Below are 72,089 nucleotides of genomic sequence, written 5' to 3'. Positions count from 1 at the left end.
TAATTACAACCATATAAAGGAATAAAGAGAGATAGAGCGATTAATAAGGAGACATAAAGATATATAGAAATACATATATATAGATATATGTATATAGAAGAGAGCGGTAAAGAAATATATAGGTATATATAGATTGATAAATTTAAGTACGTAGATAGATATACAGAGATATATAGAGTTATAGAGATATTCATAGAGACATAGACGGAAAGAGAATTAGTTGTGAATAGAGAGATGCGTTCGTACATGTGTACCTGCTTCAATCAAATTACAAATAACATGAATGAGTCCGCATGCGGGCACTATCTAGTACATTATAAAATTAATTAAGTTTTAAATAATAAAATAGATGATAAGGAAGATAATATTAAAAATCACTTATTATTATTTAATATTTAAAATATATTTTATATTTAAAATAAATTATTTATAAAATTTTAAATAATAATATTATTAATTAGGTTAAAATTTTAGAGAAAAATGTTTAAACCATTTTTATTGAATAGGAATGATTTATTTTATAAAAAAAATGGACTCTTTAACGTTTGTATTTGGACAAAAATTATGTATTAAAACCATTATTTTAAACTGGGTATAATTTTTCGAGAAAAATCTTATTGTTGATTACAAGAGTATCGAAAACCTAAACATTTTTAAAATTATAATTAAATTGAATTTAGCTTTCGAAGAAAAACCTCTTGCGAAATACAAAATAACATATTTAAATATAATTTTTTTTTATTTGTTTACAGCCAACTTATCATATATAAGGAAATTTAAATAATCCTAAACTTCCTAACTTAATTGAGCGAAATTTTTATAAAGATTAAAATTTATGTCATTTATAGCGTAACAGAAAATGCAGCACTTTAATTTCGCATGACCAACACTTTCTCAAGAATGATGCGTAAGGTACTTATTATTCGCCACCACCTTTCTGCCATCCAGGCTCCACTCCTGAACGTTACTCTTTTCGTTACGCAATCGGCTGTAAAAATGTTTTGAATTAAAGTAGTATTTAAATGTATGACCTGGGACAGGGTTCAGGGTGTGGTGTTGTGGTGTTTTCCGCCATCTTGGATTGTGACGTCACGGCGACCATTTTGGATGACCTTGAACTTTGACCTTCAAAATTAGCACAAATTAGCCAAAATTAAGCCAAAAATCGCCAAAATTAGCCAAAATTTCCATTCTTCTTTCGAAGAAAATTCCGCCAAATAATCTCAAAAAATTTTTAAAATTAAAATTCTCTTTTCGGGAGAAAACTTTCGATTTTAAGGGAAAATTTCCCGTTTTTAGTCCATAAATATACCAGCGTCTAGAAATGTCCATATATAGGCTTAAGCATCCATGTCTACAGCCTTCGATAAGCCTCTGACGTCATCATATAATTAAGTCAGAGTAGCAATTTCTGTTACGTCCACCATCTTGAAAATCCGTAATTTTTAAGTTAGAAAATAAGGAAAAAATTTAAAATTTATAAAAAAATAATCAATCGAATTTAATAGAAAAAATTTGATAGAAATTTATTTAACAAATTTTTTAAAAAATGTACACTTACGTCATTTAGCTCAGAGTCCTTCGTTCGAACCCAGCGAGGACAAAAAAAAGATGGCAACAGGTCTTTCCTCCACGGAGGTTACCAGCAGACTGACCTCCCACCACTTATGTCAAGGTATATTTATCGTCAAGTTGTATGATGTGATATCCGCCATCTTGAAAATCTATATTTATTATCCCATTTTAATGAAAAAATTTCAAAATTGATCAAAATTAACTTATTAGAATACTGATTGATTAGATAGATTCCCCTCCTTCGTTAGAAAACAGTAAGAACAAAAAGCAAAAAACGACAGATCCTACCTCCATGGAAGCCACCTAGACTAACCTCTCACCACCAATACCAAGGTATATATCGTCAACTGGTACGATTTCATGTCCGCCACCTTGTCTTCGTACGCTGGAGGCTGCCATCTTGTTTTCTTCTGCTAGAGTGTGCTGACGCCATGTTAGTATAATTTTCTGTTCACCATAACTTTGAACTCAACTGTTGACATTGAACTTTGACCTTGACCTTGAACTTTGACCATGAACTTTGACCTGGGCCTGAACTTTGACCTGAACATGAAATTTTACCTTGACCTTGAAATTTGACTTTGACCTTGACATTTTTTTAAATTTGACTTTGACTTTGACGACCATCATGGTTCCGACAATTTGTTTTCAGTACATGCTACCAGGAGCTACCACCTGCTAGAGGACATTGCCACCATCTTGTTTTCGTCTGCTGGAGGACACCAAATTGTGTGTGTACTCGGTTTATAGAGTGCATTACCATCATGCTAATTTTATTCTTATCCGCTAGAGTGTAGTATTCATTTATTATTCCTGAGGTTTCCACCATCCAGAAATTTGGACGCCATTTTGGAACTGTGTAATTATTTAACTAGAGATTCGGGAAAAAATCGAAAATTTTTCAAAACATTCACACATTAAAGTAATGATTGATTCGAAAGTTGTTTCGTTCCCTGGACGATATAAAATTAATATAACATCAATTTAGCATAATAGTTACAAAACATTCTGGCTTGGACTAGAACTCTATCTTTGCTCAACAATAAGTTCACGAGCTAGCAGAATCTGTTTCTTTCTATTTTTTTGTAATTTGTTTTTCTTTTTAATTTATTTTAATGTATATTTAATTTTTTTTTTTTTGTAATTTTATGATATCAAAGAAAACGTGAGGCGGTTTTCTCCGTATGCTCCCGATTATTCTTGTCTAGATTTTGATGTTTTTTTTTGAATGCTTGTGATTATTCATGTGGTTTCCCCAAGTGCTTCTGGTTATTTCTGAGAAACTAATCTCTCCATAAACGAGTTTTACTCTTAATGAGACATGTCATTTTATTCAAGGTAACATTAAATTAGTGAATTTCTGCTACTAAATTTACACTTGCAATATTTTTATCAAGTGTAATTTAAAAAAAATATCATTTCTCAGTCAAATAATAAGCTCTGAGAAATCTGAGAAACACTAACATGAAGGACGAACTTTCTTCTCCTTGGAGTTTAGCGAAGCCATCCTTCTTTTGCGATCGTAAGCATCCCGCATCCCGCATAAAAGAAAGAAATATTATTTACCTGCAAGCAACACGTGGCGTCGTCTGTTGTTGGAAAGCAGAACTAGCCTACTTAACAAGTATCTTTGCCTGAGATAACTTAACTCTCGCTGACGAAATATTTAAAAAAACCTATTTAAATAATGTTTTCCATTTAAAACTCTTAGTTTGCATCTGCCATTAGTCACAGAAGCTAATATGTAGCCTGGTCCGTTGTCTGTAGCTGTATCAAAACGACATCACTGTAGATACTGCACCAACGTGTTTACCTTGAGAAAGAATGCTAAACGACATGAGAGAAGCGAGTGTATTTTGGGTCATTGTCAAAAACCATTTAATTACAGACAGTGTCAGAAATCCTTTGGTAGAAGATATTACTTATATAGACATTGCTAGACCTGTTCAACTAAGGTCAATAAAAATAACGAAGACTGGGCTACACCATCGTGGAAGAGGAAAGAAGGCGAAATATTAGACGACAATAATGATTACGTATAATGTAAAAAAGCTAATGCTAAAAATACTGATCTAGATCACGATAATAATTTAAAATTTAAAACAAACGAAGAAAGTAGCAACCTCATTAGAAATGTAAATATATTTACACCAATATCTAGTCGTCTCCATTAAAATGTGAAAGATGGAGAACCACCTGAAGCTGACAAGGTTGAAGACTGTGATGAATGATCTGAAGCTGACATGACTGAAGACTGTGGTGACAGATCTGAGACTGACATGATCGATGACTGTGCTGACATCTAAGGCTGACATGATTGAATAGTCTACTGTGCTGAAGCACCTAAAGCAGGCACGATCGAAGACTGTGATGGTGGTCTGAGACCAAAAAGATGGAAACTTCGTAATAAAATTAATTATCCTTATCAAGCTTGTGATAATCACTTGCTCGATGACGAAAGTGACCTTGTGGTTGGTGTTAATACGGAAGACACCAGAGATAATAATTTCATTATAAATATGCAAGGAAGATGAACGTACCAGAAGAGATTGAATATACCTCAAAGGAATATCCTAACATATTGGTTGACAGGCTAAGACTTCTACAGGGTTCGCTTTGTGCAGGAAACTATTCGAGCATCAAAGAAATATCCTTCATACTCAAAGAACTGAGGGAAGCTTACTACATACAATAATGGTTTTAATTAAATGCATGTGTATAGATTTGAAGAAAAATTAATATATATTTTTTAATGGATTCTATCATTTCTCTAAATCTGATTTCTAAATAAAACTTATAACTTAAAGGTGTAAAAAAGTCACCACTGAAATCCAAAATGTATACTTATAAAGTCATACAAGTAATCATGTCAAGTTCGATAAAAAAAGTAATTGAAATCAGTTGGAGCCAAATGAAGATGGTGCACATGGAGCACTTAGAACAATTGGAACTTTGGAGCTCTTTGAGCAATTGAAGCTTTGAAGCCAAATGACTTTTGGAGTCATAGACTGATGGAGACAATGACTATTAAACTTTGGAGCTTTAGAGCTTTGAAGCATTTGGAGCTTTGGAGCTGTTGGAGCTTAGGAGTTGTTGGAGCTTTGGAGCTGTTGGAGCATTTGGAGCTGATTCAGCATTTGGAGCCGATTCAGCATTTGGAGCTTATTTATCATTTGGAGCCAATTGAGTATTTGGAGCCGATTAAGCACTTGGAGCTGTTTCAGCATTTGGAGCCGATTGAGCATTTGTAGCCAAATACATTTTTCTTTTTCTTTAGGATATAAGGCACAACATAATCAATCAGCTTACTGATGACGTAGCAAACAATGGTCCATTATAATATAACTTATGGCTGGACTGTGTTTATGGCAAACCATATCCGTTCCATGACAAAGTGAATAAGTGTGCATTCAAGACATCGGCTGCAGTAATTTACAGTTCTAATGTTTTGAAGCAAACTGTTAAACACGGTATCAAGAAAATCTGTCAATAAGAAGAAGACTACTTCAGTAAAGGTTCTCGTTGGTCTTTGTCTAGTAAAAACCGATTGGAGCTTAGAATTAGTCATTTCACACCGATGCGGAACTAAATGTCCATTAAATTGTTAACTTTCTCAAATGTTTCTATAGTAAAATAGAAGATATGTAATAAAATGTATTTTGAAAAAGAACTTGTGCTGTTTTAATTTCGAACCTGTCACTATTAAGCTAACTTAATGTTATATTAATTTTATATCGTCCAGGGATCGAACCAAGTTTCGAATCAACCATTACCTTAATGATTGAATGTTTTGATGAATTTTGGATTTATCCCCGAATCTCTAGCTAAATAATTACACTACTCCAAGATGTCGTCCAAATTTCCAGATGGCGGGAACCTCAGTAATAATAAATGATTACTGCACTCTAGCGGGTTAGAATAAAACTAGCATGATGGTTATGCACTTTATAAGACGAGTACACACACAAGATGGTGTCCTCCAGCAGACGAAAAAAAGATGGTGGCAATGTCCGCTAGCAGGTGGTACCTCCTGATAGCATGTACTGAACACAAAATGTCGGAACCATGATGGTCGTAAGGTCAAAATTAAATATCAAGGTCAAAGTCAAATATCAAGGATACAGTCAAATTTCAAGGTCAAGTTGAAATTTCAGGGTCAAGGTCAAATATCTTGTTCAGGTCAAATATCAGGCCCAGGTCAAAGTTCATGGTCAAAGTTCAAGGTCAAGGTCAAAGTTCAATGTCAACAGTTGAGTTCAAAGGTATGGTAAACAGAAAATGATACTAACATGGCTTCAGCACACTCTAGCAGACGAAAACAAGATGGCGTCCTCCAGCGTACGAAGGCAAGGTGGCGGACATGAGGTCATACCAGTTGACGATATATACCTTGGTATTGGTGGTGAGAGGTTAGTCTAGGTGGCTTCCACGGAGGTAGGATCTGTCGTTTTTTATTTTTTGTTCTTACTGATTTATAACGAAGGAGGGGAATCCATCTGATCAGTCAGTATTCTAATAAGTTAATTTTGATCAATTTTGAAATTTTTTCATTAAAATCGGATAATAAATATAGATTTTCAAGATGGCGGACATGACGTCATACTACTGGACGATACATATACCTTGACATAAGTGGTGGGAGGTTAGTCTGCTGGTAACCTCCTTGGAGGAAAGACCTGTTGCCATCTATTTTTGTCCTCGCTGGGTTCGAACGAAGGATTCCGAGCTAAATGACGTAAGTGTACATTTTTTAAAAAATTTGTTAAATAAATTTTTATCTAATTTTATTATTAAATTCGATTGATTATTTTTTTATAAATGTTAAAATTTTTCCTTATTTTCTAACTTAAAAATTACGGATTTTCAAGATGGTGGACGTAACGGTAATTGCAACGGTGACTTCAGTATCCATGATGACGTCACAGGCTTATCGGAGGTTGTAAACATGGATGCTTAAGCCTATATATGGACATTTCTAGCTGCTGGTATTGTTATGGACTAAAAACGGGAAATTCGAAATTTTTCTCTCAAAAAGAGAATTTTTTTATTTTTCAAATTTTTTGAGATTATTAGGAGAATTTTTTTTCCAAAAAAGAATGTAAATTTTGGCTAAATGTGGCGAATTTGGCTTAATTTTTAAGGTCAAAGTTCAAGGTCATTCAAGATGGCCGCTGTGACGTCACAATCCAAGATGGCGGAAAACACCACATCACCACACCCTGAACCCTGCCCCAGGACATACATTTGCATACTACTAATTAACAATTTCTTAAAGGCTTTTCTGTTGTAATCAATATTCTTATATCAGCGGTCGTCTGTCCGCAAAACGTCAGGTGACATTTTAGCTGTTTACGAACAATGTTTCAACTATCGTTAATTTTTTTCTTTCGACCCCCACGTAAACTTGATGGACTACGTCTTAAAAAATTTTTGATGGCACTTTTATGACTGCGTTAAGAATTTGTTTGAATTATGTAACTTATAAAAAAAATTGCGTTCGTTTCAATCAAAAAAAAAATATTTTATTTTGACTATACATAATCTTAAAATACTGTTTTACATTAAATTTAACATTTTTTTATATTTTTACTACAATATTTTATAAACTTCAGAAAGTTTAATACCAAAAATTGTTTCTTTAATTTATTTGGTTTTATTTAAGTTATTTCTTCAACTTGCAAAATGACAGTTAATATATCCTTATGTTTACGATGAAGTGAAGCCAGCAACTCGGCTGAGGAAACCGTTACTTGGTCCTGGATTCTAAAACGTTCGAAGACCACTGCTGTAAAATGATATCGTCCGACTGTTGGCTGAAACCGACACCCGTAGGGCAATTGGCTGCACGCCGGCTTCGGACGCAAGTATTCTGGATTCGAGTCCAAGGCAAGGCATGGGTAAGGTTTCATATAAGTCACAAATATGTCAAAGCCAACGAAACTAACAAAAACAATAACGTCTTGAAAAAAAAATTGTCGAAAAGGGTGAGATGGTCTGTTTATGGGTAGTATAAATATTAAATTTAAAATGGTTTTTGCAACTGGTTTTATGAGCCATGATCGATTCCCGAGAATTTTCGATCCCACGTCCAGGACTGAGTGTTTCATTGCCATTTCGTCTAAATACTGCGAAAGGCGGTAGTAGAACATCGCAGGATCTCCCTGCCATGAGAAACTCAGGTGCTCCACGGCTTTCACCACCACTTTGTTCGCATGGGTTCACCATACCCGGACACGAACACAGAGTAAACATCGACGTCGCAGATGATCTCAGGCTTTCCGCAGCTTTTGTCGTCATAGTTTTTTTTTCTGGCCATCAGGGTCATTGCAGGTGACGAGGGGGGATAAGATGAGAACAGAGCATTGGTGGAATTAATGGACTGAGGGCGAAACTTGAGTGCCGCGGGAAATATATTCCGCTCACGACAACGTCCATCACGCTTTCTACTTGCGAAAAAAAAAAACAGCCGTTAACAGAACCGCGGATTTCCTTCGAGGCACAAGATAGATGTGACCACATAACTTCCGTGGTCCAGTTAGAGTAAAATACGTTTCAAAGTATTAGATTTTCAGTACAATTCTTCGAAAGTAATTTCTTTCATAATTTAAACCAGGCTGTGTTCCGCAAACAATTTCGACATTAATATTTATAGTCATTTTTAATGATAATATATAATTATATGAAAAATTAAGCCAAAACGATGTTCAGAACGTTTTTCATTACCTGGGACAGAATTTTTATTTCAGGTAGCAGGTTCATGAGAGGATATGAATTCCGGAATGGTAGTTACAAGACGTTTGTTTGTCGCATGAAATGTTAATGTTGTAAGCTAGTCGTTACACTGATGATAGTATTTTTTTTAAAAAAAACTCTTTGTTTTTCGTATCTTTGGTTACTAGTTTATTTTGTTGCAACATGTATACGAGGTTTGATTTTCGCACGGGTTTTCAAGTTTGATTGCAAATATAAAAATAAAAGTTTTTAATGTTAGTTGGGCTACGTTAGTGAAACTTATTTTTGTACACAATGCATACCAGTTAATTTTGCTGACCTGACCAATCGTTCACGCGTTTGGACAGTATTTTAAAGATAGATAACATAACATAACGGAAAAATTAAATTGTAAACTATTTTAAGTATCACAATTCTTTTTTCAGAATACTTAGAATATATATGAGGAAGTAAACAAAAAATAATGCTTTTTGGGGGTTGTATTTGAATTTTTTCGCAAATGCCTCTCTGAAAAATAATTATCAAATGAAATAACCAATTTGGCATTTGAGACCAAGCCTGAAGGCATTCGCCTCCCTGGGCTTACATGTGGTAAGAAAAGATTCAGAAAATACGATGCTATTTGAAAACTACTCAAGATATCCTAAAGGTGGATGTTTGCGTAAATCATTTAAGAATCCGCTGAGGGTGGATGAGAACTTCTGCTTCCGTATTTCTTTAATAAACTGAAATTTAAGAAAAGAGGAAAATGCTGAAACGCGTGTGTTCAAGATAATTTTTAGGCAGGAAACATAAGGCACAGATTCTAGAAAGCACTAAAAGGACTGGAGTAGTAGTATGTTTTGTAGGTCCGTAAACCTTCTTCAGGCTGAGGGTCCGAGGAGTCGTTTGCCTTCTTGGATTGTAATGTTACGGCCGCCATCTTGAATAACCTTTACCTTAACCTTTGACTTAAATTTGACCTCAGATGCCATCTTGGATGAAGTTACATCTGCCATTTTGAATTCCACCATATTTAAGTACGCCTTCTTGGAATCGAGTGCCCAGTTCCCGAATGTTACACTTTTAGTTCCTGTTGAACCTTTCGCCAACTTTTATTCTCACGTCACAATCTTCATCTTGTTTTCGTTCTTTGGAGGTCACCATCTTGGATGACATCACATTAGCCACATTGTTTTTTTTTTTTGTTCTGCTGGAGATCTCCATATTTGAAGACGTGATGTACGCAACCTTTGTTTTCTCTGTTCCTAGAGTGCACCAGCATCGATCTGTTTCATGCACGTAAATTCGATGTTTCATTACCTTACAGTTTTGCTATCGACAATATTAAATTTCATTTTTCATACAAAATTCATTGGAAGGGAGGTTATTCAAAACATGATAGCTCGGACCTCCGAAATGGAACACATACGCCTTTGACCACACGGCCATCGAGACATTGACGAGACTGAGGATTAATTAAGGTATATGTATAAAAACAACTCACATATTAAGACTCGTAATAATTTTTAATTTTGAACTTATAATAGCATCACCTGTTGGAAGCCGAGCGGATAAAATATTTGCTACTAGGAGCGCTAGCGTCCGTAGTGCACACATCGTCTGCTAGAGGGCGCTACCGCCTTATTTGTTTTCAGCAATTGCTACTAGTAGTGCTGGTGTCATGTAGTGCACATGTTTCATAGAGAGTGCTAGTGTGACAATCATCAGACCATCATTTCATCATTTCATCATTTTTTGGCCACCATATTGGCTGGCATATTGAAATTGTGTAATTATTAACCTAGAAATGCATAATATTCCAAAAATTATTTTAAAAATTATTTATTATAATGATTGATTAGATCAATTCCTGTCCTTGGAGTGATTATTGAATTATGCTAAAAGTTAATTTTAGGTTTAAAGTTTTTATTTTAGTAATTATGGTGAAATATCCTTAAAATGCTTACATTCCTAATCTACCAGCTACCATTCAGCCGACGATTCAAAACTGTCCGCCATCTGGAAAATCTGTATTTATTAACTTAAAAATAAGTTTAAAAATCTAAAATAGATCGAAAATCGCTTAGAAATGAAATAATTGATCAGATCAATTTTATTCCTTTGTTCGATTCTTGGTCAGTGTTAAGAATAATTAAAACTCAATTAATTAATTCATTTATTTTTCTGCATTTCCAATGGGTGGCATTGCAGTTCCTTGTGCAATATCCGCCGTACACTGCGATCAATCTCAATATGAAAAATGACCAAACAAGACATCTTTTAATTAAAAATCATTAGTGGGATCTAGGATAGTGTTGCTAGCATCAGCATATTGACGTTCTTCGAAATGAGTATAGTCGTATAAACTATGGTCTTCATTTCACTTCCTGGGTGTTGCAGAATAAACTCTTTATCATTAGTCAGCTTGGTTGTACATATTTTGCGATGTTTATTCAAAAATTATCTTCGACCAAAGGATTTCTTTCACTGACAGCAACTAAATGATGTTAGGTAAGGACCTGAAATAAACTTGGTACTTTCATGCCGTTTAGTATTTTTTTCTCAAGGTAAACTCCTTGCTATACAGTAACTATAACAGTGGCCTTTCGATAACACTGCAGACATTTATCCGGTATCGATAACACAGGCCAACGGTAGCTTTGGTGCCCGGGTATTTGTAGCTGGTTGCATATGAATTTGGTGTCCTGAATTCAAATGTGGCATTAGCTTTTGCCTAGGAGGTCAAATTTCTACGATATATGGTTTTAATGAATTGTACGTTTTACGTTATTTAAGGTTAAATCCATTAATCAAATCTAAAAAAAATTAATGAAAACCTTATTATTAAATTACAGAAAAATTATATTATCATTCACATATAATTATAGTAGGTATATAAATATAATTATAGTATTAATATTATAACAAAATAATAATATTATTATATATACAAAGATAGTACCAAGACATCGATGGAACCAACTAGTCACCCAACAATTCGAAACCTTCTTTTTTGTGACTTCTTTAATAACTTATATCTTGTAACAGTTCCTTTTTAAACTCCAGAAATTATCTGCCATCATGTGCGTGTCCCATCCTCCTTGATAGCAGTCCTCCATAATGTTAATATCTTGATGAAATCTGTCATTTTGCTCCTCACTGCTGTCTCATAAATTTTCAGGAAAACGATCTAGGTGGCTGTGTAAATATTGCACTTTAATGCTCATGTGGTACCCCAAGGGATTGGAATTTTTTAAGCATATCGTTTACCATTTCAAAATGGTTTTCTGCTTTTCGTTGGCCCAGCAAATTTTCGACCACTGCAACAAATGAAGTCCAAGATTTCCTCTCAGCCTCGTTCATGGAATTTACGAAGGCTTGGTCCTTAATGATTTTTCTTATTTCTGGGCCTTTAAATATTACTGCTTTAATTTTTTCTTTACTTAAGTGAGGCATTTTTCCCCCTATGAATGCAAAGCATGATCCGTCCTTATCAAGAGCTCATACAAACTGCTTCATAAGACCCAGCTTGATATGCAGTGGAGGAAATACGATTTTCTCTCGTTCAAATAAGTGTTCGTTAATAACGTTTTTCTCCAACGACCATGTCTTCTCTCTTAGGCCACTCTTGTCAAACTAGTGGTGTGTTTTGTCTATGCTATCTCAGAGGCACAATAAATAAAGTTATTTAGTGTGGCCACTTTGCTGTCCGAAGATAAAGTTTACCTTTTTTAAGTCCGCACAAATCGCCCATTGATGTTCATGATACCTTATCTTCTCCAAGACCCAATCTATGGTGCTATATGTTTCTTACATTGTCGTTGAATGAGTGATTGGTATTGAATCATATTTTCTTCCATTGTGTGGACGATCATATTTCATGCTTCATTTATCTCAAAAAGTGTAGGTGATAGAAAAAAATAACTATTTTCATATTTATATTCAGCGCCCCAAATATAGCTTAAATCAATTCCAAAATCTTAGCACAATGTTTTTTTCTTGTTAGCCTGTGTAACATTCTCTTGGAATGATGCCAAATGCTTACTGAGATGTTTAAATTGAAAAAAAGAGTTATAAATACAAATTTTAATAATCCATCAACGAGAGTTAATTTTCCATTTTCAAAGATTCGTGGCCAATTAGTAATGCTTTTTGCCAACAGATGTCGCATCATGTTATGACACAGAGTGTGTTTAAGCTTTTTTTAAAAAAAAGACATTTATGGATCCATCTAACACAATTTACTTTGAATGATACAAGTATCCAAAATTCATCATTCGTTAAGTTGTAAAACCAGCATTTTTTATGCAAGATGCGGGAGGGATATCTCTCACAGTGGCAACAGAAGGATGGCTTTGCTAGACCTCAAGGAGCAGGGAAATCTTTTTGCATTATCGTTTTTACCATCTGTTTTAAGACATATAAATCGATTAGGTATTTAATTATTTTTGTTTCAATCCATTTGATTAAAACATTTTTGTTTTAAATTAGTGACATTAATTCAATAACCAAACGAAACTCAGAATACTGTTCCATGTCTTATATCAAAAAAAAAATTGGAGCAATTATGTTCTCAGAAATAAACAGAAGCACACAGAGAACACCAACAAAAGTGTTGCAAGGAATAACCAGGAGCACACGGGAAAAAAAAGGTAGTCTCGCAAAATCCAGCTAAGTGTGTAAATTTTTCACATGCTTGCATATTTAAAAAAAAAACATGCAGCGCATATCTACATTTGTTATAATTCTATATGTATATTTGTATCAGATATATATGTATATAAGCTAAGCATATATTTATGTGTTATGAATATGCATTCTACGTTTATATAGAGTTTCTGAACAGTTGGTAAAACTTGGCTACAACATCATACATAGAAAACTATTCAGATACCTAAGAACCATAACACCTTCTTTAAAATATCATTTAGCTACTTGGCAAGCCATCTGTGGAATGACATGCCAGACTCCGTTCGGCCGAGCAAGTCCATCGCTTTTTCAAAACACGTTATCGCGCTCTGCTTCACAAGACACAGTCAGCTAGAAGCCTGACACATGAACAGAGGCAGCACACTGGAAACGTTACCCTACACAGTCAATATGACCAATTCATAATATGCGGTATGATGTATTTTATTTATTTATAGAAGAATTAGCATTACTTTTTTATTATGCTAGTTATTATGTTTCTTTAATTGTTTTCTATGGCATGGTTTAATATTTTGTGTTAACCTTATCTTTTGTAATATGTAAATTGAAAACCGACCTAGTTTTGAATTTTGTTCGTGTATAAATAAATTATAAATAAACATTCACTGTACTAGATTTTGCAAAACTTGCATTGGTTTTCCATTGGTATGCTTTTGGTTATTCCTAACAAGACTTATATAGATGTTCTCCGTATGCTTCTGGTTATTCCTGAGAAAAAAATTGCTCAATGAATGTTTTTAGATATGAAGCGTGCAATTTATTCTATTCAAAGTTTCTTTTAATTTGTGAATTCTTGTTACCAAATTAAAACCAATTAAATATTAACAAAGTATATTTATTACTTAGTCGATATCTATGTCTTAAAACAACTGAGAAACTCAAATAAAAAATGGGATTTCCCTCCCTCGAGGTGTATTGAAGCCTGCCTTTTGTTGAGACCATGAGAGAGCGTCCCGTTTTTTTACGTAAAACAATGCTGCTTTTACAACATAACGAATGATGAATTTTTGATATTTGTATTATACAAGGTAAATTTTGCTACGTGGATCCATATATAATATCATTATATGATGCAATATCTATTTGTAAAAAGCATAACTAATTAGCTATGAAACTTTCAAAACGGAAAAATAGCTCTTGCTGATGATTTATTGATATTAGGCCTACTATTTATTTTTTAATTTAAACATTTAAGTATGCATTTGGTATAAGTCATTGAGACTAATATGGATTCCGGATCAATGTGTGCAGTGTTATCGAAAGGACGCTGTTATAGTTATTGCAGCAAGGAGTTTACCTTAAGAAAAAAAGCATAGCGTCATGAAAGGACCGAGTGTTTTTTAAGTACTTACCAAACACCATTTGTTTCAGTCAATGTAATAAATCCTTTGGTGAAAGATATTTCTTGAATAAACATTGCATAATTTGTAGAACCAAGTAGACTAATGATAACTAGCACGAGTCTGCAACACCAAGGAACTGGAATGAAGACATAATATTACACGACTATAATAATACCGAAGCAATACTATCCCAGATCTCACTAATGATTTGAAATTTAAAAATTGAAAGAAAATAGCATCTTCATGAGGAATAAAAAAATATTTACACCAAATTCTAGTAGCCTCCAAGAAATTGAGAACAATATAGAGGCACTTGAAGCTCACGAGTTTCTATACAGTGACGAAGCACTTGAAGCTGGCAAGGCAGAAGAATGTAATGACGTACTAAGCCCAAAATTATGGAAATACCGCGTTAAAATAAATAATTCTGATCATGCGTATGATAATTACTGGGACGATGTCGATTTTGATGATTTTAAGGCTGGGAGTAGTATATGAATGGGGCCCCGAGCGCAGGCTGTGGATTCGAGATTGTTTACATTGTGACATCACGACGGCCATCTAGGATGAGCGTAATGGGACACAGCGTAACGGGACAAGTAGTACCGTTACCTTGACCTTGACCCCGACGGCCATTTTGGATCCGCCATTTTGGATGACGTCATTTCGTTTTCTCGAACATTCCGGCATTGTGTTATCCAGCATTTTGAATTATGACGTCATAGTTGCAATTTTTGTTACGGTCACCATCTTTAAAATCTTTATTTATTATCCGATTTTAATGGAAAAAAAATTAAAATTTATAAAAAAATTCAATTAATAAAAATTTGATAACAAATATAAAAAAAAATTACTTTTATGACACGGAGCTCGGAGTCCTCGGTTCGAACCCGACGAGTGCAAAAAAATTAAAAATGGCGACCGATCCTTCCCCCATGGTGGCTGCTGGCAGACTGACCCCACCACTTGTTTCATAGCATATATCAGGTAGTATGACGTCATGATAGCCATCTTGAAATTTGGACACCATCTTGAAAATATTTATTATTATCCGATTTTAATGAAAAAAATTCCAAAATTCATCAAAAAATTAACTTATTTAAATTCTGTTTGATTAGATCGATTTACGTCCTTGTTCGATTACCGGCGGAGTAAACGGTCGAACTTCCACCATGAAAGCTACCTAGACTGACCTACCACCAACAATAACAAGGTATATATCGTCAACTGGTATGACGTCATGTCCGCCACTTTGTCATCACCCTCTGGAGACCACCATCTTGTTTACGTCAGATAGAGTGTGCTGATACCATGTTAGTATAATTTTCTGTTCACCATACCTTTGTCCTCAACTGTTGGCATTTAACTTTGACCTTGACCTTGAACTTTGACCTTGTTCTTGAACTTAGACCTTGACCTTGAAATTTGACCTTGTCCTTGAACTTTGACCTTGACATTTCACCTTGGCCATGAAATTTGACCTTGACCTTGAAATTTGACTTTGAACTTGAACTTTGACCTTGAAATTGAACTTTAAACTTGACCTTTAAATTTGACCTTGACCTTTTAATTTGACTTTGTCCTTGTTGACCATCATGGATCCAACATTTTAAGTTCAGTACATGCTACCAGGAGCTACCGCCTGCTGGAGTACACCATCTTGTGCATGTACTCATCTTATAGAGTAAATTTCCATCTGAATAATTAATTCCAACCCGCTACAGTGCAGTAAAAATTTATAACCGAGGTGCCCCCGCCATCTTGAAATTCAAACGCCATCTTGAAATCGTGTAATTATTTAGCTAGAAATTCGGAAAAAAACTCCCAAATTCATCAAAAAATCACAATTATTAATTTACATATTGAATCGCCGTATTCCTGCCCTCGATTCGATACTTGAACAGTGACAAGTGTAACAAAATATTAAATAAATTCAATATTCTGTTTTTCCATTAACTTTCGCGGAGTCTATAAATCATTCTCTCTTCAAAACTAAAACACAAGTCAATGTACGACAATGTTCGACGAATTTAATACGTTTTCGATAAGCCTAACATGAAAGTCTAGTTTTTCGATCATCTGAATAACCTCTAAGCCGTTCTTGTACAAAGCCAAACATACATATAGACCAAGCGTCTTCGGACCGAGAGACCGGGTCATAATCAATGTCAGATGTATAGACCAGTTATTTCCGAACCTCCCGACCTTCTTCATCGTCAGCTAATTATATTCAATTGAACCAACAGATCATGTTTTTTACGCTTATAAGAGGACCAAGAATCCAACAAAAAAGGCAGCACATTTGGAAGCACCTTCAACGAAAAGGCAGCACATTTGGAAGCACCGTTATCAAAAAGGCAGCACATTTGGAAGCACCGACAACGAAAAGGCAGCACCATCATCGAAAAGGCAGCACAGTTGGAAGCACCGACAAAGAAAAGGCAGCACCATCATCGAAAAGGCAGCACGAACATCGAAAAGGCAGCCAATTTGTCATTGGTTCTAATATTCATTGGCTCCAATATTCATTGGCTCCAATATGCATTGGTTACATCAGTCTATTGAATCCATCAGTCTAGTGACTCCATCAGTCATTGACTCCTACAGTCATAGACTCCAACAGTCTTTTGTCTCATAAACTCCTAATATATTCGGCTAGAATTCTACGAGTCTAAGAGACTATGAGGCCACAAGGCTACGAGTCTATAAAAATCTAGCTGGTTACGATTTATTCATGGCTACGAAACTGCATAGCTAAAAGACCGCGTGGCTACGAAACTACATGTCCTTGAAGCTACACGAATATAAGTCTACTCGGCTCCATAAGCTCCATCAGCTCCAACACGCAATGTACGTGCAATATATGCAATTTAGGTGCAATAACCGTAATGATCACACAGTACCCACAGGAAACGAAATGAAGAAATAGTACACACAAGAAAAAACGGAATGAACACACAGTACACACAGGAAACGGAACGTACACACAGAAATCGGAACGCACACACATGAAACGGAATGTACACACAGAAATTGGAACGCACACACAGGAAACGGAATGTACACACAGTACACACAGAAATCGGAACGTACACACTGGAAACGGAACGTACACACAGGAAACGGAACGAACACACAGGAAACGGAATGATCACACATACAGTAGCGGAAACACACAGGCTTAGTTGGAAAATCAGAATACAAGAAATAAAACATACTTTTTTTAATATAAATAATTCATTTATTTTTCAATAGTACACACATGACAGTTAAACAAATGATTATTGTATGTAGCCAGCTTTCCGCAGTTCTTTAAGTATGGACGATACTTCTACGATATGTGAGTAGTTTCCTCTACGAACAGATGCCACCAACAGTCTTAGCCGGTCAACCAATATGTTTGGATCTTTCCATTATGTGTAACCAATCTTTTCTACCACCATCTTCCTTGCATGTTTATAATAAATATTATGATCTCTGGTGTCTAACGTTTTAACACCAACCTCAGGGTTACTTTCATCATCGAGCCAGCTATCACCACAAGCTTGATCAGATTTATTTATTATAACACGACGTTTCCATCGTTTCGGTCTCAGTACACCATCACAGTCTTCTATCTTGCCTGCTTTAGATGCTTCAGCACAGTCTTCGATCACGTCACCAGTTTCAGAGTCACTGTAGCAATCACCGTAGAAGGCATCGTCTTCACCCAGATTTCCATAAGAACTCGATATCGTTGATGTCGAAGTGTCTTCATCGTCTTCATGCTTCCTTTTTAGGAGTCCATCATTTTTACAAAGTATGGAGGATCTACTGAATATAGGCTTGAATGTATTCTCACTTTTCACGGCGTTGATACTTCCATTAGTTTCAGTCTTCCCGAAGCAACATCATCCTTCCATTTATGTTCTTCGTCACGATCGGGTGAGCTAATACCATCACGCTCAGGACAAGGAAAATTATTGTCGTAATGCAGATCACTCTTCTTCAGTATAGTGGATCCATCGATTTCCTGTATGGCGTAAGCAGGCTTGGCTTTACACGTTTTACCATGTCTTTTTAAGTTGTCAATTCGTGTTAACAACCTGCTACAACGATTACAGCTTAACATGTTGCGTAGTGGGTTTTTAGCACAATCATTTTTCTCATGACGTCTAGCATTCCTTCACATGACAAAATCCTTGCCACAGTATCTACAGCGGCTTCCTTCCGATTCAGCTGCAGGTAACAAACCATGATCCATGGTAGCTTCTGTGACTAATGTTAGATACAAACTGTCAGTTTTCTCCAATTGGAACCATTTCTTAAATATAATTTTTAAATATTTCATCAGCGAGAGTTAAGTTATCTAATGCAAAGCAAATGATGCAAGTAGTTCTGGCTGTCATCATCAGATGTCGCCACGTGTTGCTTGCAGGTAAATAATATTTATTTCATTAATGCGGGATGCGGAATGCTCACTATCGATCGCAAAGGAAGGTTGGCTTCGCTAGTTTCCAAGGAGAAGGAAGTTCGTCCTTCCTGTTAGTGCTTCTTAGATTTCTCAGAGATTATTATAATTCGACTGAGTAATGATATATATTTTTTTTAATTTGCACCTGATAAAAATATTGCAAGTGTTGATTAAGTAACAGAAGTTCACTAATTAAATGCAATCATGAATAAAATGACATGCCTTATTAAGTAAAAAAAATCCTTCATGCAGAGATCAATTTCTCATCAGTAACCAGAAGCACTCGGAGAAAACCATCAGATGTCTAGTCAGGAATAATCAGAAGCACTCGGAGAAAACCATCAGATGTCTAGTCAGGAATAATCAGAAGCACACGGAGAAAACCATTAAAATATTGACAAGAATAATCAGGAGCACACGGAGAAAGCCACCATAATATTGTCAAGAAAAATCGGAAGCACTTGCAGAAAACCATCAAAATATTGACAATATAATCAGGAGCACACGGAGAAATCCACCATAATATTGACAAGAATAATCAGGAGCACACGGAGAAATCCACCATAATATTGATAAGAATAATTGGAAGCACACAGAGAAAAACCACCACAAGTTTTCTTTCTTTGATGTAATAAAATTAAAAAAAATATATATTAATAAAAAATTTTAAAATAAAAACTAAAAAAAAAAATACAAACATTCTGGCTTGTACTAGAACTCTAACTTTTCACATCAATGAGAAGCTCACAACGTCATAATTGACGTCATTATTCAAATTGGCGGATAACACAATGCCGGAATGTTCGAGAAAACGAAATGACGTCATCCAAAATGGCGGATCCAAGATGGCGGATCCAAAATGGCCGTCGGGATCAAGGTCAAGGTCACGGTACTACTTGTCCCGTTACGCTGTGTCTCGTTACGATCATCCAAGATGGCCGTCGTGACGTCACAATGTAAACAATCTTCAATCCACAGCCTGCTCTCGGGGCCCCATTCATATACTACTGCTGGGGTTAAAACAGAAGACTTTAACTATTTGAAGAATTTTATAATATCAAACATGTAAGAAAGATGTCAGCTGTGAAAGTGATTGATTACATGTCATGGGAAGATCCTAATATATAGGTCAACAGGTTAATACTTCTTCTTGCTTTTAAAAATTATAAAAATGTATCCATCACCAAACAAACATGAACTCTACTTCGTGAAATAAGAAGTGCTGTCTACATACAATAATGACTTGTTTTATCTGGATGTGTATAAAAGTGAAATAATTTTTAATTCAAATTAAAAATAAAACTTGGTTTTATTTCTCGTTATATATTTTCCCAGACTCTGTTCTCGTAATACAACTTCTGGCATAAATATGCAAAAACCGTCACCAATGACCAACAAAATGGAGTTTAATTACATAACCATTCCAGAAATCGGGATCATTTCAAACAAAATGCAGCTGGAAACGGTTGGAGTTAGATTCATTTGAAGTATTTGCAGTGAAATGTATTTAGAGCAACTGGAGCAGTTGGAGCCAAATGTTATTGAATCTAGTTAGAACCGTATACTACCATATCACAAAATCGCATAGTACCTAGCATATCGTACTGATGGGATCGTACGTATCCTAGAGATCGTATCCTACTGATCAGATCGTATCCAACCGTATCCTGCGATCGTATCTTACTGATGGGATCGTATACTAGCGATCGTATCCTACCAGTTTGAATGTTTGTCAAAATGTGCGTTATTTTTTTAATTGCTAAAAATGTGCGTTCTTTTCGAATTCGCTTCCGAATGTGCGCCTTTTTGTTGACTGCGTGTCCATTGTGTGTCTTTAATGGCAAGTGTTTGTCCAGATGTGTGTCCTAGATAGTTAATGTGTGTCCAGATGTGTGTGATACATAACTAATGTGTGTCCAGATGTGTGACTAGATGACGAACGTATGTTCGACTGTGTGTCCTAGTTGACGATAGTGTTTTCTAAATGAATGTTCGTAGTCAAATCTGTATTAGGGATTAAAGTTTTAGTGGTACAGAAACTCTTGGTCTTGTGTTAATCGTAAAATATTTCTCCGGGATTGTTGGTTCTATAGTAAGCATAAACATGCTGGGTTAGTTGGTCATTTTGCTTGTAATAGATCATATCTATATGTAGTTCTGACAGCTCAGACTCTCTAGTCTTGTTTCTTGTAATAAGTCATATTCGTTTGAAAGATATTAGAAGTTTTGTTCGGAGATGCTTAGCCAATATGCTTGTATTTGGCACTCTGGTAGTCATAAGGACCAGCGAATATGTCTCCTAGGTAATCGTCGTGATAGTTATATATTTATTCAGCCAAGCAGTTGTCTTTAATAGAGTTATTTTTCAAAGTGAGAATTATTGATAAACTCGAAGAGAAGTAATGGAAATAAATTACTGACCAAGACTCGAAACCAGGACGGAAATGGATCCAATGAGTCATTACATTAAAAAGTGATTATTAATTAATTTTGTAATGTTACTCCAATTTTTAAGTTAACAATAACACTTTTTCTATAAGGTGAACCGAATGACATAATCGGCTTACTGCAGGCTAATAGATTAGTATTTTAAGCCTCTTTAAGAACATTTCACCAAATAAAATAAAATAAATAAAGCTAAATTTTTTGTATCGATCAAAACCTAGGACAGGACTCGATCGAATCACTCATTTTACTAAAAAATAATTTGTATGTGTTTTTAATTTCCCAGAACATATAGTTTAATAAGTAAAAATATTCTATATGGTGGCCAAGAAGGGGCCCAAGATGGTGGATGATACGAATACATGGTGATTGGCACTCTAATGGGTAAAAAAATTACCTAACATGGAGACCGCGCCCTCTAGCAGACAATGTGTGCACTACATGACAACAGTGCTCTTAGTAGAAAATATGGTGGTAGCGCCTTCTATCAGACGATGAGGTAACTACGGACACTAACGCTCCTAGTAGAAAGTATTGTTAATAAAAATGGCCGCTCAGCTTCCAACAGGTGATGCTATTATAACTTCAAAATTTAAAAAAAAATTACGAGTCTGAAAATGTGAGTTATTTTGATACACATACCTTATTTAATCCTCGGTCTGGTAAATGACTCGATGGCCATGTGGTCAAAGTCGTATGTTTTCCAGTTCGGAGGTCCGAGCTATCATGTTTTGAATCACCTCGCTTCCAATGTATTTTGTATGAACAATTAAATTTAATATTGTCGATAAGGGTCATAACAACACTGGTACGTAATGGAACATCGACCTTAAGTGCATGAGACAGATCCATGCTGGCACACACTAGGAACAAACAGCGGAAACAAAGATGACGTACATTATGTCATCCAATATGGCGACATCCAGCAGGAAAAAAATATGACTACTGTGATGTAATCCAAGATGGCGACCTCCAGCAGACTAAAACAATAATAGTAATGTCTAGCATACTAAAACCATATGACGGCATCCAAAAGACGAAAATAACATCGCGGATTCCAGGATGGTGGAATCCAATAAGGGTTAAAGTTCTAATCGGAATGACAGAATCCAAGATGTTGGAACCCAAAATGGAGGAAAACGAAATAACGGACGTAAAGTCATCTGTGCATCGAGTCATGAAAAGTTAACTAAAAGCAAGAGTTATTTAACTTTAATTTATATGGCTGATTTTTATATATATTTTGTAGAATATTATTCTGAATTCGTATCGTAAGTTTCATTACAAAGTTATATTTCATCAGTCAGACAAATTATAGTGACCAAACATCCCCTAAACACAAAAATTATTCAGCCAGGAGTACGAGCGCGAGAGCACTATGCGCATGCATCTCAGAGTAAAAAATTTAAATGTATTAAAAATACTTACTGCTTTAGATCCAAGATTTTTGCATCTCTATTTCAATAAGATGAACTTCAACATTAAGGTTATAATTAATAAATATTGAAGTAAAATAAATTATTCAATATATTTGGGATAATTTATATATTCGGAGCTATTTAGTTTTATTAGGAATTATTTTTATGTTATTGTAAAATAGATACCAGTTGGGATAATTTTAAGAAAAAATCATTATATTGAAAAAATATTTAACTATGAATAATTAAAGCAAATATTTGTTTATTTTTTTAGTCATCGTAATCTTCGTCACAATAATTAGAATTTTCATCATTCATCCAATCATAATTCTGTCCCTTCAGTCATAATCCTCATCGTCATCAGTTATGTTGTCGTTGCTGGTAGCTTCTTCTGCAAAAAAACAGTTCACAGAATTAAAAAAAAAAAAACATTAAATTACAAATATAATAAATTTTAAACTTGAAGTCAAAGTATAGTACCTACCTGATTTTTGAAGGGATTCACTAACATTTCCTGGTAATTGGTCACCATCAAACCAATGAAAGTGATTCTGGTTATCTTCTAACCTCCACACATTGTTTTCAGGAGTAAGAATGGTTGGTTCTTTTTCATTTGCATTATTCCATATGCTAGAAATATAATTTGCTCGGAGAAATTGTTACATTAACTCAGTTTTACATGGCGGTAAATTGCTAGCATCAAAATTTTTTTAAAATTTTGGATTGAATTCTTTGTTAACATTAGATATGCTATAATTATTTAAAAACAGCTGAAGCCGGGCAGCATCAACGTCGAGTATACCAGGAACTCTATAAATTTCGCAGATAAATTTTTGGACTATTTTGAAAATATCTTCTTTTATGTGCTCATCGGTAAACGACTCTGGATATCCAAACTGCATAAAAGCTGCTGATATTCATGTTTCATCAATATATTAAATGGTTTTGTTTACCTTTTTTTTTAAAAAAAGGCAGGATTGAAGTCACACCCAGTCAATGCATGCAATCCTGGCAAACTTCTACACAAAGATGGTCCCAAGTGCTCGTAAACATTTGTCAAATTAATGTATCTTTGGTTATTTCCGGTGTCTGCATTTAACCATACATTTTTATCATAATTTTTCAAACTATGCATATGTCCTAACATAATTATCGAAATATAAGTATCAGAACATCTTATAACAAAATTTGCTTGAACGTCTATATTAAAAACATGAAAAACAATTTTAGTGTCAGCTTCTTCATGCTCTGGACACGATAAACTGTCATTTACATATAATAAAATTTTGTTACTATCAACGATGTAAGAATTACTTTGTTTAAAATTAATAAATATTCGTTGATTCTCAACAGATGGCACCATTTCATCAGAAGCCCAGTGCTGAATACAAAAATCAACGAGAGCCTGTTTAAAATGGACATTTTTGAGTTCTTTTAAAAAACCTGACGGTCTAACATGATCGGGTCCAGCAATGTTGAAATCCAGTTGAGTAGACTCTTGGCGAAGACCTTTTTCGTAGTCTTTGATCGAAGGAGAGAAATATTGATCAAAAATAACGTCATATCTTGTCGCTTTGAGCTGCGTTTCCATTAGTAGCATTTTTTTCGAAATAGCTCCAAACGTTTTTGGGACATTTTTCATGGTGTGAAGCAAAAAGGATCCATAAATTAATAAGATATCTATTTGATCAGGTGAATTGTGTCCTACACCTTTCTCCAAAGATTTCATCAAAGTTTATTTCTGGGTACCGAAATTATGGACTTCTCAATCGCTCTGAAACGCATGCATAGTGCTCTCGTGCTCGTACTCCTGGCTGAATAATTTTTGTGTTTAGGGGATGTTTGGTCACAACAATTTGTCTGACTTATGAAATATAACTTTGTAATAGTTACTTTAATAACATATTTAAAAATCAGACATGTAAAAATAAGTTAAATTCGTTAATTTTTTGTGGAGCTTTAAATCGTCTGACAAAAGTTCTGGTTCATAATAAGTGTCTGACACTTACGATACGACTTCAGAATAATATTCTACAAAATATATATAAAAATAGGCCATATAAGTTTAAGTTAAATAACTCTTGCCTTTAGTTAACTTTCTCACCTGATACCTGCCCAGTTGTCACAGGGCGAGCTCCACAAGCACGCAGGTATTCAAATCACACGAGACGCTACTGAGAACCTAAGGTTTGATCTGTGTAAAAATAAGTTATGTCTTATCGCTCTGGGATCTTACTCTAAGATTACGAACGTTTGTTTACAAACGGTATTGAAGTTATACTTCTGTAAGCACTATGGGGGTGAAAATTTTAGCATGGAACGGCAATGCAAAAAAACATCAAGTTCAGGTTTAACGTGGTGATTTATATAATGTGCATGTGCTTGCGATCTGAAGTCATTCAAATACAGCCGACCGCGTTGGCAGGATTAACTAGCCTGTCTAGCCCATATACCCTTTCATGAACATCGGTGGACAGACTAAGCGTATCGGTGTGCCAAATAAATATTTGTGATGGCAAAGTTTTTATGGAATATATTTAATAAATAATCACAACTTGAAAAATACGTTGTAATTGTGGAATGACATTTTTAATAAAAAAACACTTCTGAATTTTTATTAATGTCTATACCTATGGCTCCGGTAATAAGGGCATGCTTTATTAATAACATGTATCCTGGCTCGAAACCTATGACAGGGAAGTTTATTTGGTTAGTTTATTTTACAAACATTATTTTTCGCATTAAAATTTTAAAAAGTTACTCTTTAGTGTAATTTTTAATTCATTAAATAAATTTAGTTCATTGATTTAGTTAATTCACACTAGATAGGCATACAAACCTATTTTTAATATATCTAAGATGGCGAAGGTGACGTCACAACCCAAGATAGCGAATGGCTCCTCGGATCCTCAGCCTGAAGCCTGTTTACGGTCCTACCGAAACATTCTACTACTGACAAGCATTACATATTTATATTCATTTTCCTGCCATATAATATTATGGTTACCGCTCAAATCTCATAGTTATCCTATGCAAGACGAGAAGTGTGTGCGCCAGTCCACAGCCTTGCGCATACAGGAGATAATGTGCTACAAGCTGCAGCGAACGCTACACTTACCTTCCGAGTATACTTACACAAATTCATTCCCAGCAAAAGTTCAAGACTACTAGAAGATTTAGGACGGTAATTTGTTCGCTTAAAACTGCTTGTAAATGTTACTGTTTTTTTTAATTCTTAAAATTCCCAGTTATTGAATTATAAAATATTATAATCAACCAATCCTAGTTTTAATTAAGAATTTATGAAACGAAAATCTTTGTTTAAGAAAATATTTACTAAAATTAAAGCTTTTTTTTTTCCAGCAATCGAGATTGTATACAAGTTTGTATTTTAGGAGAAACCTGTTTCTATTATGACAATAGTACTCTAAAGAAAACTATGATTTGTTTTAAAAATCTAGATTTTTAAACAAGTTAGTAAACGTAAATAAGGTTTAGCCATAAGTCAGAAGCAATAAAGTGTAATTATCTTGAGATTTATTGTGCTTAAGAAGGATATTATTCTTGTTTAAGAACCGAATATTTAAGTATTAAATTTTTTAATGTTCCTAAACTTTTGATGGGACCTGTACACCCCTTGCTTAACGGCTCCCTTAAAGGACCGCCTGGCTGGACGCACGAGCTCTTGGTAACTGCGCGAAGACGCTAAGGGTGACACATTCTCGTGCATTACACGCTTCTTCGCCTCTACGTGCTACGCTTCTTCGCGTCGGTAACGCGCCTGTTTTGGGACTTTAAGTGATTACCCTGTAATTGTATGCTGTAAAATGCCATTTACACTACTGTGTTGACAATTTGTCATACATAAGAACGTCAGTAAAATATTGGGTAAATTTGTAGTGTACGGATTAGCGCCAAAAAAAATCGTACAACTATGAAATAACTTTCATTATATGCTATTTTACGTCCTCTTTTCATAACCACCTGCGGAGACAAAAAATTCCAATTTCTTTTGGAGATATCGCCGTTCTTATTTTGCAATACGAGACGTATGTAATCATTCGACCATCGCCATTTTATATTTTGCCGTGTGCGCGTGAATGCCTAAATAACACAAATTTTCCATTACGTAAGGTTAGTTACATTATAAATACTTCAAAATAAACGGAAATTAAAAATATTAATTAATTTTACTTGTATAGTTTTAAGTATCTATAATGTAACTGACCTGACCTAACAAAACGGGACAAAGGTAAATTAGGTCAGGTCAGCTACATTATAAATACTTTGAAACTGAACGGACATTAAAAATAATAAAATTAATTTTAATGGATGTTTAGTTTTAAAGTATTTATAATGTAGCTGACCTGACCTAACAAACCGGGACAAAGGATGAACAGTAGGAACTCACGTAATTTTCTTTTTACATGATGTAGTCGTTCTGGTGAGAGAACTAAGATGCACATAAAGTTCTGCCATTCCCGATTACACCCGAACAATTCACCTTCAGCCAACTTCGGGATTTGTTTTATTTTTGCGCAGGAAAAATGAATTCAAATATTAAAAGTGGTCGGTTAGGTTAGCTACATTAAAACACTTTAAAACACTATGGACGGTTAGTTATGTAAGTATAGCTACATTAAAATAAATAGAGAAATATAAATTTTAATAAATAAACCCGAGTTTGGCCGAAGGTGAATTTTTCGGGTGTAATCGGGGATGGCAGAACTTTATGTGCATCTTAGGTTTTCCTGTTCACGTACGTTGCTAAAAAATAAATAAAAAAAATCATACTTGTAAACAAGCAATATTAACGCCGCACAGGTGCACAGGATGAAAATTAAAAAATTCTATATCTCCTAAAGTATTTGGAATTTCTTATTCCCGCCGAGTTTAATGAAAATAGGATGTTAAAGAGCACAGAATAAAAGTATTTTCGGAATTTAAAATTTTTTTTAACAAATTCCGACCAAGTATGATAATCAAAAAATTCGATATCTCCTAAAGTATTTGGAATTTCTTATCTCCGCAGGCTGTAATGAAAAGAGGACGTAAAAGAGCATATAATGAATGTTATTTCAGATTTTTTTTGACGCTAATCCGTACACTACATATTTACCAAATATTGGTCTAGCCATTTCCACTGCCCGAAAAATACATGTTGAAGGTGAAACCACGAAAGAAAACTTGCATGGGCAATTGCAAATGCTGTTTGAAATCAGTTAATTTTAATAAATCTCGAGCTGCATTTAATGGCCTACCTCGGCGCTCACGTGGCGTGCAGAGCTTCAGGAAAAAACAACGCAATTTAAACTGCTCAAATATATCCGAGTGGGACATGTTTACAAAAAAGGATTTAAGAATCAGCTGAGGTCGGATAAGTAGTTTTGTTTATGGATAAAGTTCACCGCTGGAATGTCATAGTTGTAGAATGCACGACGAGATGACTGCGTGCAAGTTGAGAGCCGCGCGAGCGCACACCCCGGACTAGGTACCTCCAGACGCCGCCGGCGAGCTTGTACCGCAGGCGCGAGTCCCGCTCGAGCACGCCGAAGTCGAGGGCCTCGCTGAGGAACTGCCTGACGCGCCGCTTCTCCGCGGACTCGCCGCGCGAGCCCTCGGGGACCAGCGAGGCCCAGAGCTGGCCGAGCAGGGCCCCGCGGGGCCCGGCGGCCCGCACCGCCGCCAGCACGTCCCTGCGCCGCACCTCCCCCGGGCGGGAGCGCGCGCGTCCGCGACGGCTGGGCATCGTCACTCGCGCAAAACCACTAACCTCTTTTCTCTTCGGCAAAAAAAATTATTTCCTCAGTGGCCGAACACGGAATAAACAACTGATTTCAGAGAGAATTCAATTCCACGAAGCACTCGTACAAAATGGCATAGAGTCATAAAATCCATGGAATTAGGAATTATTCTGGAGACGACAAGCTGTGACCTAATATAAATCATTTTTTTTTAACTTTACCATCGCCATATTCAAAGCCCAAAACCATTGCAGAAATTCCGCTCGATCACGTGCGATGATAGTTGGTAAGTATTTAATAGAATATCCGTCAAACACAGTCACTTCCATAAAACTGTTCCCACAATGCCATCAGTGCTCTTCAGCCAAATTTTTGGGTGTCTCATTAACATGGCGTTGAAAAATAAAAGGTTACACCTTGTTACCATGTAATCATTAAGACGTGGTGACCCCCTGATAAATTCAGTGTGATACCAACTACTACATCACGATGGACGGAGACCATTAATGTCATCTATGCATCGAGTCATGATTGGCGTACATCAACTGTTATGAACTAGATTACGAACGTTTGTGTACAAACAGTATTGAAGTTATACTTATTTAAGCACACTTGAGGGTGTTTATTTTAGCATGGAACGGCAATGCAAAAATCACCAACTTCAGGTTTAACGTGGTGATTTATATAATGTGCATGTGCTTACGATCTGAAGTCATTCAGATACAGCCGACCAGATCACGTTGGCAGGATTAACTAGCCTGTGTATATTAGTTTTCATGAACAACGAGGGATGGACCAAGCGTATCGGTGTGTCAAATAAATTTTTGTGATAGCAAAGTTTATATGGAATATATTTAATAAATAATCACAACTTGAAAAATAAGTTTTAATTCTGAAATGACATTGTTAGTAAAAAAAACTCTTCTTCTCTATTATTCTTAATGTCTATATGGCTCAGGTAATATGGGCATGCCTTATAAATATCAAAATATCACGTATCCTGGCTCTAAACCTATGACAGGGAAGTTTATTTTGCAACAAATGTTTTTCACATTACAATATTAAAAAGTAACACTTTACTTCATTAAAGAATAGTTTTCCTAACTTCATTTCATTGGTTAAGTTAATTCACACTTGATATTCATACAAACCTATTTTTTTAATATAATGATAGCAATACTTATAAAAACAATAGAAGTGATTGATTGGGATGTATAAACACACACATATACATGTGTTTCCGTTTGTATGTTTGTTTCAAGTTTTTTTTTATAAAATCTACAGTCTAATTTATAGCATTATGAACAAAGAAAGGGAAAAATAATTTTTTTTTATCTCTAAAAATCTACGCCCATTCCTCTTTCTCAACCAAAAATCAAATCATTTGCACAATTGAAGTTCAAAATAAGTGAAACAATCTTGCCTACATCTGATTAAGAAAATTCCATTCCCACAAGTACACGCGTTTTTTTATTAATTTTCTAATATTTAGTAATTATTTCATGCACAAAATTATGCGAATACAAAAGAAAATTTAATAATGAAACTAGATCTTAGTGCCCAATGTCAGTCATATTTCCATGAAAATTTGTTACTTTCAATTTTAGTAACTTTTAATAATATAACTTATTTTATTTTATTTACTTATTTAAATATTATAGACCTTTAAACAACACGTATTATGAGCGTATTCTTTTTCTTGTTAATTTTTACCGCTCTTCGGAAATATATTTGTTTACGGATGAATATGCACTGACAATATATTTCGTAAAACTCAAAAATTTTATTTTATTTAATGTATATAAACAATTCTCTTACTAGATAATTGTTTTGACTGTTTGATATTGTCAAAGTCAAGCCTATGTAAAGTAATAAGGTATTTCTAAATACCTTACAAAATCATGTTTTACACAATATTACTTCTAAAATTCTGTATACTCAAAAACTATTGCTTTGAAAGTTACACAGGATATTTTAACAAAAACATAATTCAAAGTCTAGCAACAGAAAATATAGTATTGTTTGAAATAAACATACATTCATGCAAAGCCCCCTGGGACGATACAAAAATTGTTCACTGCTGTGAATATAGCAAAAGTTTATTTATTGTCATTGGGGATATAAATTAAGTAAACGTCTAAGCCTAACGATTGAGTTCATTATTACCTAAAAATAAACATGCGTGTGTGTCTTTTAGTAGACTCGTTAGTGATGTGTAACATCTAACCTCGGTAACGAGCAAATTCATATGTTTCCACTTTGAAAACCACTTTATAATTACGAGCGTGATAAATATATGCGAAATATGTTTTCAAATACTTTTCTGGAAGCATATCACTCGTACTTTGGGCATCCGCAGCATTAATTCGCTGCCGGAATCATAAAGGTGGCAAGGTCGACTATTGAACAATTCAGATACCAGGCGAAAATTTTACACTGTTATTAAAATGCTCCGATAAAAACGAAAAACATCGTCTAGATGGTTTTTTAGGTGGTGGTGGTCGTTGTGGAACTGGTGAAATCTGATTACAGTTGTAGCCTACATATAATAAAACCGTAACATTAAAAATGCTAAACCCTGGGTTTAGAATAAATTGTTATATATTATTTTAAAAATTCCACCCATCTTGTTAAAAATCATCAGAACAGTTAATACCTACTATTACGTTTACCTTTGTCTTTGTTAACTGCTTGTTATTCATTTCCATCGTATTACTTTCTGATACACATTTCTGGCGCATTCACGAAATTACCACCACAAAACGCCTTATGCCGAGAGCAAAGATGGTATTCATCAAAAATCAAATTCGTAGAAGTCGTGAAGTTTTTTTTTACTAAGTAATTACAAATAAAAATTAGGCAAAACACATTTTTAAAGGAGAAAATTTGCGTCGGCATGTAACTATCCGTTACTTTATGTTCAGCGCTAACACGTGCGGTTTTATTTAGACACCTTGGACTTCTGACATGACAGCTTTTCCCAACGCACACTTGAGCACCTTTCACGCGCTAGCGGTCCGTCAGGTGACTGGAGAGAAAGGCGTGGTCATCGTCCGTTGACCGCCGGCATGTTGGCTACCCTGCAACGGTCAGTCGCACGCGAGAAACGCGTTGTTACTCACGTAACGTCTAGATGGTTGTTTAGGTGGTGGTGGTGGTCGTTGTGGAGGTGGTGAAAGCTGATTACAGTTTATAATAACATGTTGTAGCCTACATATAATAAAACCTTAACTTATTCTGTCTGTACTTGAAATACGTTTTTAAATTTTGGTGGATTTGGTAATAAACAGTGAATTTTTTTTACTGCTGTATGGTTATGTCGAGATCAAAACGTACATCAGGAGAAGGGTGCTCTGTGGAATGGTGGTCAAGGGGGAATAGGGAATATTATTAGTCTGACAAATATATGACTAATTTCCAAGTTTTTCATCGGCATGTTTGTTACAGTTGTGAATCTTCATTCAGTTCTATATTGTAGTTCAATATATAAAAACATATTTAAGCAATACAATTACTTGCCTAAAACATAGGTGGCAGCAGTACACGATAAAATGTTTGCATTGAATACTAACTCACTTGCATACTTGCACACTTGTGTAATTTCGCACTTGCATTTTTGCTCACTCGCGTATTTTCACACCTTCTTATACACTGGCATACCTAAAACATCGTATGTACGCTTGTGAACTTGCACAGTTGTTAACATATTGGTGTGCCTTAAAAATTTATTGTTCCTCTATCACACAAACCATCCAATTGATATTGATGTAACTTATTATGATCAAAAATAATACTTGTAAAACAACATTTATAACTTTCTCATCCAAATGAATTAAATTGTTCCTCAGAGTTACTTTTTAACTACTATACGCGAACGAAGTAACGGACTCTAATTATTTAAATAACTAATATGGATTATTTTTTATCATAATGATTATTCTTAACCAAAACCACGGTAGTTAAAAAAGTGTTTACAACGGCACTCCCTAAAATGATAGAAATAACCTGCTCTCTAAAATTCTAAACACTTTATTTAATGGTTTTCTTGTTAAAACATTGTATTAATTAATGCTGTATTTTCATAAAATTTAAAATGTACTAAATGTTTGAAGAACTAAGTCACTGAAGGGAATTTGTGTAATTGAATTTTTTTGTAGCAGATTTGTTATGACATTGTATATTTACGATGCCCAAAATAATATTACATTACTAAAAATATTTAGTTTTTAATTTTTCTCATACCTTGTTTCGAGTAGATTTTTGGATACATTGAAGGTTTGTCTCATAAACCTAAAGCGCATGCAAGAAGTATTTATGCCCAGTAGTCTGACACGTAGGGGCCATGCAAATGCGGATTTAGGCAATCAAGCTTGCGTGGTTTTTATTGCGGAAGAGAGGTCAAACGATAAAAAAAATCATGCATAAAATCAACCTAGATTGATGTCTAAAATAATAGCTATTTAGAACTGACATCAATATAAATTATTGAGTTTTCTCTGTACATTTTGGTTTAAGGCCATATGTTACATTTCCATACAATTTCAGCTTCAACGTGGTAATTGGAACAGAAAGCTCAAAAATTCTACAAATATTATGATAATTATAAATGCAGCAACCCCTTATTTAAGGAGACACGTGCTATTCGGTTAGCCCGAGTCAGACGCCCAAATAATACGAGTTAGGAAGCATCGTCGGATTTATTTTATTTTGTTCCATTTTCTCTTTCTAAATAATAAGAGATGGATTGTTTAGGTATTTACACTGAATTTAATCTCGTTTTTTTTCCGGCGAGTAGGTGTTAATGTTAGATCAGTTACATAAATTATAGGCATGTAATGTAGTTGTGTAATATTAAGATTATCGCAAAAAAAATCGTTTTTAAGAGGTTTTTATTTAACCACAAAACAAGTTATAGTTAAAATTAAAGTTTGGTTAAGTAAGTTTAACGATATTTAGATTAACTTAAATCTTGAAAAAGTTTGCAAACACCAAATTTTGTTTTGTTTATTGTGACCGCGAAGCTGAATGAGCGAGTGGCGTGCTCCGCATGGGAACGGGGATAGATCCAGGAATGATAAATCGTAGAATGTCTAGTAGGCTGTACCAAGGGGAGTCGGTTGGCGGCCACTAGGTTTTTAGTGCTGCTCTCTCGCGGCAGAAGCTGCTACTATTACGCCAGCTGGCAAATGGCGCGGACGGAGAGGAAAAAGAAAAAGTGAATGTATAAGTGCCGTTAAGGATGGTGTGTTCTTCTCCATCCAACACTTCATATAACAATGTTCTGTCGAAATACAGTGGAATAGCCGAGTAAATAAACCCAATCAAAGACCACGTGCATAAAAAAAACTACATAATTTCATAAACCGTCAAATTCGAGACGAGTTAAGGTGGGTTTACGGTTGAAAATTAAGGATTAAGAATCGGTCGTGTACCTAAGATATAAGAATATGAATAATAGTGGAATGGTTTATGATTGCTATGTAGGTTTTTAGACGGGTAGTGTGCAAATCATATTATGGGAAGCACTATTGAAACACAGTAGTGTGTGTTAGCGCCAAATAAATATTTTTTTTTTTGGGGGGGGGGGGGAGAAAAGCAGGTTTTTGTTGTAGTACAAAAGGAATAGAAAACAAGTAATTATTAATATAATGTCTTGAAACGATAAGATACTTAGAAGAAAAAAGCAAAAAAAAAATACTTAGGCCTATCGGAATCGTTGGGTTATTTTATTTTATGATTCCTGAAATTAAATATTTTTGATGTGTTCCTAGAAACTTTTGCTATTAAACGAGTTTTTAAAAATTCATTTTAAATTATTAATATTTTTTTTACTTAATAGTTAAATATTAGTGACATTTATTTATGTACGAATTCTATATTGTTACAATCTGTATTGTTGTAAATTTTAGGTTCAATCGTAACCATATGTTTTATATAGGTATATCCAATTTCCCCACGTATAAAAATACCACATAGAACAAATATACGATCTGCAACGATTCCTTACCGAAATACACTTAAAATGCAGACGATGCATACAAAAATTCAGCCCATATAACACGGCAGCATCCTCTCCCGTTTTCATTGGCTGGAATTAACAACCACCAAGTCAATAATAAAGCATGCCATCTCTTGAAAATATTCCTAAGGCAATAGTTTTATCTTTGAATATATATACTGTATAGAAGTCGTGAGTGGATAGGATTTACTTTACGTTTTTCAGAAGCGTATGAGGAGCAGCTTGGGAACTTCACCGCTGCAGTGCGCTGCCGTAACGCCCTGTATCGTGTCTTAGTTGTTATGTACACGTTAGAGCGCAGAACTGTCGCCCGCTGTCATTCCCCGCACCCCCCACCTATCATTCACTGCAGCTCAAGGTTGTTCTACGGGAGGGGGAAAGGGTGTTTGAAGAGTTCGACACTTGTCCGCTAGGGACCACCACAAGTCGATGCCCTAGAGATGGTGGCAATTGCGGCGGTGAATTAACCAACTACCTCAAAACCGTATTAGAAATTTTAACCTGGGCTGGCGACTTCTATACAGTATATATATTCAAAGGTTTTATCAATGTGTACTGACATTTGTAAACAAGTTTTTTTGTAAAAAACAAAACAATAAATAAATATCACCAACCATCACCATATTCGCTGCTTTTCCGCGTAAGAAAATATGTGCACGGACTCAACTGGAACCCGATGTGTATTTCCTTGGTGGGAAGGTAAAAATTCTGGAAGAAAATCGCATCACCATGGTGCTTTTTTAAAATCGCTTTTGCATTAGCGTTTACATGCCATGCAGAAAATAAGTGTTCCAGGTACCATATACAAACCGAGATTATATAAATGTTCTCTACTTCTAGCATCATATTTTTTTGTGGTTTAAGAAACAGTACATGACTGCTCTTAATTTCTACCATCTTTGGGAAAAATAACTAATGCACAATTTTAGACCATTGTGGTTAAATTTGAAACGGATACAATTCACAAAAACAATGTATTTTTGGACCGATTGTAGACAAGTATTTTATTTTTTTTATTTTTTATATAAATAGTTTTTAATTTTTTGTAGTATCAAATGTGTATGCAATGGCTGAATATATTTAAATTTATTTATAATTATACTGGTTTTTGGTTTATGTATGTTTAATTAAGTAGTTCTGATGCTAATTTTTGTGTTTTATGGTTGATAATTTCATTCTGAATACGTTATATTAATTTTTAGGAATATATACATGTAAGTTTATGTGGCGGATGTTGCAAGGTCATATCGATGTCGACTGGACTCTTAAGTCCATCCGTTCATTAATTCAACTGTTACGTGTATATCTCACCATGGAAGCGTTTGAACGCATTTTCTTATCGCCGTCCAATAAATAACAAGAATGGCGCTGCGCATGATACGTAACGAAGTTAGTTGTTGCGTTACGAAATAACTCGCGTGACGAGCCCACGCACGGGCGCGTTCCGGAAGTGCACTGGTTTCTCAGAACCTGTCGCAAACTTTCACCGCCGAGATCAGATCACGTCCAGGAAGACTCGTTTTCCTCTTACAGCCGGAAAACAAGACAGCGTTACCGTACCTCAGGAGTACTATTTCTGAAGTGAAACTTCTTTGCAGCTGGTGGGCTATGTCGAGGTGATGACTTATCGGAGCGTGAGTAAAGCAGAGATGGGAAGTGGGAATATTTTGCGCCACACTCTTCGTTATCAGGCAAGCGTTGGTGAAGTGACGTTGCTGTATCGCATTTCGCATTTTTCGTAACGCTTACACATTGCAACGCACTCGTTCTGCTGACCGCAAATATTTGTGGTCACCACCCGCTGGAAACACTCAGGCTATCTCACAGCTGCACATATCGTTGATATAGTGGTCTTTATTATCTCACTGCGCGCTTAATTGTTTAGCGTTATGGCACAAGTGGATTATTGAAGTGTGAAGTTTCACTTCCAACGTGGCCAGTTGCAGCATTCTGCTCTTCGATCCGCGATCCAATTATCCTAGCCCAAGCATGATCCAAGAATCATTCCTCTAAACATTGCGCCAGCACATACCTACTGGGACTACATGATTTTCGTTTGCGTGAACTATAGCTAATACATTTTCAATCTGCGACGACAGACAGCAGCAGTGTCAAAGAAATGTAAGGTGAATCTGATTTTCTATTGGTGGGCTGAAACTATATGATTCACAACAATCGATTGTGACACGGTGAGAGAATAGTTTAAAGATTGCAACGTACACAGCATGAAATGCAAATAATTAATCATTTACTGGGCAACATAATTATTCTTATAGTACTAAAAGGAAACTGTGTAAATTTCATAATAAGCAGCTGAGAAATATATTGATCCAATACTTACTTATCAAACAGAAATCTTACATATTAAAAGTGAATAACATTTTATTAAATGTACGCACTAAAATGCAAAATTTGATTTTCATTTTTTACGTTAAATATAATATTTAGTTTAAGAATATTAGGATTCACTTCAAACATGTCTAAACAAGTTCATCATGAGATATTGAAACCATTCTAGCAACAGGAGAAAGTTATTAAAATAACTTTTTAAAAGCCACGATGACACCTATACGCAGTCGGCCACTATTTTTCACGGCACAAGCCAAAGTATAAATATGTTACAGAAATCAAAATGTGTGCGATGCCTTCAAGCGAGTAAGAAGTGGAATTTCGCAGACTGGATCTACTACTACGTCAGGTCACTAACGGTGCTACAGGTAGCGATGTTTCTACCATCTTTGTTTTCGGCAAGTAACTTCATATATAAAATATGATACATAAATTTGCCATTTGAGGGGTTTTATCATTAATGCTAGTACAGTATCATTATACGTTATCTCTAAGTTTGACGTTTTAAAATTTTTATAAAACTGAATTTTTAGTTTCAGCTTCAGGGCAACGCCAAACACAATTAATTGCGGTCGCTACAAAAGCGCAAGTAGAACGTACATGGTCCCAAATTTCCATTCAGTTACACCACTCTTGTTCTGATCGTTGCACTTACCGTAACGCTCTGAGATTTGTAATTTATTTCCATACTTTATTTATTGATATGCTATAATAGTCTGATAGACTCTACTAACCTCATCATTCTCATCATCATTAACTATATTATGATTAGATTTTATTTATACGAAATAAAAAATAAACTTCTTCTAATAACTAAGAAACAAATGTTTGAAGAAATACCTCTGAAAACTGTATTTCTTAGATAAAATTTTTAAATCACAATGTTCTATGGTCACATTTATGTACATGAACACAATTCGAATTTATTGTATCAAGTAAGGCTAAAAAAAACCTCTTCTAGAATTTTCGCATTAAAGGAAAGGAGTCTTAAATAATTATTTTTAGTTACTTACAACTTCAGTCTGCAACAACATATTTGACAATAGTTCACATTCTTTTTATTTGATAGTGTTCAGTACAATACTGAAATATTTGGACTGTTTTTTAGTTGTTGTACCCATCTATCACTAAATGAAAAAAAAATTATCTTAAAAATTGGCGCAGCCTTATAAAATAATTTAAAATTAATCAATTGCCAAAGCCATTTGTTTATTATCAATTTTACTCAAAAACGTAAGTCAACAATAGTAGTTATCAAAATAATTATAAAACCTATTAAGTATTTTTTAATGTGTCATACTCAGGTCATAAAAATAAATATTTTTATACCCTGGTAATTAATGGTTCATGCTATAAAATCGTGACTTCTCAATTACCTATCCTCCAAAGTTCTGGGAAGTTACCTATGCCTGGAAGTAACCTGTGTGTGGCTTAGACACATTCTTTCCCGCAAATGGTTTCAGAACATAGACATGTATTTTCGTTGGACAGTGTTTCTGATGTGATTTATTACTTTTATACTTGCTTCTTAATTATATAAAATACAAATTTACGATTAAAATCCCTAAAGGTTCCTAACACAATGTGCAATAACCAAAGTTTAAGGTTTACATAACAAATAAAATGAATATCTTTTTGTATTCCCAAACAAATCAATTCGCAATTTATGTCTATCTGAAAGTATTTTCGCAAAGTTTGTTTGAATGATAAGTGTAGCATGTATTTTAAGCATAATATGAAAGAAGTACAGTATATGTATGTGACCCACGTTGTAGAATATTCAAACGTGTAAAAAAGGTTTTTATATTGTACTTCTAAAAAGCACTCTGGTGATAAAGTAACAAACTAAGTACTATCAAAAGGCATTATTCTTTTAGAAATAGTTTTGTTGGTTTTATTTCTTTGGTATGGAAATAACCGCTATCAGAATAGTCCACAATTGTTTTACACTTAAGCAACAATAGTGTAGAGTAATCATCATTTAGGTGTATTCACATTACATTTTAATGAAATCTGTCATTCCCAGACGTAATAAATTCATTCTAGAAACATGATTATGAATAGTTTTACCAGAGAAGATATATGAAAATAAATTTAAAAATATTTTTGAATTTTAAAGGAATATTACTTATAATAGTATTATTATTTAATCTTTCACAATGTTTAAAGTAAAAATTTGTGATAAAATTTAGCTGCAAACTAAAAGCTGAGTGATAAAGAATCGATAAAATTTAAGTTTTTGTGTCATATTGTCAGTTCAAACCTTATTAATAAATTTGATAGACTGCCAATATTGGTACCTCATTCTTCCAAAAAAAAAAAAAAGTTATTCATATATCTGGTTGGTTCAAAGGTGTTTAACGTATAATTAAAAAATAAAATAAATAATCATTTATTATGTTTAACAACTTTTTGTGTACAATTATGTTTAAAAATGTAAAATATTAATAACTTTTTGTGGTAGTTTTACTGTGTTGTTAATAAAGTGCAGCTTTCATTTATGCTGATTATGCAATATCTAATTTTAAAATTAGAGTTATACATTTAAAGGAAAGCTATTTTTATTTAGCACTGGAACAAAAAGAAATAGACTAGACGAACCAAACAAAAAAAAATGTAAACGAAACATCAGTCTCTCTGGCGACATATTACCAGAAATTTTGGCCAATGAGTCCATGGCCAGTATTGTAATCACTATAAAAACTTCCCGCAGCATCAGGGAAGCTCTGTTGTGGTGCTATCCCTAAGCTTCCTCCAAAGCCACCGAGTGTCTGGTAGTTCCCGAGCTGGTGGTGGGTTGGTGCTGGAGAAGCAGTTCCTTGTGCTGACTGTGGCGAAGAACTTGCAGCAGGACCACTTTGAGAAGGTTGGCTGCCTTGGGCGGATGTACTGTCTTGGCCCGATGAGGGACTACCTTGATCAGGTTGACTAAGTTGAGTAGAGGAGGAGCTAGCTTGCGCGGAACTGCTTTGGGAAGCTTGTACCGAAGAGGTAGCTGATGCCGATGAGGCTCTACCAATAACGGTGGAAATAGCAGATAAACCTGAGAGCAGAAAAGATATCTTCCCATTGGGGTTTGTTTTAACTGGTGGCCTAGGTGGCTTCGACTGCTCAGGAGATGGTCCCTGCTGTGAACCATTTTCCTTGTTGCCAGAATCTTGAGACACTTGTGGCCCTTGGGTTTCCCTACCATTGCCATCATCAGTTGTATCTCGATCTTGTCCTCTATGGTACTGTTGTTGAAACTGTTGAATGTTTCCTAATCCATTGAAACCCACACTGTAAGGCCCTTGAGACTGGTGAAAGTTTCCTGGGCTGCTAAATTCCCCTGTTCCCTGGTTTAATTGTTGCTGGAAGTTTTCAAACCCATTAAAATCCCCATTGTTTTGGTTCTGTTGCTGCTGAAATTCTCCCAGCCCATTTAAACCCACATTAAAGGGTCTCAGTAGCTGTTGGAAGTTTTCAAGCCCGCTTAAACCACCAGTGTTCTGGCCCTGTTGTTGCTGGAAGTTTCCGAGCCCACCTATGCCTTCGGTATTCTGGCCCTGTTGTTGCTGAAAGTTTCCAAGCCCACCTAAGCCGGCATTATTCTGGCCCTGTTGTTGCTGGAAGTTTCCAAGCCCACTGGAACCCACCGTGTCCTGGCTCTGTTGTTGCTGGAAGTTTCCAAGCCCACCTAAGCCTGCAGGATTCTGGCCCTGTTGTTGCTGGAAGTTTCCAAGCCCACCTAAGCCTGCAATATTCTGGCTCTGTTGTTGCTGGAAGTTTCCAAGCACACCTAAGCCTGCGGTATTTTGGCCCTGTTGCTGCTCGAAATTTCCCAGCCCATTGGGATCCCCACTGTTCAGACTGTAGTTGGGCAGTCCTTGGTAGTTGCTGCCACCAGAGCCCAAAGACTGGCCGTAAAGAGTTCCATAACCTGTGTTGTAAGGCAGAAAAGCACTCATCTGGTCTAAGGCTTGATGATTAGTTGTCTGGGCGGCAGTTGGGTGTGGCTTTTGTGTCCACAAGCTGATGACAACCAGCCATACAGCCAACATCTGTAACAAAATAGTTCGCAATAATACAACCTGATATAATACTTAATGAATAATCATATGTCTCGAAATTCAACCTTTAATGTAAATTAAATGTAGTCTATCATGCTAACAAAAAATTGTAAAATGTTTTCTCAAATATCTTACTATGCTATAAGCATTTTTATGAATTGCACCTTATGAATAACTGATTATTGACACTTTAAAGTTTTTTATTTTTTTCTAATTAAAGACTTTTTACTGTGAAATTAAAACCATATTAATAATGACTGCCCCAGGTGAGTAAATTATTTTACCAAATTCAATCAAGATATTTTCCGGCCGTGTAAAATACAAGTTTCTATTTTAATTTGTAGTGCAGATACTAACATGAATACATTTTAAAAATAAACTATATTATAATACAAATTGTCTGGAAAACGTTTTATTTCAGTTGCTAGGTTCTCCTGTTACCAATAGTCATTCATTTCGCTCAAGGCTTCTTTCTCTTCTTATCACCGCTCATTTTCTTTCTATGACCTCGTTCAAGAAGAGTCGTTAATACCTTATTTATTTATTCTCTTGATACATATTATTAACCTATTTGCTTGTATTTTAAAAATTACTGGATGAAAAGCGATTGTTTTCTTTCTCATTTGAAATTAATCGCTGTGACATCAGAAGTTAGGTTCACTATTTTGATTTCCTGTATACCTTTATTTAAACCATTTAATCTTAATGGTATCTTTAGTAACCATCAAGAATTATGAGTTACATATTAAAATGTTTCCTTCGGAATAGTAGATTGATTCCGGAGGAGAAACTGCAAATGATTTAAATTCGCATTCAGTTAAATACAGGTCATTGTAACGATTAGCTTGGCTCTAATTCTTTAAATAAAGCTCACAGCGTCAATACTATATTAGCTCACTGTACTGGCAAAGTGATCTTTAGGCTAACTTTTATTCTATAGCCTCTAGAAGTACATTTAACTAAACGAATGTTGTACCTTAAAACTAGCTTTGTATGTAATTTAAAGAAAATTGGATTTGATTTCTATCTCAGGTGTCAAATTTTCATTGAACTTTTATTTGAATATCAAAAAACATTCAAATGTTTACTTTTATTTCTAAAAATACACCACTATCAAAAAAAATAAATAAATAACTTGTTAACGAACAAACACTAAGCAATAATACGAATGCAGACATCAACCAACAAAATTTATCGAGATTAACACTGCAACAGTAACAACTCAAGATATCCTCAAAGAAAACCTCTAGCCATACATTTTAAAATGCAGGATTAATCCAAACATAAAAAACTGTAACCTTAATAAATTAAATCATAACTGCAGTACATACTAAGATCTCCTCCAATCCAGGACCATCCTAACCACCCAAAACCATAGTAATTTTGCAGTCATCAGCATCATTAACACAATTATTGATATCCTTTTTCTTAAGTAATCAGTTTACACTAAAGCTTCCTATTTGTTTAAATCAATAATTCCATAAATATTGATTACTCTTAAAAATTAAAATGAATGTTAAAAAATATAAATACTAATATTAGGTTTGAAAGGTTTGTGCAATGGGAGTGAATGACTTGATGTAGGCTTTTGGACATACGCCATTGCTTAGCACATGTATGTCTGCAGAAGAAAACTACAAAAAAACAAAAATGACAAAAAAAAACACAAATTAAGCAAAAATTGCTGTTGTCAGGATTTAACGCCACACAATATTCCACAACAGGAATATGGTCAACAAACAAGGAAAAAACAAAGAAAAATGTACTAACAGAACGAAAAAACCCCCACAAAGGATGACGGCACAAAAAATTCCGAACCCAAAAAGATTCAACACAACAGTTGAAACGAGACAAAAAAACACAGCAAAACGAAAAGACGAAACAAACACAATAGTTTTCCAAAAAAAAAAAAAAAAGAGAAACGAAAAAACCCCCACAAATGATGACAGCACATAAAATATTGAACCCAAAAAGATGTAGTCCATTTTCTGATCAATACCCTCATTTTTCCAGCCCCTTCTCAGTCGCACCTGTGTTTCCGTACCATGTGCGTCTCTGCCTGAGGACGGGAGCAGAAAGCAGTTCCCGAAACGTCGCTTGTTTCTGTTTTAGAAAACTGTTGTGTTTGTTTCGTCTTTTCGTTTGGTCGTGTTTTTGTCTCGTTTTGACTGTTGTGCTGAATTTTTTTGGGTTCAATATTTTTTGTGCTGTCATCATTTGTGGGGGTTTTTTCGTTTCTCTTTTTGTTTTTTGTTTTTTTGGAAAACTATTGTGTTTGTTTCGTCTTTTCGTTTTGCTGTGTTTTTTTGTCTCGTTTCAACTGTTGTGTTGAATATTTTTGAGTTCGGAATTTTTTGTGCTGTCATCATTTGTGGTTTTTTTTCGTTCTGTTAGTCCATTTTTCTTTGTTTTTTCCTTGTTTGTTGACCATATTCCTGTTGTGGAATATTGTGTGGCGTTAAATCCTGACAACAGCAATTTTTGCTTAATTTGTGTTTTTTTTTGTCGTTTGTGTTTTTTTTTTGTAGATTTCTTCTGCAGACATACATGTGCTAAGCAATGGCGTATGTCCAAAAGCCTACATCAAGTCACTAATATTAGGATTTAAAATATAAGATTCTTGATTGTATTTCTGTTTGCCATTTAGTTAATAACTATTAAATTTTCTTAAGAGAATAAAATAATTTAGACAGAAAATATTATAGCAAGAATAAGACGGAATTAAATGTTTTAAAATAACATCTTAGCATAGTGTTAACCTAATAAAATTCGATGAGTAGATTGTTTTATCCATAATTTCTCTCTCAGTTTTAAATGGTAGATTTGTTGCTTTACGTTTTTTCTATTGCTTGTGGAACACAATTTCCAGTTACTTTCAACACTTTATTGCAATTGAAAATGAATTTTCAAGAAACAAAATGAAAAGAACTTTGAATTAATTTGAGACCACGACATTTTAAAACAATAATACCTTGAACTTTCATCAAATTGTTAATGCAAGACGTCATGTTCATGTAGTGAGGGTCGCTAGATCTATCCTAGCGCCATGGGAAATTTAAATGTGTTATAACTGAGTTGATAAAAAAGTGCTATCGTATTCGTAGAACATTATGTTCTTGGAGGTTCCATCGTGTTAAACAACTGCCAATTTTTAGCATAACTATGCAAAACGAAACTAAAGCTTGATACGAATAATCAAAACCACCTTTGGGAGTGGCCATGCGTACATTACAGCAATAACACAACGTGATGCCAATTTTTTCAGGCTATGGTCAGTGCTATGTTTGCGGGCACCCGAAACATTGGATAAAATATAGGTGACTGTATTTCACCATCATAAGGGTGGTCAAACACCATTTCCACAATATCTTTGTTGTGTCGCAGTTGGAAATGTTGACGTTGAAAATTTTTTAAACTACCTCACACCATGCCATCACCTTACAATTTCTAACTTAGTGAATTATACATATTCGGGAATGTCCAGAAAATGGGAAAAGAGAGGCTGCCTAGGAAAATGATAGAGTAGAATTACACAGGAGAAGACCCCAAGGAAAACCAAGGAGGAGATGGAAAGACCAGATAGTTAAAGGAGTGCATGAGACAGGAGATAATTGGAATAAGTTAAAGGACGAGGAATGGTGGAGAGACAGAGGAAGATGAAAGCATTTTATTTTTCTGACCCAGCCACAGGTTGAAGCAGTTGGTGATAATGCTGATGATGACATATTCGGGAATATTTTTAAGTATATTTTGGAGTGAGAAAAATGAGAGCAAGTATACTCACGAAGCGACGCATCTCGGCAGAAGTGTGGCATTCACTCGTACGATGCGAGAGGTTATGCAACCTTACGCCCTCTCGCCCTTGCATTTATACGTCTCCTGGAAGCGGTTGGAAGAAAGAAATAAAAACTTTCGCCGTCACTTTGAGAGGCCGTTCGCCGCTACGGGTTCGTCCACTCTTCCCTCCCAGACTGCGGTCATTGGCGCACCGCCTGACATTCTCCTCAAGCCACCAGGAAATATTTTTTTGTCAGGCAAACCTGTATGGCCAACGTTGGTCAACATACAACGCTGCAGCGCGTTGTTGAATGGGATTGGAGCTGTTTAAATGTGTCAGCTTGGTTCTCTGTCTTTCCTTATACCTGTTTTAGTAAATATTGTACTACATTCTCATCCACAAAAATTCACTTTCAAATTATGCTATTCTTTTTTAATTGCGTAGTTTATAAAAAAATATTAAACACTAATAATCATGCTTCCATACGACCATTTGTCAAAAGGTTTTAGATTTTCTGGCTAATGAGACAAGGATCTTTGGTTTCATTCCCAGTCGGAACAAAGATATATCACTTGTGTAAATATTGGTGAGTCAATGAAAAAAGTTGGCAACTAAAAGAAACATATATAGGTATTTTGCTTTTACCAATGTGAGAAAATGGTACATGACAACATTTATTACGTAGTAAACATCAATAAGAAATATATTTTTCATTTCGTGACTACTTCTTAACAGAGGAACCAAGCTCTTCGCTTTAGTTATTCCAAATCACAAGAATTCAGAAACTAAACAAATCAACTTCTACCGATGACTCCATGCTATTTCCTTCTTTGGTCCATTTCTGGGATTTGTGTTGCTTCTCCAGCTTCTTACTGTGGAAGGCAAGGATGATTCATCGTGGTATCATCTCGCATAATCCACGCGAGTCACGCCAATGGCGGGGGATACAAAACAGCCTCCATGATTATCAGCACATCATCATAATCACCATTCTGGTTGTAGCAGATTAATCTGAACGAGTTACAAACTGTACTGTTGCAGTGAAAACTAAACTCCCTAATACATGAAGCTTTAAAAAATATATCCATACCAAAACAGGGTGTCTCTTACACTATATTTTCTTATTTTGTGAATTGAACAGAAATAATTATATGAAATGATCGGTGTCTCTAAATTTTCATATTTACATGCAAGCAAATTTAACGCTACCAAAAATATTTGGGAAGTAATACTGTGTAAAGATTTTTATTCAGACATTTATGCTTTGTGTTCCCTGTAGCTATATTAATTAAAGTTGTTTCTAAACCGTTTCATTTATAGCTTTCCAGAATTAACTGCACAGATTATTAAGCATACTAAAATTAAATAAAGTAAAATGGTGATTATTCGATTACCTTCACCGTGATTTAAATAACCTATGTCGGTATATTTTTTTTTTAATTTGCGCCAATTTTCGTAAGGTTTAAAAGAAATATTTATTATTGTTTCCAAAGACGTATTTCATACATTCGAAAGCAACCATAGCAATGTGTTGTACAAATTTTACAATATATTCTTGTAATATAACAAACTATATCTTGGCAACAGTTTCCAAAGGAATTTTTTGTAAAATAACAAGAAAATGTTTTCTGAGTATGGGAATGTTTATTATATCTAGTTAATCTAAAATTATTTTGACTTAAGGTAGAACAATGTTTTAAGTGAACAAAGTATTTCTGTGCATGATCAAGTAATATAATAATTTTACAATATTTGGTTATCTATTACTTGAAGACAACTTAAATAAATACTTTATTACACCAGTGATATCGCTTTTAATGTATAGTTTTAGTAAATTTATCTGAACCTAGATCCGAAATAATAGAGTTCAACGCATAATCATTATATTACACTGAAAATGATATTTTCGTGATAACTCTGATTATAGTTTTTTAATTTGTTGTGTTCGTTTATCGAAGACACAAATACTTTCTTGTTTTATAATAGGAAATTTATTTGCTATAAATATATATTATTTTCTACAATTTTAACGTATCACACAATTAGTCCGCCAAAAACTTTTTGTTTATGTGACGTATTAGATAACACGAGGAAACACGCAACGCTTTCTGAGCACAAGTTATGTAAAGCACACCGGTCCAGTAGCTGTGTCCATTTACAGTGGGGCAGGTCAGGACTCTTTCAGTATTGGAAATCGACCTGTGGATGGAGCATCCTCGAAACAACTTAAAAGAACCGGTTCAAAGAGTCTGTTCCGTTATCTGAAAGATCACCAGGTCGACGGGAATCAAATGTGTCGTTACCCAACAAATATAAAAGGTGAACAGACTAATATTTTTAATTCTTGGGCCAGAGTCTCGAAACATATTGCATTTCGAAACCATGAGCCACAGTCATCAGGCATTATATTCATAAAACGATTAACTAAAGTGCGAAGTTTTCTTGTAAATCAATAATAATCACAATCATGCATAAGCTTTTAAATGATCAAATATCAGCATAATTGCCGCCCTCTCGGTTTAAAATTTTCACCTACAGATAACGCTGGTTACAAATTATCAAAGGATCTTTGTAAATTTACCGTTGAATATTAATTCAATAAAAATAACCTTAACAATCTGGAAAAACAATTAAAACTTATTAAGACTTAAATTATTCTAGTTTATTTCGAGTTATTTCTGTAAATCATGTAAAACTACCATAACGATACATTAAAAGTAAATGAGTTAATCCTGCAAGAAAAAAATATTGCTTTGCATATTCGGAACTTATTATAGAACAACGGTGAATTTATCGAACCTTTCGTTTTTCAAGGATATTATTGGCTGCGCGACTGCAAATGGGAAGATATTGTTTACCATATATTTGTTTTAAATACTCTAAATTAATATTTTAAATATTAACTTTGCTGTTTAAACACAATAAAAAATAAACCTTCGGTGAAATGAAGCAACGTTCCGGATACGAGTAGGCCTACATCAAATAAATACTATTTAAAAATTTCTCGGATTAAAATATCTCTGCCTTATATAAAAATATAAAAAACTTAATGAAATTGCAACTTACGATATTTTGATCAAATATATAAAAATTTTATTTTTTTCGTTTTTTTTTTGCAGCATCACAATAAAATTACTAACGTTCTTAAGCGAAACTTTTTTATCATTAATATTTTGGATAACTTAAACACTAGGGGATATAGGTATTATTACAAAAGTTGACTCCTTATTGTGTGTAATAGGAGAAAATATTTTTTTTTAAAACAATAATATTCATTCCTTTAAAGCTATTCAAGTGGAAGTTAAGATATTGAATCCAAAATTTCACGAAAAAAAAAATATATATATTTTTTTTTAATTTTCAAAAATTCAACTTTTAAGGAATGGTAAACATGAAAGTTTGGTTTTATAAAGATACGTTAATTTTATATTCTACAAGAGTGTCATATAGACACTTATATAGAAAAATTAATGATAAAGTTTTGCATAATGTAATTTTTTTTAAATTGAACCATTGTAAGGGTGAAACTCTGGTGGGTTTAGTTTTAATATAAAAATTATCACATTTTTTTTAAGCAAATCAAGCGAAATATAAGAAACTCATCAAGTTTAGCACACTTAAAAAGTTAAAAGTAATTTTTTTTTCTTCGTTTTATAAAGTAAAAAGCTAACTGGGTAATAAAAGTGCAGGATTGCTTAGAAGTACTTTATTTTTGATTTTATTATAAATAAGTATTTCTATACATTAACAATAAAGAATCTACGAAATTACATATGTATTTCTTACATTCGAACTATGAATGATATTGTTTCAAAAATTTAAAAAAATTAAATTCTAAATGAAATTAAATGAAAGTATGATTTTATTTTTTATTATTAAGAAAATTACGAAACTCAAAAAAAAAGTCATTAACTAAATTAAAATAGTAATCAAATTGCTTTAGAGTATTAAAAAAAAATTCTCATATGGAGTCGATAGATTGCGGGTTTTGTTTATTCAAAATTAAATTTATCTCCTCATACACTTAAAAGGGGCACAATCATCCTCACAATGCATGCAACATTAAAAACAAACTGGCTTATATAACTTACCTCTTTCAAAATTTTAACCGTGAATTGATTTCCAATAAATAGAACTTTTTATACACCCATTTTATTGCATACTATGTACGGATATCTATATGTATAACACACTGCCATTGCCCCTCCTTACGGGCAGGCTACTGTCACGCCTCGTATTAAAAAAAAATTTACACTTAGAAAATCTTAAGCAAATATTTATAGAACTAAGATTAACTGAAATAAATATAAACTACATATGCCATCTTCGATTAAAGTTATTAGTTTTAAAAGTATTTAGTTTTTATTATTTTTAATGGAAGAACTCATTTATGTTACAAAAAGTATCTAAATGAGGAAGTTTTAAAAATGCATTTTATTTTATTCAAACTTGAATTTATTGAAACTGAAATGTTATCGGACTCATATGACTGCCGAACCAGAAAGTAATAAGGTATGAAAAAAGCAAAACCAATTAATTATACAAATGTAAAAAAAATGGTGACCAAAAACTGCAAAGAGTTTAAAATGTCTATATTTCTACTTTATTTGTTAAATTGTATACATGTTATTTACTCGCGATAGTAAAGGGCAAACATCGCTTATAAATTCAATTGGAAAAAATTCGGAACGAGGTGCACATGGAATCCGCCTGGAGGATCAGTGTACCAAATATCATTGCTCAAGACCTATTTCATTTCCAAGCTACGCAGATATACAGCCCAACATATTCTCTCTTTTATAATTATAGATAATGCTTTATTTTAATAGTTTGGAATTTTATACATACCGTAATTAAAATGTTGCAATGTAAATAAACACTATCCTGATATTAGTGTCAGTAAATCATAGAAGGGTAAGTTATTTATATATTAATATCAAAGAAGGCATTTTAAATTTATTATAACGAGCAAAAAAAAACTAATACTGAAATCACTTAAAAAAATTGTAATAAGGAATCTATTGCTCATTTTCGTTTGTTTTTTTGCAATTATAATTTTTTTTGTATTATTTTTGATAACATACCAAAAAGTAAGTATTAATTTTTTAACGAAATGTTTTAATAATGATTTAATAAGCAATAAACCATGCAGCTTCTGGCAACAAAATAAAACTGAAAATGTCGAAATAATATGTAGCAATTAACCCAAAATCAAACAAAGTAATAATTTTGTTTACCTCATTAAATATTTGCATTGAAAAATGTATTGAATATAAGTTAAGAACAGGAATTTGAAAATAAAAAATGAGATTTTGGGAAGACTTTATATTTCATAACGAAAAAAAAAAGAGTGACTATAAATATTTGGATGTCATATATTACAAATACAATCCAGTTAGTCAATTATATCAAGAAAAATCAATAACATTTTTTACAACTGTATACTTTTAAACATTATCCACTAATGTAAATTTAAAATCCGCGATTGAATAATAATTATGCTTTTTAATCCAGACTTATAAAAATAATATTAATTCTGCAATCATTTTTTTGAAAATATTTTATTAAGAATACAATCGCTGAGTAAAAATTAATTTTAATAGGGAGCCAAAATATCAGTAATAACAAACAATTGTTGTCTTAACCCCAATAGCCAGAGTAAACTTTGACAAAAAAATATTACAAAACAAACGAGTCCATAGGTAATTAAAAAATTTGAACTCCTAAAATGTTTATAAATTATATAAACTAAAATGTGAAATATAAGTAATGAAAGGTTTGAAATTTTTCTTAACAAGTAATAGTACAATAATACAGTTTTTCTAACTACCATATCACAAACACTTTATAGTAAAAATGTAACAAAATTTATAAAATGGACTAGAATTATAATTGAAATTTAAAAAAAAAAAATTAGCAACAACTCCGACTTGAGCAGCCATACTCAGAAGCCAGGACCGAAGATTCCATGTGCAGGCAGGTATCCACTATAGAAATTGCCAGCGACTGCAGGGAAGCCTTGTCCGGGCGCGGAGCCAAAGCTGTCTCCCAGGGGCTGACCGCCGAAACCTGCGAACGCCTGCAGGTTCGCCAACTGAAGCGGGGGCACTTGAGTTGCTGCGAGGCCTTGTGTCGATGGCAATGTCGGGGCTGTGGAGGTACCACCCTGGGGAGAGGGTTCCTGTCGTGAGTCTGGCGCAGACTTAGACGTCGACAGTCTGGAGACAGACGGAATCAGCGGAGGCACCTTCGCTACGGGCCTGCTTGCACTAGAGGCCAGCGGCGTTGGAGGTGTCTGCTGGAGAGGGCTGCTCGCAGTGGCTGGCGAGCTCATCAACCCTCCCGGCTGATCTGCACCCTGCTGGAGCACCGGGAATGGCACCGGCTGGAAGAAATCTCCAAGCGTGTTGAAGCCTATGGCATCGTAAGGGTTGAAGCCAGGCAGTCCGGGGAAGTAGGGTCTCCCGAACACCAGTGGCACCCCGAATCCCGCGCCATAGCCGAAGCTGTACGGAGGGAGCCCGCTCGCCGTTGCGACCGCTGGCGGTGGCTGTGCTTGTCCGGCAGGGGCTGGTCTCTGCGCCGCCGCCGGCTCGGCTTGACCCCGAGATGCCTGGGCTCTCTGGGGTGCCTGCGGCGGCTTCTCTTGTGCCAGCGCGCACAGGGCGACGAGCGGCAAAGTCAGCACCTGCGAAACAGCTGTTGTCAGTCTTGTCTGCTGAAGCTCAGTTTAGTTCAGGTTCGTATCATGTATTTATATATGGCTAATTTCCTAAACCACAGCAGGCTCAACCACAAAATATCAGTCTCGATTAAAATTTAAGAGGTGTTTCGATGGTTGATTATGTGCCTTCTCTGATGCATTCTACATTACTGTGATACCCTATTGAAAAAAATAAATCTCATGTATATTTTAGTTTCTAAAAAAATAGTTTTATTCTAATAGAAGATTGAGAATTTGTATGGGCAATCATGGTCTTGTTTTCACCACAATTTTAAAGACAGACGGTTCCGACTTCAGTTAATTAATAAAATAATCTGACAGATTTTTTATGTAAGTTGGTTCGCTTCAATCTAGTTTTATTAAACATTATTTGCAGGTGGTGTGTAAATTTAAAAGGTGTTTGGTATGATATTTAAATTTAACAAAATTTTTTTTTCATTTATTTTACATTGAAATTGCTTAAACAGTTATAAATGTTTATTTCCATAAAAATATATCTTTAAATTAAAACATATTATTCATTTCTATACTTCAAAATATTTATCTTCAAAGTCTGAAAGATAACAAAATAAGAATATAAAAAAGCGAAGTTCAATATTTTAGAAATATTACTAGCAACTGATTGGTTAAATTGCAGCAATACAAACTATTATGGTAACCATAGCTAAATATATGGTTCCAATAATAATTTGGTTTCTAGCTGCATAGAAAATTAAAAAAAAACTGTTATTTATGTTTCCATACATGCAACTTAATTTTTATATCAATCACACTGGCTTAGATTAATGTATTCTAATAAAGAAAAATTTTGTATAACAATTAAACATATATTTGGTATTTGTTGAGTCAGTCTATTTCCTCACATGTCTCAGAATGAAGATACATAATGCACAAATAAAATACTACAAAAATCGTATAACCTTTTATATCAGAAATACATTCACTCCCTATAATGTATAAGAATCAATGGTTCAAGATGTTATTTTAGACATACACCATTGCTGGTTACACTGTATGTCACAGGAAACCTTAAATATAGACAAAGATATGAGAAAATAAAAATATGAGCATTCAAACACACAGAAAACTAGATAAATTAATCCGATGTAAAACAATGGAAAGAAAACATTACCAGCTCAGATAATTCCATAGAAGAAGAATTAGTCAAAAAATTATAATAGCCCAGACGGACACAGTGTGCTAACGACGAGACAGTAAAACCGATTAAAACAACCTTTAACAACACAGTGACGAACAAACGAACCCAACGTTGATACTAAAAAGATAATGTGGACAACACAATGACAACACAGAGATCTACCAGCTAAACCCAGAGATGTGAAAACACAGATATTCTGGATAAAACAAAATTATAAGAGCACAGACGAACACAGTAAGTTTTATATGATAACAGTTGCAATGTTTCGGGAAATGAGATTTGTTCTAGTACTGAGACACAAACAGACTATCAGTTGGGAGTCACTAGGAGACTTTAATCAACAATAAATACAACCAGAAGTTAGCCGACACCAGCCTCAAGAAACCTCAGAATATAATGACAAGGCACTAGCAGGCATTACTATTTACATGGGGAGAACGGTCAGTTGGCAGCAGTAGGCAATGTCGAGAGACTGACCCGTGAGTCATGGCTTAGAGTCCTTCCCCGAGTGGCAACTTGCTTGGTGAGTTGAAATCCGAAAGCGAGTAAGTTCCAATGTTTTCAACGAAGCGATCGTTTACACCATGATGAGAGTAATTTGTTCGAGTCTGCCACCGACGAGCAGTAACTCGCTGGGTGAGTTGATAATTGAAAGGTGAATGAACCTAAACACCACCGAGGGGGTGGCCAGCGACAGAACGAAGTAAGGATCCGGGTTTAAGTCTTCCTCCTGCGAGTGACTACTAGCTGGGCGAGTATAAGTACCCCGGCCCACTGCACTGATACAACTCCATAGAGAATCATCACGACTATTGGGGCTTGATGATTTGGCCTCCCACTCTCTCGGCAAAAACGATTCGTCAGCAACTAGGAAGGAGATGAAGCCATTAAGGAATCGTTCCAACCACTAATCAGTCGTCTCTGCTCCCTGAGCTCCATTCCTTACAGGTGGACGAGCGATGGTTGAGTCAGCTCATCCCAGGCGTCCCTGGTGAGGCTCCGTTAGAAAAGGCGAATAGCTTCATCAGTCAAAGAGCCGCCTAACTATGTGGTGGTTGTATAACTTGCTACTTGTCCTTTGATTTTAAAATTTACATGAATTTTGGCAGGAGACAGTTGCTAAACTGAACCAAGAACAAAATTGACGTAATCAGTGTAACTTTAGTTTTGAGGAACGATTTAATAATATATTTTTGTACAAATGCTACTCAGTAACTATGGCAAGTGACGTATTTCAGTATATTTATTATTTTTAATAACTATTGTATCAGAGTGTAAAACAGTTAAGTTTTTTCTTCATAAATCAGGGATACCATTTTTATTAGTTGCTTAACCGCACATTTTATACAGCCAATTGGAGGAAATTTTGGTTTAGGAGTCTCGTTCTTAAAAAAAGACCACAGAATCCGGCTTTACTATTTGATTCATTTTCCTGGTTTTATGAAAGTTGTGAGGTATAAATTTTTAATAAATTAACGATTGCGACCTTTGTGCTTCTGATATCGGTCCACCCGTGTTCTGTGTAGCTGAGAACTACAACACACCTATCACACAAATTTACTACTAGTCTGAACTTAACAGACATAATTTTCTTAACCAGAAATATCACCGCAAATAAGTGTTACATAAAAAGTACAAGGGAAAAGCCAGAATTATTTGAATACCTTTCAAACTATAAACTTAGCACTTATCAAAAACTAAAAAAAAACTTATTTAGTAATTATGTGTACATATGAAAATATTTAGCCAATTTAAATTAAATTGATTTTGTTCAAAATAAATCCGGATAAAAATATATTTGCAGAATATTGGTTGACAGTTCCTAGAACTAAAATAAACTGCATAATTTGATATTCTAGTTAGTCATTGCTCAAATATTGAGTATTTAGAACATTGTTTTCTATTAATAACTACAATTTTCCCGTTGGCAGCAAAACCAAACTTTAAGTAAAAGTAGTTATAATTACTTCCACTTTTAAGAAAATGCAAAAAAAAAAAAATTCTTACAGGAGGAAAAAAAGTAATAATATGAACGTAGTTGAAAAAATAATAAGCTACACAGGAAATATCCTTAATTTTTATTACAATAACTCTTTTATAGTACGGCTAAATTAAAAATAAATATAAAACTATGGGTAACATGTAATAAAAAACACGCCAATATCAAGGTTACGCATGACAAAAACATAATTGCACCTTTATGAAATGATACGCATTAATGCCAATGTGAAAGATACTACTTAAAATCATGAATGTCAATTCTCTAAAGTAAATGTGTAAGTTATTATTTAAAGTCCCTGTTTTAATCTATATATATGTATATATTACGTTTGAATATAGAGTTAATGTATACTTCAGTATTAAAACACCGTAAATATCATACAAATATTTTTTTCTTGAAAATTTTTACCCAATAGATACTTTAAATACTATTATTACTCTAAATGTCGTAAACAAATTCTCAATACGCCAGTACCACTAGTTAAAAATTAATTTTACTACCGATAGCTAAATCTTTAATTTTTTGTTATCAAAAAGTATATAAAATTGTTATATTTATAAACATTATCGTATATTTATATAATATGAATCTAATAAAATCAAAATTTTTTAACATTATAGGCCTATATATTTTATACTGGAATTCCAAATCGTTTTGAGCGATTTCATTTGATATGTAACTAACTATAAATGAAGAATAAAAATAATAATCTTAAATAAATCAACATATATATTTTAAAATGTAAACTTTAAATATAGATATGTTTATATTTTAAATGAAGTTTTACAATAAAAAGAAAAATATTCACTCTGTTACACATAATAACAATACTTGTGGGGACGAAATAAGATGGGCGAATGACATCTCGACATCGAAGGCATTAGGACTGATGAGTAAAGAAGATATTCAGATGTATATTTGTGACTTGCCATTTATTTATTTTGGGAGGAATATATATAGGGAGAGAGAGATAGAGACTAGAGCAACCCATAGAACCCAACGGCTCACGACAACGACCCCACTGGGATTCGAACCTGCATCGGCCAGATGGGAGGCAAAAGATCTTGTCACTTCATTTCTCTTTGGATTAGTGTTTTTTTTTTATCACCAACTGGCCAAACATTCTCCCATTATGACTTACATATTATTTACATTTGGACATATTTATTGACATTGACGTGTTTGTTACTTATTCTGACCATTACAAATTCACACCCATGCCTTTGCTCGGGACTTCAACCCAGCACCGCAAGCAAGTGTGCATCCGACTTGGCTACGGAGGTGGGCTCATTTCAACCATCCTGGCCCACAGATGGGTGACTGCTGGCAAGATAAAAAACACAATAAGTTTTAGAATAATGTCCTGAAATGTATTTATCATGACATACATTTTCACCATCCCTACGACTATGACTAACCATGCAAATGTTTCACCGTCGAATCATGGAGTTGGCAGACTGGTGGACAGGCAACAAGCTTAAGCTGTCACCCTGTGTGTTTTGCACAAATCCTAAGTGCGTTTGATTTAATTGAGCATAAAATATTAATTACAAATTGTTTAAACGACGACCAGACGTTAAGAAGCCCCGAGTAAGGCATTATTTCCGAAACTACTTCCACTGAGATTCGAACACAATTAACTCAGAATATATTTCATTTTTAAAATCTACTTTTAAACATATTTTAACTTACACTTTAAAACGTATCTGTTTGAGCCCCGATAACCACTAGGAAGTTAATTTTATAAAAAAAGTATTTATAGTTTCTAGACAATTATTTCACCCCAGTTATAAAAAGCATCCAAATATCATGAAATAGTTATTGGGCGTAGCTGTTTCTCTAACGCTTGCAAGTTTGGAAATAGCTTGGAATACAAGAAAAAAAAATTACGTGCTCAAGTCAATGGTGCACTTAAATTGTTCAAACAAACTTCAAAGAATAATTATTACAAATTTATCGCGAAACTTTTTAATTTTGTTGATATCTTTGTAACTGTAAAATCACTGTGTTTACTTATTTAAAACAATGTACTCAACAGAGAAACGTCTTGCAGTTTCCGTTTAGAAAATTTTATATACATTTAACAGGGAATTTTACATCACTTAGTAACCACACCTTCAATGTCCAGGAAGCTTATAGATACAGTAACACGTGAAAAGCACTTATAATTTGCATACATTTGTCTGTACCATATTTAACATTTAATTATTCTATGGGCAGTAGGCGTTACTTCCCGAGTCCATTGACCACGGTATGAGCGCTTACAGAAGTACTGTATTAATATAAAAGTTAATTTTGCAATACTAAATTACTTTCCTTGTAAAAGTACAGAAGAAAAAAGATTTACAAAAAAATATTGTAACATATACAAATTATTTTTACTGTTCATGCAACCTAGCTTCTATGATGATCCAGTTGTATTTACTTACAGGAAACCCTAAGAGACCTTCGTTGAAAACTCCCTGAATGAACTGTTATTCGTAACATAATGTATTCCATGCGAAATGTACTCCTGTTCACAGCTAATTCACCTCGTGGGAAACGCAGAGTCCATTAACAGCGTAAACAATGGGCTATAATTTGGGACATGTATTTTTCGCGAAAATATTTCGAAACTAGCTGAGATTTGAAACACAGTTGCATCGTCTATATTTCATGATTGGTCGACTATCTTTCAGGTACGTGTCTGGTGCCAGCAAACAAATCACAGTGATTCATTGCGGAAGCAAACACGTCTCAGTTGCCCGGTCAAATAAGGCAATGTCTTCTCTCGCAGACGGCCACCAATTACAAAAAGAAACATCTGGTGCGGGCAAACCACATTTCAGTATAGAGTGCGGTCAGATTTCTTCGCGAAAAATGATTCGCCCCCCTAGCTAACATTAATGATCCTCGTGATTTTTCACGCTCCCAACATCGACACACAGGGAAAAACGGGCAGGGTGCAATCCTGAAACAGAGGATTGTTGCGCTCCACGTAGCCGTCATGAAATAATGTATAGTCTGTGAAATAGGAATGTTCATAATTGCAGTCTTCTTGATTTCCGAACCTTACGGCACTCGATAAAATATGTGTGTAGCTCAGTTGTCACATTGCCTACACTTACAATTTTTGTAATATTACAGATATTTGTAATTTTGTACATTTACGTGAAAAAACCCATAACACTACAACATAGTGTTTGCAGTTTATATGAGTTCGGCTTCTTACCCCTGAATATATTCTTTGTGTTGCCCCAGTACCTCCAAGAGTTAGAAGTTATTTGTAAACCGTTCCCTGAATAGATTTCCAGTATTAACTGCGCACATAATAAGCATAATTCAAGAAAATAAAGTCAAATCGTTGAATATTAGATTAACTTTTCCATAGTTAAAAAAAATTATGCTTGAAGGAAAATTAAACTAAAATATAAATTTATACGCAGTTTTTTTGTGAGAATTACTTAGCAAAATCTCAATTTCAAATATTATTTTAAAAAACATTTAATCATGCTTTTATCAACTGAAAAGTACAAAAATAATCTTTAAATTTAATAAATATTTTCAACAGCGACAAAACAAACTTTATCTCTTTAAAAAGTAATTTTTTTATTAGGCTTACAATAAGAATCATGTAATAACCAAAACAATTCATTTTAATGAAAAAAAAAAGGGTGGGTAGCTGTCTTCTTAAATTTCATAGTGACTCTGATCTAAAGAATATAAAAATGTTAAGACAATTTATAACAAGCACCCCACGGTTTTTTCATTAAAATTAATTGTTCTGTTTATTATTTGATTTTTTGAAACTTAATTTTAAAATTACGTTACACGAATTTGAAGTTCATTCTGTCGCTGTTGAACACATTAACTAAATTAAAAAATATATATATATTCTTTTTAGTACATATTTAATTTTACAAATTTCTGGATTTGCACCACAAAATCAATTTTTGAAGTCCCGAAAATTTCGCATTTAACCTTCCATGCCCCCCCCCCCCCCCACCAAAAAAAAACCCACTCACAGAGGGTACTTCGGAAGAACGTTAAAATCAAATCAGCGTAATTCAATTTACCCGACTTTAAAAAAATCGGAGGCAAATCCCCCCCCCCCCTCAACATATTCCCCTTTATTTGGGAGCGGAAGGGGTTTTGATAATAAGGTCCATGTATTTTGCTCGAAAACACTTTAAATCGAAAGAGAATCAATTTTTGGAATTTCCGACGCCTTGTGGCTTTGACGCTCCCTACCCCTACCAATCACTGAGGAGGACAGTTGACTTCGGGCAAATTTCCCACCATTCCCTGGCCTCGTGGATTCACATAAGCATGGTTTTTGCCCATAGCTCTAATGTTGTGGTTTTTTGCCCATACCTCGAAAGTAGTACCCTACCCCCTTCTTTCTTCAGGTCATAGTCATGAAATTATTGTTTACAGATGGCAGCTATTTTCTTCGAAAATTGCGTAACCTGAACCTAACCAAAAAATCCATACATGGCAAGTTTACATTCGCCAAAAAATAAAAATTGCCATTGCATTTCCTCAATTAAAGAATTTTAATAGGAAACTTTTATGATAAAAATAATTAAAACAAAGCAGGTTCGATTATATATGCAAGTTAGTTAAGAATATATTTATCATTTTTTAATATTAGTCAAAAATATATACTGAATAACATAAACAGTAGGTCGATGTAAGAGCTTTGTGGTCATGTTAACGTTGCCATTGAAATTTGGCGGATTTATATAACATGAGTTTAACTGGAAAGATTAACAAAATAAATGTTACTCTATCAAGAAAATAAACCAAATTACGATATCAAAAATACAAGCAATTGAATACCGAAGTAATAAATTTAATTTCTGGGTGTTTTCACTGTTGTGAAATTTGGAACTTTATTGTAATATCTTTTTTATGCTTTATGATATAAGGATTATACGATCTTTGAGGGGGGGGGGGTAGAGGAGAAAGAAGTGACTTAGAAACTAAAATCACCTAAACAAATTGGGTGTGGCTGTGTGACGGACACGGCCGTATGTTGTACGTGAATACGTGTACGTAACATGTAAGTTATTTTCTTTTGTTTGCTTTAATGAGCGCAGAAACCATAGACGATCACACACATCACACGTATGTCCAAATGACTTGATGTAAGTTTTTGGACATACGCCATTGCTAAGAACTTTTTCTGTTGAAGAAAAACTAATAAATAAAATAAATAAATAAAAATAAAAATACTCAAAAAAAGATACAAAAAACACACAAAATTAAGCAAACAATTGCTGTTGTCAACAAGGATATGAACACCACAAAATATTCCGAAACAGGAATATGGTCAGCAAACAAAGAAAAAACAAAGAAAAATGTACTAAGAGAACGAAAAAATCCCCACAAATGATGACAACACAAAAATATTGAAACCCAAAATAATTCAGCACAACAGTTGAAGCGAGACAAAAAACATGACAAAACGAAAAAACAAACAAATACAATAGTTTTACCTAAACCTACAATAGTTTTACCTTACCTTAGGTAAAACTATTGTATTTGTTTGTTTTTTCGTTTTGTCATGTTTTTTGTCTCGCTTCAACTGTTGTGCTGAATTATTTTGGGTTTCAATATTTTTGTGTTGTCATCATTTGTGGGGATTTTTTCGTTCTCTTAGTACATTTTTCTTTGTTTTTTCTTTGTTTGCTGACCATATTCCTGTTTCGGAATATTTTGTGGTTTTCATATCCTTGTTGACAACAGCAATTGTTTGCTTAATTTTGTGTGTTTTTTGTATCTTTTTTTGAGTATTTTTATTTTTATTTTTATTTATTTATTTTATTTATTAGTTTTTCTTCAACAGAAAAAGTTTTTAGCAATGGCGTATGTACAAAAACTTACATCAAGTCATGCACTCCCATTGCACAAATCTTTTAAAGATAACATATGTCCAAATGGATTGTTGACAAACGTCGTAGTGAAATGTGCACTAGCTGCTGCCCAATGTATCTTCATAATCGACGATCGTACACAATCGATGCCCACACAGTCCGGCGTCGATATAGAAAGGATTAAATCATCCACTTAAATAATTTAATAATTTACACCGCCTCATCTGCATATGTACTGGCACCGTCGTTGATTCGCTTGGCCGCATTCATTCTTTTACGTTCCCGGCACTGCTTTACTCGGTTATATGGTGTTTTAATGTTATCATTCGATTGATTATGGGAAGCCCTTTTGACGCGTATAGGCCGATATTATATATATTTGATTATTTTTTTAACACCATATATATTCACTGTAACTAATTTCACTAATGTTTTATATATGCAATCGATAGATTTTGACGAGAGCTGACGATTGAAACTTAAACATAGCTTCTCCGAGTCAAATATTATACTAAAAGGAAATCTCTAAACGCAGCAAAATGACCTGAAAATGGTGGCACTTCCCCCTCCACCGCAAGCAATGAGTCACAGTCCTTAATTAGCGTAACGCATTCTTTGATCCTTTACCTATCCAGTGGTGTAATTAAATTTTGGATGGAGATGATAGATATGTAGCTGCAACGGCAAACTGTGTCCCCTATCATTCGTTTTTTGAATTGCCTCCCACTATGGAAGCAATTTTAAAGACGTATTCATGTCAAAATAAAATATTAAAGTCACACACATCCGTGCTTTACCATTGATTAGAATATGGACACACTTGCACCGTAGTTGGCACTTCGACTCTTATACGCTATGGAGATTGAATGTAAGTACTATACTTATGTACTAGCTTAATTAAAAATACTAGTGGTTAATATTTAGTATGGATCCATTTCGTCTATATTTGCATAAGAAAAGGTTTAGATATTATTAATAAAATTAATAAAAAATGATAAATTGTTTTTACTTCACACGTTTACATCATAAATCACCTCAGTGTTTGGCGATTCTTGCTCCCGGGTTCAATTCCCGGCCGGGGTTGGGAATTTTTTTTCTCGTAAAATATTTTCTTTACGTGTTTCAGAACATGCTATTAATTTTGTCCCTTCACCGCAAAACTGCAGAAAGCAATGGTGATCCACTGCAATATCATATTCTTGTACGCCCTAGTCTATCAATGAACATTTTTACAGAAAAAAAATATTTTGGCCACCAAAAATAATTTATTTTCTATATCGACCTCACCAATGATTTTGTATTAAAAAATAAAATTAATTATTATGGGCACTAAGTGAATTATCATCGATAACAAGATGTCAAAAATATTTTTGTTGAGACTTCAAAATTATATTTATGTACCCACAGAAAATTATGTGAGGTCTTTATTCGCATATATACGAGTGAGTTTGAATTATAACGACAAAATTGGGCTGAAGGTTCATCGCGACAAAATAATACTACTTACGGTTCAAAGTACTTCCCCAGGATGATATACGTCTTTGAATTTGGGGCTGAACAACAATTTAATTGTAAATAAAAGAGAAAATATTTATGATAGGTCACTAAGCATCTGATATATATTTACATACATATAAACATACATATGATGGGCACATAACTGATTTTTCAGGTTCCACATCGTGATGTGTGGGAGTTAAGATCAGCCTCTAGGCTGATGAACCTATCTTCAACATCGTCATTATCATTATCCTTTTCATTGCCATAAAAGTCATATCTTAAAAACAATTAATAAAATCATTTTTACTGAGTATAGGCCTCGTGTTATGGGAAGGTATTAATATTAGCCTTCAGGCTGATAAACCCATCATCATCGTCATCATCAACTACATCATATGTTAAAAAAAAATTTTTTTTTAAAAATACGTTTTCACAGCGTACAGCATAGGTGCTAGCGTACTCACAGAGCGATACATGTCGGCGGGAGATCTATGGCCGTCCACTCGCGCACGCGAGAGGTTATGCGACGTCTGTCACGACACACACACTTATTTATACGTTTCCTCGCGTGCTCACGAAGCGAAGCACTTTCGCCTCTCACCCCGCCTTCAGCAAGGTCTGCCGGCCGCTTCCAGTTTGCACACCCCGGGACCTCGCCAGACAAAGGTCCCTGGAAACGCGTCCCGGTGCTTTTTCTCAGCACCCCTCCCCCCACCAACCCTCTTCAATATTTACTCTCCCAGCGACTCATTCACTCCATTCCTCTCGGGCTGAATGAATTCGTTCTCAGACTTTTTTTCCTGTACCTCAGAATAAAACGTGCCTAAGTCACAATTAGGCAAATTTACACGAAACCAATTAAATACTGCTCTTTTAATGATATTGTGTTTTCCATCAACCTAAGCATAAATGTGGACGGATAGAAAGAAGTTATTAATTTCTTTTAAATAACCAGTGGGAAAGGCGACGGAAATTTGCTTTGAAAAGCCATGGGTAATAGTGGCGGATGCAAAAATTTTTTTTTTATCGGGGAGGGATTAAAAATAATACTTAAAATTTAACAATCGTTCTTAAAAAACTAATATTTATATTTACACTAATATACTGGCATATGAACCTACATTATTATCCGTTGATGGCGTGGCTTTTCATTTGAAATTGCAATTGTAACAGCTGACGTTTGCATCACTCAAATGACATATTGCCTTCACAGATATTAATTTTTTTTCCTACTTCACGTGGGGTGATATATAACCTCCGCCCCCTAACCCGTCTGACCACTTGAGCAAGTACGTAAACTTGTCACTGGACTTACGATTGTCAGGCCTAACTAAATAATTGTTTATATGCTATTATTACTCTCTTTAAATGCTTTAGGAATAAATTTTGAGTGAGTTACGATTTCAAAAGTTCGGAAGAAAGCAAATTGATAAGACATGATCCGCAATGAAAACAAAAATCACCCAATTTGAACTTAGGCCCGTCTAGCTCTGAGGTATAGATCTGCCCAGGAGCTGAGAAATCTCACGAGCAGACCTGACACGCTGTAATTCCCGGCCTGCGATGACGTCACACACTCCTGGTCACGCCATGGACCCCGCAACGTAAACAAACTGTATACATCAAAACCAGAGATTATGAAACGATACAATAGAGCATTAGCCGTCAGACTTGAAGCAGATTATTTTTTTTTATATCAATCAATGTGGCAGTCGTTTTTTTATATTAGTACATGTTATTATAGCATGAGTTTATTAACGACTGTAATTAAACTGTTCGGAAGAAAATTAGATCAAAATATTACTGGTTTATATGTTTATATATAGACTATATAAAAATACCAAAACGACTGTTCATAATGCAAATGTAATGATATGAGTGGACATTTTTCTTCCAATTTAACCTCCAATACACATACAGCTGATACATTTGTAAAAAAAAAAAAAACAGGCTGCCATATTAGTACGTGTAGTAAACCCATTAAAATACCCCTCCCCTTTTGGCTTCACACCTCTTCACCTAACATCGGACCTTATGCTCCATTTGTATATTTACCTCATCTCTGATCAAAATCTCATCCCCTTTTGTTTCCCAGAGGGTTTTGCGAGGGAGACCAGATCAAGTCACTCCAGATGGCAATTGGTTGGTTTAACGAATCACAGCATTATAGAGGCTGATGCTAGATTTTTTATTATTTTTTTTAGCTTTTTTGATATTGGCTAGGCCTGTGTCACACTTTGCGTTTCTGCTAGTGCGGCTGAAAATTCCGCAGCATATTTGGGCTGAATGTTTTTTCTCGACCGCTTTTCTAAGCGCACGCAATGCCTGTCTCTCAATACTGTTTTATTTTCATTTATTTTTATATTTGATGAAAATTGAATAATTTCTATCTATTCATACATTGAATACCTGCTGTGCATCTTTTGTAGAGAGGCATAAATAAATGGAACTACGATCAGGTCAAACGAATGATCTCGAGATGGAATGTTACGAATTCTTTATATTATATTTGATATTTTAATTTTTTTATATTAACCACAAAATAATTTTAAATTCCTATGTGTTAAATGTTTGAAGGAATACAAATTATTCAGTTTATTAATCAATGATGAAATAAATGTGAAAAAATTATTGGTCATAGTAAACTATCAAATGCGATACAAACTATTTTTTTTTTCAATTTAGGAATTTTTTCTTGGCAATGGCTGAGTAGTGCGCGATACGGCTTAAGCATATAAGTAGCCTTCTCTTGATGAGTACAGATTACACTCAAAACCTCACTTTTATTTAAATAACCCACAGCCTTACCGTCTCCTTGTAAGTTAATCTATAAATAGAGAACATGTCACACAACATATTCTCTTGAAGAAATTACCGAGTAGGAACTGGCAACCGCATGTTGTATACTGGCCTAAGAAATTCTATCAAGGATTCAGTATTGTTAGCAAAGATGTTAACAACACATTGCAAAGAATTCGCGATTTTATTTATAACAACTGATAAATGTTATGCGGTAAATTAAATACTTTGCAGATGGATATTTTTTTTTTGGGAATCCATGAAGGTATTATAACTTCTTAACTTAATGGAGGAATCATTTTTATTAAGATTATTTTTTCCTATAATGGCCAAAAGTGTGCACATCCATTCGATAAATTATAACCGCCTTGATTCCGACTGCGTGACACGTGTAGAATCTTTGAAAGAAAAAATATACTCAATTAGTAAAGATATAAAAATACTGAAAACTAAACTTTGGTTCCCCCAAACCAATATAAAAATTTTAGATCTATTATGAAACTGCAGTAGATGGACGTGAAAAATACTTTTGAGAATAAACTATATGATGATTGATTAATTATATTAACACAGAAAACAAAATATTTTATTGATATCATGAAATTAGGAATACTGTGACGTAGTTGAAGACATTTTTTAACCTCGCCATTGCCATATTTTTCCACCCAAAACCTTACAGAAATGGGGCTGAATAATGTCTGATGATAGTTAGTAAGTATAAATTAGAATCTCTAAAGCTAAAAAGTCACTTTCATAAAAATGTAAAACTGTTTATACACTGTAAACACTATTTCAGTCAACGTCTTATGGCGTCCAACCAACATGGTGCAAAAATTAGCTGCAGAAAAATAACGACTTACTCACTTACCATGTAATCTTGTTGACTTGGCAACCCACTGATTCATTTAACCTGAAGTTAGGAGTTAAGGCGAAAGCTCAAATCAAATTTAAAAATAAATTTTCACTTAGGTTGCTACTTATTTTCTGCGTGAATTTAAAGACTTGAACACCTTTTAAAATTGGTTTCCTTACCAAAATGTTGTATGTTTAAGTTTCACTGAAATAATTCATAACCTACTACTAATGCGTCATGTTCGTTAAGCAATATTGGTTATCACCATTATATTAATGAACCACAATTTTGGAACGTACCTGCCAGTATTTCGTGCCAGTATGCCGTCAACGAATGGATAACACGTTCTACGTATCTCATGCGGTAAAAGCTTGGTATTTTTGTTGCCGATTCAGGACACTGACTTGGAGCAACCGGTCAATAGAATAGGACTACTTTCTTGTCGTTCAGTGCGCAATGAGAAGGTTAAGTGAATATACACCACCACTGGTTCAAAACCTGTCTGGATCAAGTTACCAATTACGACTTAACATTTCCGTAAGTGGAACGTGCGAATTTGAAGTGAGGTCTTTCAGAGGTATTATCCAACCATAAAAAAAGATTTCGTTGAGACATAAATAACAGTTACTTCCGCCCTGAATATTCTCACGTGACTGGCGTAACGGCATTATGCGCGCAAGTATGGTGACGTTACGTAACACGGCGGGAAACGGCGCGGAATTATGCGCGTTACGTGACGCTGATCTGGAAATTGAATCCGGCGACAAGTGGGGCGTGTGTGGGACGGGAAACCGCCCTGACGCCGCAAGTCACGTGAAAATATAATGGTAGAGTGTTTGAAAGTAGAGCCGGTGTAGGGAAAAGGGGGAACAGGGGACATGAGCGACCCAGAGGTGATTGGAAATAAACTGGTAGGTACAGCCGACGACTCGCGTAAACACTTGCGGCTTGTTGGCAAGGAGAGAGAGTTGTTTGCAAAAGTGACAGCAAGTCCGATGAAAATCGAATGAGGAATTGTTTGGATTAAGAGCATGTGATTAGTACGATGCTGCGGATCTTTAAGAGAATAAACTGCCTCAATTAACTAAGCAATAAACCAGTTTTCAGCATTAACACACTCTCAAGAAATATTCCTCTGAACATTAAAAAAGCCATGTTATATTGATAAAAAATTATGGTGCCAAAAATTAACAGTCAGAGCAGCCGTACGGTTTACATATTGAGGTTTTACTTCAAAATAGGGCTTTCTACGCAGTACGTAGTAAAGAGTAACCAAAGAAAAGGTCGTGAATTCGATGAAGGTGATTTTTTTTGGGTGATACAAGGTGAGCTTTTATATCACTATATGATCCACTAAACACACAGGGAGTGATGCATGTTGATAAATATAATATCAAAATTAAAACCTATAATTTATTATTATTTTTATGGTTTCAATGCATGTCTAAGGCATTCACAGAAGCTTTCAAGAAATAAATTTAACGCTCCCTGCTCAGCTAGATATAATTCTACAATAAGACAGTGAACCCATAGAATTACTGCCAAATATATATACAACTTCGCACAGGCCTACAATATATACGTACATGCTACAGGATTTTCAACAATTATACAGCTGAAACATTTATTCTTCTGTGTCAGTTCATACTGATATGCATGGCAGGTGAGATACCAAGTTATAAGCTTTCTACAGCATAATAGTATAAAGCAGTTACGACAGCTGAATGAAAAAATTAAAATTTTAAAGTAAAAGAAGACATAATAAGTTGTTTATGTAAATGATTTTTTTTTTATTCCAAGAGCAAAGTCAAAGATTGTGGTGCACTAAGCAAGAGGTGCAACCCTCTCCCATTGTAAATATATATTTTTTTCTATTTGTTTTAGGTATAGGCAATCAGAGGGACATATCCCACAGAATGCGATGTAAATATAGACTCAAAAAAAGTAATAAATATCAGGAAAATTAGAAAATTCATTGGCTATGACTTATTGTAAAGAACTCTCAGAGCGATGGCTTGGAGTGATTTCGTAAAACATATGGAAAACTGAAAACATAAAGGCTGCATCCAGTTCTTTTGAATTCAAGCCCAATTTTTACCACTGCGACGCTTCAGCATGATTCCCACTGTAACGACGCTTAGACTTCGCAATGTCATTTAAAATTCTTTGAGAAAGTATACAATAAATTTATTCTATCCAAGAGCCCAATCGTACGAAGAGTGTTCACAGTTGCGAGAAAATTAAAAAATTCGTTTAGTGTTAACTTTTTTTAAAATAAATTCTTGTAAATATTTCATAACGTATTTCCATCACAGCCTGTCTAATGGAGCGTGGTACCACTCGCGATAGAAGTAAAACTTCAGAGACAGTGAGATAGGTAATTTGTAGTATACACAAATATTTGAAACTAGTGTAGAAGTCTGCAAGTTTAAATGTGCGCAAGTATTATAGTGCGTAAGAATAGAAATTGTGCTATAATGCAAAAGTGCCATCGAACGCTGGTGCTTCCATTTGTGTTTTTGGCTGTAATCTTTAATTAAACAAAGAACACAATGGAGGTTTGCTCTGGAGGCTCACAATTGTAATAAACCTGCTGATGCCAAAAATCTAGCAAAAGAGTCTTATATTTGTCTGACACTCTACTTTATTAGCTCTAAGCATTAACCATCCTTTTTTTTGTCACACTTTAATTACTTGATAGCCTTGTTTTACCATACGACTTCAAAGTATTCTCACTTAAAAATGTTACTATCTACCTAGTATGTAATAACATGTGACAGACGCGAAGAGCAAGAAAAAGGGAAGTCGGTATATCATTTTGGATAATGCAAGTTTAACTCCACCAAGAACTTAAAATCATGTAGAAAGTGACGCATAATGAGAATTATAAAGTAGCATTTCAAACACCTTGTTTTTGACATAATTTTCTTGTTTGCGCAATTTCTAATAATTTATAAATATATATTTATTTTTAGTTCCCTTCACTCAAAAATCTCCTATACGTCACAAGTAATAACGGAATAAATATTCATGTCTGAGGTTAAAATTGTAGTTAGTTTTGTTTAAAATATTTAACAGAAAGTTAAATGTTTTCCTAGATGCAGAATAGTCTTCAAAACCTGCTCGAAGTTGGGTGAACATTTTGATCAATTTTGTGTCTGGCGTTTGAAATGTTTCGTGATATTCTGTTTTTGCCTAGATAAGCTATATAATTAAAATTTCCAAACCTTTGTAGTATACGGCAGTAGAACTTAGGAGTTATTGGAACCTTATTATTACTTTTCATTGAATAATTTTACATTTTTAACAGAGATGAATTGCTGGTGACGATTTTTATGAGTATTTTCAGATAATAATTAAAATTATATTATTGTGAGAAAAGCGGTTCATTAGATAATTCTACCCGAAACTTAACGCCATGCGGCAATAAGACCAAACTGGAGAAAGTTTGTTGCATCCTACGAAAATATAATTCATAAGCATAAAAATGATACACATTTGATCAACGCCAATTTTAATTGTTGATTATCTCTTTCCCATATCTTTCTGAATTACGAACATAAACTAGGTTATTAGTATCTATATGGGAGACGGGGACAGGCTTCAGGCTAAGGGTTGAGCATGGGGTCAATGACCGATGAGCATCCAGGATTGTCAAGTAATGGGTGCCATATTGGATGACCATGACCTTAAAATGTGACCTTAATATGATACCTTAGATGCAATTCAAAACACCGATTACATTTTGACCTTAAAAACAAGAAAAATTACTTTTTCTTAATTTCTTAAATATAGTAACAAAATAAAACAAAAGTATCTGTAGGCTTTAAACTTTACAGACCTGGGTTCGATCCCACCAAGGCCCAAGTAATATATTTTTTTATTCCTTCTAAAGGTACAGGGAAAATACTAAGTCCCACCACTTTCGGCAAGGCATAAAGGTATTATTACCAAACTATGATGTCAAGGCAGCCATCTTGGATATGCCTTCTTGTTTAAAGTGTGCTACTGCTATATATGTATTTTTTTGCCCGCTAAAGTACACTACTCAATCAACAGACAGTCAACTATCGTAACGTCCACCATATTGTCGGCTATCTTGGTCGCCATCAAGTTAATTCGATATCATCAAAAAACATATATTTAGAAAAAAGTATAAAAATCAATTTTAAAAATTTGTAAAATACATTGATTGACTATTTATTTTACCGTCCTTGGTCCGATCACAAGCAGTACAAAGATAATAATATTGACTCATTATACAACAGTATAAATTCCAAGTAGAATAACTAAAAAAACATCAATATCCGTGAAACAACTCGACGGAGGAAAAATGAGATAACCACACCAAATGCCGGTCACTCATGTGCTGAGGTTCATGTGTTTGATTATACTTCAGGCATTACAACAAATTTGTTCTTGCATCGTTAAATATATTGTTTATATTAATACTAACAGTTAAGAAATTTCACGTTAAAATAACCTAAATACCTCAATCCAAGCATGTTAACAGAAAGTGTTAAAAAAAATCTCTTGGCCACAGCGAGAGGCAGGCTACAAGGAAACAGAGTGTGCCTGCCGGTGCAAGCAAATGAATGTTGACCGCGCGCATGACAGTTGCAAAGTTTTCAGAATGCCGCGGCAGTCAGGTGTTAGAAATAAGTACACATAGCCTTCTGACCTTGGTAGTGTCACCAAAATGTAAAATCTTTGTTTAAATCGTACCCCCGTGCATGTACACTATTTTTTTGAATAACTTCAAATTACAAAAAAATGGAATGAGAATGTAAAACTACCTGAAGAATGTATAACCTGCTACTGACACATTCGTAGTGAATATAATAGATTCAAACCCAGGCAATATGCTGCAAAAATATGTCTTTTTGAAAATTAGAAACAATAAATCCACAGCCAGCCTTTCTATGGTATACCACTAATAATGGTTCAGGTCAATAAGCCGAAGTCCCAGGTGTTAAAATCCAAGCGAAAACACAAATAAAGATTTTAGCAAGGTTTTTTTTATATTTGTTTCGACACACTTACTAATCACTCTCACTGTATACAAAAACTCTACACAAGGCAGCTGCTCAATTAAATAAATATTTTACTGTTATTATCCCTACCATGGTTCTGTTAAATGTTTAACTTATGACAACTACAACACCAACAACAAAGCATGTAGGCCAATCATACGAGGCCTTCTTCACAATTATATTCCCATCTTTTCAAACAAGACATGGCCAAAATCAAGCGAACAGGACAAGAGTCCCAAAACTGCTAGGCCCTCAATATGGGCATAAAATATATAATGCTCTACCATTTCTTCAGGACAAAGAAAAGTTTTTAATTATTGAAACCTCATTCCTGACGACACAAATAACTAGTATTTTTTCAAAATTATTTATTTAAGACACACATTCAAACCAGGGCATATCTATTGGACGCATATACGACAAAAACGACACACATTTGGATGCATATTCGCAACAAAAAAGAAGCACATTTGAATCAACATTTGGATGCAAATTCAAGAAAAGGATACACACACACATCCGACAAAATGACACACATTTGAACATAGTTCACAAAAAGGACGCAAATTTGGATGCACTTTCATTAAATGTACACACATAAGGATGAACTTTCGTAAAAAGGATGTTAATTTATGGATTTTTCATACGAAGAACACACATTTGGATGAAAATTCGGCAGATAAAGGCACATTTGGATGCACATTCTTCAACAAAGATGAATATTTGGATGCACATTAAACTAATAGGATGCACAGACATAAAAAAGGATGGAAATTTATTAAAAAGAGCACATATTTTGGATGCATATTTTCATATAGGATGCTAAAGTAGACAAGGGTAATGTTTTATATCACGAAGAAAAACTGTTTTTTTTTAATTTCTTTTCATTCATATAATTAATATAAATTCTTCTAGCAATTATCAATTTTTATTCTACGTAAACTACTTTTCACAGGACTTCAAGAATAGATGTCTGCATATAGAGAAGCAATCAAATGTGTTAGCCTTTCAATCAATACAATTAATCATCCCTCGATTAGTAATAGGTCTCTTCTGTTGCTGCTTCCATCTTCTTTACAGCTTTACTGTCAATGTTCTGAATATCTTAACTTACTGACATCATCATCGTAGCTATTATCATTATCGACGACTTTCACTTTTCATCTTCCTGTAGAATACTGTAATAATTCGAAATATTTTATGTCATTTTCAGCTTCTTCAGGCATCTTATTTATGTGTCCATAATTTTTCTAAAGTGTAAAGGATATTATTGAAATATTCTTTAATATATTGTCACTTTTCACGATACTGATACTTGTATTGTCTTCCAAATTCTTAATTTCAAATTGTTGGTCAAGATGAGGATAGCTAAAGACATCACATTCAAGACTAGAAAAATTATTTGCATCATGCAGCACACTCTTATTTAGTACACTAATTCCATCTTTGCCATCTATCTTGTAATTGAACATGGCTTTACAAGTCCTGCCATGTCATTTTAAGCTTTCTCTCTCTCCACATAATAGACCACCACAGCCACAACAAATTGATATTTTATGGATTG

The 72,089-nt window shown here is 34.3% G+C and overlaps 2 protein-coding genes across 2 annotated transcripts; both read right to left on the bottom strand.

The window, feature by feature from the left end:
- Positions 1-39,148: 39,148 nt before the first annotated feature.
- On the bottom strand, positions 39,149-44,695 carry LOC134535289 (uncharacterized). The gene is made up of 2 exons (XM_063374357.1): positions 44,604-44,695; positions 39,149-40,810 (listed from the first exon to the last, which is right to left on the bottom strand). Exons 1-2 carry the CDS (start codon positions 44,685-44,687, stop codon positions 39,419-39,421), a joined length of 1,476 nt encoding a protein of 491 aa, XP_063230427.1. The 5' UTR covers positions 44,688-44,695; the 3' UTR covers positions 39,149-39,418.
- Positions 44,696-49,907: 5,212 nt separating this feature from the next.
- LOC134535288 (proline-rich protein 36-like) lies at positions 49,908-62,508 on the bottom strand. Its single transcript, XM_063374356.1, has 2 exons — positions 62,305-62,508; positions 49,908-51,285 (listed from the first exon to the last, which is right to left on the bottom strand). Exons 1-2 carry the CDS (start codon positions 62,314-62,316, stop codon positions 50,542-50,544), a joined length of 756 nt encoding a protein of 251 aa, XP_063230426.1. The 5' UTR covers positions 62,317-62,508; the 3' UTR covers positions 49,908-50,541.
- Between the last annotated feature and the right edge of the window lie 9,581 nt (positions 62,509-72,089).

This window comes from Bacillus rossius, chromosome 8 (genome assembly GCF_032445375.1).
Source record: "Bacillus rossius redtenbacheri isolate Brsri chromosome 8, Brsri_v3, whole genome shotgun sequence".
Classification (NCBI taxonomy): domain Eukaryota; kingdom Metazoa; phylum Arthropoda; class Insecta; order Phasmatodea; family Bacillidae; genus Bacillus; species Bacillus rossius.
Note: the sequence above shows the minus strand (reverse complement) of the source record. Positions and strands in the feature narration are given on the sequence as shown.

Bases quoted from the DNA above. Each gene is read 5' to 3' on its own strand.
- LOC134535289 (XM_063374357.1), bottom strand. From the start codon at position 44,687: ATGCAAGGGCGAGAGGGCGTAAGGTTGCATAACCTCTCGCATCGTACG. The intron at 40,811-44,603 runs GTGAGTATACTT...ATTTTGTTACAG, and splicing joins CTGCCGAGATGCGTCGCTTC to ATGTTGGCTGTATGGCTGGT.